General features: G+C 48.1%; 3 protein-coding genes and 1 non-coding gene across 4 annotated transcripts; all 4 read right to left on the bottom strand.

The window, feature by feature from the left end:
• Positions 1-16,244: 16,244 nt before the first annotated feature.
• On the bottom strand, positions 16,245-22,757 carry Odc1 (ornithine decarboxylase 1). Its single transcript, XM_038319081.2, has 11 exons — positions 22,555-22,757; positions 20,415-20,515; positions 20,217-20,334; positions 19,795-19,968; positions 19,515-19,687; positions 19,228-19,362; positions 19,031-19,112; positions 18,771-18,854; positions 17,856-18,131; positions 17,561-17,775; positions 16,245-17,091 (listed from the first exon to the last, which is right to left on the bottom strand). Exons 3-11 carry the CDS (start codon positions 20,316-20,318, stop codon positions 16,947-16,949), a joined length of 1,386 nt encoding a protein of 461 aa, XP_038175009.1. The 5' UTR covers positions 20,319-20,334; positions 20,415-20,515; positions 22,555-22,757; the 3' UTR covers positions 16,245-16,946.
• LOC119808572 lies at positions 21,438-21,571 on the bottom strand. Its single transcript, XR_005284496.1, has one exon. It is a non-coding gene; the product is annotated as a small nucleolar RNA SNORA42/SNORA80 family (small nucleolar RNA).
• Positions 22,758-27,224: 4,467 nt separating the features above from the next.
• On the bottom strand, positions 27,225-29,075 carry LOC121677087 (MLV-related proviral Env polyprotein-like). The gene has a single exon (XM_042054539.1). The coding sequence runs from the start codon at positions 29,073-29,075 to the stop codon at positions 27,225-27,227; it is 1,851 nt and encodes a 616-aa protein (XP_041910473.1).
• Positions 29,017-33,869, bottom strand: LOC119808351. Its single transcript, XM_042054607.1, is given in 3 exon segments — positions 29,017-30,337; positions 30,431-32,780; positions 32,782-33,869. Coding segments are annotated over 3 exon segments (4,557 nt in total). The 5' UTR covers positions 33,819-33,869; the 3' UTR covers positions 29,017-29,167.
• Positions 33,870-60,948: the final 27,079 nt, after the last annotated feature.

Raw genomic sequence — 60,948 nt, 5'->3', positions numbered from 1 at the left:
GCTCAGCTATGTTCATAGCAGCTTTGTTTGTCATAGCCAGAACCTGGAAACAATCTAGATGCCCTTCGACTGGAGAATGGATAAGGAAAATGTGGTACATTTACACGATGGAGTACTACACAGCAGAAAAAAATGACAGCTTGAATTTTGCAGGAAAATGGATGGAGCTAGAAAACATTATTTTGAGTGAGGTAACCCAGACCCAAAAAGACAATTATCACATGTACTCACTCATAGGTGGTTTTTAAACATAAAGCAAAGAAAGCCAGGCTACAAACCACAATCCCAGAGAACTTAGACAACAACACGGACACTAAGAGAGACTTACATAGATCTAATCTACATAGGAAGTAGAAAGTATAAAAAGACAAGATCTCCTGAGTAAATTGGGAGCATGGGGGACCTTGGGGGAGGATTGAAGGGAGGAGGGGAGAGGCAGGGAGGGGAGCAGAGAAAAATGTAGAGCTCAATAAATATCAATTTAAAAAAATCCGAAATCTCTTAGCCATAGGTTCCTTCATAAATCAAAAACAAGGTAAATACTTTCTCACTCAAGAGGAAAGAAGAGCCACAATCAAATCAAAGCAAAACCCCAGTCCATAAGTGTAAATACCTCAATATCTAACATCTGGAACTTACAATCTTCTGGGCTCCAAAGGGCTTAAGCGGCTCTAATTCTGGCACCACAGCACACAAACAGCTTCTCTTGTGGACTCAGGCTGGGTCCACCCTGCATCTGCCACTGTCCTTTACAGATCTCCTATGATCCAGTGTGCTGAGAGAGCACACTGTATACAGGTTCCTGTCCCACCTGATCCCACAGCCATTCAATCACAAAGAAACACACAGAGGCTTATATTCATTATAAACTGGTCTATTAGCTCAGGCTTATTATTAACAAGCTCTTACACTTAAATTAGCCCATAATTCTTATCTATTTTTAGCCACATGAGGCATTTTCATCTTGCTTCCTCTGCCATCTAAGTGGCAACTGCAATCTGAGCCTTTCCTCTTCCCAAATTCTCCTGCTCTGGTCACCCCACCTATACTTCCTGCCTACTACTGGCCAATCAGTGTTTTATTAAATTCCTGGCCTCTCTTCGGGAACTCCAACCCTGCTATGTGGTGCCAAGCCTCAGTTTATCTCTACAATGCCTGCAGCTTTCTGCAGCCCAAATCACTACCATATGGAAAACACACCACCAAGTTCAGTAGCCAGCCTGAGATGTACTGGCCTTCCCTGCGCTGGACCCAGCTTCTACATGCTTGACCCCGAGGAAACACTTCCCAGCAGAGTTCACCTCAGCAATGCTGGCCTCTTCTAAATCAGAGCTGAGTGGTGTCGTCCCAGCAAAGCAGGAGTTTGCCTCAGAGGTGCTGGTGTCTAGGTAACCACAGCTGGTCCTGCAAATCCCTTCTCGCCAGAACCACGGGTTCTGAACACAAAGCAGTATCGCACAAACAGCCTCTTAGAGTCTTTGCTTCCCTCTGAAGCATCCTAAACCAGGCCTTATTAATCTCTACACTCCCAGAGAACTCCCATTAAGCTTTGAGTGCTCCATGGACTCTCCCAACACTTTCACAATCTCCCCCCTAACCAATGTGGTCAGGTCTATCACAGCAATACCCCCACTGTTCTAGTTTGCATTCGGTTGCTGCCATAAACACCATAACCAAAAGCTACTTGGGGAGGAAAGGGTTCATTTCTTCTTAGGGTTTATAATCCATCATGTCGGGAATTAAGAGCAGGAACCTGGAGGCGGAGACCCTGAAGGAATGCTGCTTACTGGCTTGCTCCTTTTGGCTTATTCATTTTGTTTTCTTATACCACCCAGGACTACCAGTCTAGGGATGGCACCACCTACAGTGGGCTGAGAACTCCCACATCAATCATCAGGCAAAAATATGGCCCACATACACACCTACAGACAATCTGATGAAAGTATTATCTCAGCTAATGTCCACTCTTCCCAAACAAGCCCAACTTGTGCCAAGTTGACAAAAAAAAAAAAAAAATCCATAGTGAATGTGACAGATGAGAAAGATGAACGGAGGATGGGGAGATGGGGAGATGGGTAGGCGGGTTAATCCGTTCATTCGCTAACTGGCTGTGTGTAGTAGAAGCAGTGAAGGTGGCGGTGGAGACAAGACGACCCCGATATCTTCAGCCGTCATTCAGCAACCCAGAGCCAACAGTGTGATTCCCGTTCAAGCCTGAAGGCAAGGCAAGGCCAGTGTCCATCTCAAGATAAAGAACAAATTCTACACATACCACACACACACACACACATCCACCACCACCACCACCACCACCACCACCACACACCATACACCACACACACACCAGTATAGTGACTTATGTCTAGTCCCAGTACTCTGAAACCTAAGGCAGGAGGATTGCCAGAAGTTACAGGTCAGGTTGGTCATACAAGGGCCAGGCCAGCCAAGGCTACTCCATGAATAAGATCTTGCATGGGGCGGGTGGAAATAAGGGGAATAAACCAAGAAGGAAGAAACCGGCTACAGCTCCTTGTATATAAATGCAGAGTATGAGGATGCTGGTAGACACACTGCCCCATCGGGAACTCATTCAGTCAGTGTGGTTCCTCCGGTAAGCAGGCTGCTGCTGCCTAGGAGAAGGAGGGAAGTAGCCCCAAAAGATGATGCCAAGAAGCCCAGCCCACCAGAGAGGAAGACCCAGAATGAACCTTGAACTTTCATCCAAGTCTTCTGCACGGCAGGGATCCCCTAACAGGCCCTTCAGCCTGGGTGCAAACACTTGTGGGGTGGGAGGTACCACCTCAGAAAGGCCTCTGGGACCCCAGAACTTCTGTCCTGTGCAGGCAGCTGGGGAGGGATAAGGGTCTAGTGGTTGTTGAATGAAAAAAAAAAAAAAAGTAAAGGATATGACTGGTCCTAGCTATCGTAGATAAAATGAAGACATGGCCAGGAGCGGACATGACCCCGGAAGGGAAGGGAAAGGGGGGGGGGGGGGGGGGACGACGACGACGACGACGACACTAAAGTGCATCAGTCAGGAGGCCCAAATACAGAAGAAGGGAACACAAAAGACAAACAGGTAAGCAACATGGTAGCAGCAGCTGTGGGGAACGCAGCAGCCCCTCTGGGCTGGAGAAGTCTAGGGTGGCAGGCGGGGTATGCCAACCAGGAGGACCCTGTAAGAGACAGAAGATCCTGAGGGATGCTGGGAGAACCTGGCAGCCAGGTCCGCTTTGATATGTTAAGTAGGCACCTCCGCCCTTTGTCCCGGGTTTGAAGCCCAACAGTTGTGCGGCTTCCTTTACACCGCAGAGGGACCTGGGATTTTCCTTGCCAAGCAAGGCTTCTTGTGCCCCGACTCAAAAGCACCGCAGTGCCAACAAGATATTCAGTTTTCTGCGAGCTCCGCGTGTGATGGGCTGTGAACGAGTCACGTGACTGTTCTCCTCGGGAGCTGTGTGTTCTGTGAACTGAAGTACTGAGCAGCCCACTGACATCCTGGGGCAGATGAGGTGCCCAGAGGCAGGGCCCGACCTCGAGCTCTCAAGAGCAGGTCTGAGGGATAGCTAGTGGTTGCCAGGCCCATTTCCACAAGACCCTGGCTTCTACAGGGGTGTGGCTGTAAGGAGAGCATTGGGTACTGCAGATGGGAGTGGGTATGCAGAGAAGAGAGCCAAGGTGGGCTCTGCCTCTGGCTCACAGTCATTTACCTGACACAGCTGCACTGTGACACACTAATCTCTCGACCCCCACCCTCAAGGTACTTTGGGGACATGTAGGCCAGATCTGTATGCAGGGTGCCTCGCAGTATGGGCACAGGGATACCTCAAGAAGCCACCACGGCCGCAGGCATTACCCACTGAAGGGACAGAAGCGAAACAGAGGCTGAAGAGGACCCGCTGGTCTGTCCCTGGAGGTACTACAGCCTGAGGTAGGGGTGAGGCTTGGGGGGAGGGGGACTCTGGAAAAGTTCTCAGAACAAGTCGGGCCTGGAACCTTCTTTTAGAGTTGAGCTCAGCCCCTCGCTGTCTAGCTACATCTTAAACACTAGGTGCTGCTGCCCCCTGGTGGCTATGACCGGGAAGACTGCCCAGGGCTGCACAGCTATCGGAACCTGGTCCTGGAGCCTGGCGGCTTTCTATTTCCCATGCCCTCTGACTGATGGGGAAGCTGAGGCCCATGGAAGCACCTAACTTGTAGTAGCCAGAAGCCAAGTCCAGGGTCCTGATGCTCAAGACTCACAACCACAAATAAGGTCTTTGAATAGGGTCCAGGCATTATCTTAGATTTTATTTGCTAAATATGGCCCTTCCTACCTATAAACCCAGAGATGAACATGCACAGGCACACCACAGGCAGCCCAGGGCTTACCACATGGGCCACCTAGTAGAGGCACACTCCTGCCCAGACTTTCAGCCCAGCGTTTTCTGCCTTCTCCCAAACAGAGTAACTTGGCTATTAAGTATGGATGTCCAGCAGGCTCCACCTTAAAACACTTAAGGTCAGCTGGGCAGCGGTGGCATATGCCTCTGATCCCCATACATAGGAGGCAGAGGCAAGAGGATCTGAGTTCAAGGGAAGTCTGGTCCCAGAGCAAGTTCTAAGACAGTGAGGGCTACATAGGGAACCCCTGTCTTGAAAAACCAACAAGGAAAGAAATGCGGGCTCTGCTGGAAGCCTCCTACCACACCAGAGGCCAGACCTGCATTCTGAACCCCAGTTAAGACCACCCCTTCTCCCACCAGGGCCCACCCTGCATAACCCCCACAGCCCCTTCTCTCCTCGTCACCATATCCCAGCCCACACCTCTGGTGGAAGCCTCCTACTTCTTCATAGCCCAGGCCAGCATCCTGAACCCCAGGTAAGACTGCCCCCCCAACTCTGCTGGAAGCCTCCTACCCCATCAGCTCCCTGAAAAGAAGGAAGACGCCTTCTGCCCCACCAGAAGTCAGGCCAGCATCCTGAACCCCAGAGCACCCTGGCCAGACCAGACGTTTGCACATAGCCAGAATTCCAGCCCCAAACCTGGCTAACAACCCCCTGCAGATCCAGAGGGCTGTCCAGACCATCAAAGTCCAGCCCCCAGTGCAGATAGAGATCCTCTAACTCAGCCACAGACCACTGCAGCCAGAAGACCAGTGAAGAAAGCACCATTCGACAAAGACATCCAGAAATTGGCACCTAGACCTATACTCACTCCAAATCCAGATGCGTAAACATCGGTGTAAGAGCACCATCAACAACAGCCAGGGCCAATGGCACCAGAGCCCAGCCATCCCACTACAGCAAGCCCTGAACATTCCCACACAGCTGAAGCACGAGAAAACAACCTTAAAACCAACTTTCTGAAGATGACAGACTTCCTTAAAGGGGAAATGAATAAATCCCTTAAAGAAATCGAGGAACAGGCAATCAAAAAAAAAACTGGAGGAAATCAATAAATCCCTTAAAGACCATCAAGAAAGTCAAGAAAAACCAAACAGTTGAAGGAAACAAAATTATTCAAGACATGAAAATAGAAATAGAAGTAATAAAGAAACACTGCATGAAAGAATTCTGTAAATGGAAAAATCTAGGGGCTGGAGAGATGGCTCAGAGGTTAAGAGCATTGCCTGCTCTTCCAAAGGTCCTGAGTTCAATTCCCATCAACCACTTGGTGGCTCACAACCATCTGTAATGGGGTCTGGTGCCCTCTTATGCCTTCGGACATACACACAGACAGAATATTGTATACATAATAAATAAATAAATAAATATTTTAAAAAAGAAAAATCTAGGTAAGTGAATAGGAACTACAGACACAAACATCACCAACAGAATACGAGAGATGGATGAGAATCTCAGGTGTTGAAGGTATGTAGAAGAAATAGACACACTGGTCAAAGAAAATGTTATAACTAAAAAAATTCCTGATGCAAAACATCCAGGATCTGTGATACTATGAAAAGACCAAACCTAACAATAATAGTAATAGAAAAAGAAGAATCCCAGCTCAAAGGCCCATAAAATATTTTAACAGAATCATAGAAGAAAATGTTCCTAACCTGAAGAAGGACATGCTGGTAAAGGTACAAGAAGCTTATAGAACACCAAATAGATTGGACTAGAAAAAAAAGTCCCTTAGCCACATAATAATCAAAACACACAGAACAAAGAAAGAACATTAAAAGCTGCAAGAGAGAAAGGCCAAATAACATAAAGTCAGGTGTATTATAATTATACCCAACTTCTCAATGGAGACTCTAAAAGCCAGAGGTCCTGGACAGCTGTGTGTCACACTCTAAGAGACCACAGATGCCAGCCCAGATTATTATACCCAGTAAAACTTTTCAATCACTATAGATGGAAAAAACAAGATATTCCATGATAAAGTCAAATTTATACAATATCCACAAATCCAGTCCTATAGAAAGTACTAGAAGAAAAACTCCAAGCCAAGGAGGTTAACTACATCCATGAAAACACAGGCAATAGAGAAAGCAAGATGTGCCTGCCTTGCCAAAAGAGGTACCAAGCCACGTGGCTAACACAGACAAGAATAATGGGCTAATATAAGTTATAAGAGTTAATAAGAAGTCTGAGCTACTAGGCCAATCAGTTTATAACTAATGTAGACCTCTGTGTGATTTCTTTGGGGCAAAACAGCTGTGGGACCTGGTGGGACAAAAATCCTTAGTCAAGAGAAAGGTATCCATCGTGAGAACAACTGCATCCACATAAAACTTGACAGAACTTGGGAAGTAATTCTAGACACAAAATAAGTGTTAAGCATGGCTTCTTTTTTGTTGTTTGTTTGATTTTTCAAGACAGGGTTTTTCTGTAGTTTTGGAGCGAGTCCTGGAACTAGCTCTAGTAAAGCAAGCTGGCCTTGAACTCACAATGGTCCACCTGCATCTGCCTCCCAAGAGCTAGGATTAAAGGCGTGCACCACCACCGCCCAGCATGCATGGCTTCTTGATAGCAGTACTTTCTCGGGTGGGCAAGCCCTCTCATTTAAGATAGGCTTCCTGACTCAGCTTTAGCTGCAAAACCTTGCAGCTCTTTTTAAAGAGGTTCTGCCACAAAACACTTAAATGGTGTTGATGCAAAGCTGACTGCATGCTTTTTGGTGTGGCAGAGATCTTGAAACGCCATAGAGTTGTGGCAATAAACATGGCTCCAGCCAGTACCTCTGCCATGAGGCTGAAATCTCACAAGGTAAGGAATGGACTGGATCTAGCCATCAAAGCCACGGCTTTAATCCTAGCCATATCATTTAGCAAATTAAAGACTCATGTGGTAGAAAAAGAGATGCAGTAAAGATAGTTTCAGAATTTTGAAAAAGCCTCTAAACAGTCTACAGTGTTTAAAAATATATGTAGACTTGGGAGAGAAAAGAAAAAAGGTTAAATTCCTTAAAATAAAAAAGAAAGAGTAGTTGGGTGTGGTGGTGCACACCTTTAATCCCAGCACTTGGGAGGCAGAGCAGGTGGATCTCTGTGAGTTCGACAGCCTGGTTTACAGAGTGAGTTCCAGGACAAAGATACATAGAGAAACCCTGTCTCAAAAAGCCAAAAATTGAAAATAAAATAAAAGAAATAGAGTTTAAAATAAAGCCCGTAAAGATGGAAAACACACAGAGAAAGAATCTGGATACTGTATGCTATTATACTCTCTTTGAATTGCTTGACAGCTGAAGAAGGAGCAATAGCTGCTAAAAGATATTTAAATATAAATGCTACTGGATTAATAAAACAAATATTTTGTAAATGTCTTGACTTCAAAATTGAAGTCAAAAGATATGTTACCTTGGAGAAGAGGTTTTGCTTTTGTTTCCACAGAAAATGAGAGAGGCTATGGATTCATTCTGAATTAAGAAAAATCAAGGAAGACCCCCTTAGAAATCTCCGACAGGAGCAGATAGCCCACATGTCTGAGTTCTACATCCAGAACAGCCTCAAGACTGCTGGCTGAGATGATCAAGCCTCACAGGATACTGCAGTTATGACTTGACCATAATTCTAGATTTTCTTTAGGTCTCCATAAGATTATCAGCTCCCTAATTCAGCAGGAGGTAGCCTGAAAAACTATGACCACATTCCCAAAAAAATGGACTATGGATATTTTCCTTCGTTTAGAATGTTGATTACAAGTTGTTATGGATAATGGTCAGAAAAAAAGCTAAACAAAGGATGTTAGATTCAGAGTTCTTGTTATTTTAAAAAAAGGGGGGATTGCTGTGGGACAATGGTTTGCTGTAAACATTTGTTTCTTGTACTTGTTTAATAAAATGCTGATTGGCCATTATCCAGACAGGAAGTATAAGCAGGACAACCATGCAGGAAGTAGAGGTGGGATGAAGAGAACAGGAGAATTCTGGGAAGAGTAAAGCAGTCTGCAGTCATGACCCAGCCTCAGAGGAAGTAAGATGTGACCGCCTTGCTAAAAAGTGGTACCGAGCCACATGGCTGACATAGACAAGAATAATGAGTTAATATAAGTCATAAGAGTTAACAAGAAGTCTGAGCTACGAGGCCAATCAGTTTATAACAAAAAAATCACGAGCAATAAATAATCTCATACCAATATAACCAAAACACACATACACACATACAAAACCACCACCAACTACAACAAAATAAGAGGAATTAACAATCATTGATCGTTGATATCTCTCAATATCAATGGATTCAATTCCCCAATAAAAAGACACAGGCTAACAAAATGGATGTGAAAACAAGATCCATCCTTCTGCATTCAAGAAACACCTCAACATCAAAGATAAATATTACCTCGACACAAGAAATTGAAAAAAAAATTGTAAGCAAATGGCCCCAAGAAGCAAGCTAGTGTAGTTATTCTAATGTCTAACAAAGTAGACTTTGAACCGAAATTAATCAAGAGAGTAGGAAAGACACTTCATACTCAAAGGAAAAATTCACCAAGAAGACATCTCAGTTCTCAATATCTGTGCCCCAGACACAAGGGCACCCATTTTTATAAAGGAAATACTACTAAAGGTTAAATTACACATTGGCTCTCACACATTGATAGCGAGAGACTTCAATACCCCACTTTCACCAATGGGCAGGTCATCTAGACAAAAACTAAACAGAAATACTGGAGCTAACAGACATTGTGAACAAAATGGAGCTGCAAGCATCTGCAGACTATTTCATCCAAACACAAAAGAATACACTTTCTTCTCAGCACCTCATGGAACATTCTCCAAAATTACCACATACTAAAATCAGGAACAAGACAAGGTTGCCTATTCTTTCTCTATCTATACAACATAGTACTTAAAGTTCTAGTTAGAACAATAAGATAACTAAAGGAGATCAAGGGGATACAAATTGGAAAGGAAGAAGTCAAAGTATTTCTATTTGCATATGATATGATAGTATATATAAGCAATCCCCCAAATTCTACAAGCAACCCCGAAAATTTTTACCAGGGAACTCCCATAGCTGATAAACACCTTCAGTGAAGTGGCTGGATACAAGATGTTCAAATAAATCAGTAGCCCTCCTATATACAAAGGACAAACTGAGAAAGCAATCAGGGAAACACCCCTCATAATAAGCCATAAATAATGTAAACATCTTGGTATAACTCTAACCAAGTAAGTGAAAGACCTATATGACAAGAAATTAAAGCTTTTGAAGAAATAAATTGAAGATATCAGAAAACAGAAAGATCTCCCATGCTCATGATTTGGTTGGGTTAACATAGTAAAAATGACCAAATTACCACAAGCAATCTACAGATTCAGTAAAACCCCCATTAAAATCCCAACACAATTTTTTAAAGATTTATTTGTTATATATGTAGTGTTCTGTCTGCATGCATGCCTGCAGGCCAGAAGAGAGCGCCAGATCTTACTACAGATGGTTGTGAGCCACCATGTGATTGCTAGGAATTGAACTCAGGTCCTCTGGAAGAGCAGCCAGTGCTCTTAACTGCTGAACCATCTCGCCAGCTCCCCAACACAATTCTTTACAGATATTGAAAGAACAATACTCAACTTTATATATGGTAAAACTAAAGACCCAGGATTGCTAAAACAATACTGTACAATAAAAAAAACTTCTGGAGACATCACTATCCCTGATTTCAACCTCTACCACAGAGCCATAGTAATTAAAAACTACATGGTATTGACATTAAAAAAAAAAAACAGGTGGATCAATGGAATATAATTAAATACTCCTACACAAATCTACACACCTAGGGACGCCTAACTCCACAAAAAGCCAAAATTATTCAATGGAAAAAGAAAGCATATTCAGCAAATGGTGCTGGTCTAACTGGATGGATGTCTGCATGTAGGGGAATGCAAATAAATCCATATTTATCACCCTCACAAAACCAAAGTCCAAATGGATCAAAGATCAACATAAATCCAGACACACTGAACCTGATAGAAGAGAAAGTAGGGAATAGCCTTGAATGCACTGGCACGGGAGACAACTTCCTGAACAGAACACCTATAGTGCACACACTGAGATCAACCACTAGTACATGGGACCTCATGAAACTGGAAAGTTGTAAGACAACGGACACCATCAATAGAAGAAAATGTCAGCCTACAGAATGGGAAAAGAACTTCACAAACCCCATATCTGACAGAGGACTAATTCCCAAAATATATAAATAACTCTCTTAAAAAAAAACTAGGGGGCTGGAGAGATGGCTCAGAGGTTAAGAGCACTGATTGTTCTTCCAGAGGTCCTGAGTTCAATTCCCAGCAACCACATGGTGGCTCACAGCCATCTTTAATGAGATCTGGTGCCCTCTTCTGGCATGCAAGCATACATGGAAGGAATGTTGTATACATAATAAATAAATAAAATATTTAAAAAAAAAAAAAAAAAAACTAGGTATCAAAAAAAAAAACCCAACGAACTTAAAAATGGGGTAGAGATCTAAACAGGATTTTCAACAGAAGAAACCTCAAATGCCAGAAACACTTTAAAAAATGCTCAGTATCCTTAGCCTTCAGGGAGTGCAAATCAAAACGACTCTGAGACACCATCTTACACCTGTCAGAATGACTAATATCAAAAACACAAGTGACAGCCGGGCAGTGGTGGCGCACGCCTTTAATCCCAGGACTCGGAAGGCAGAGGCAGGTGGATCCCTGAGTCTGAGGCCAGCCTGGTCTACAGAGTGAGTTCCAGGACAGCCAGAACTGTTACATAGAGAAACCCTGCCTCGAAAAACCAAAATAAATAAAAAGATGTTAAATAAACAAAAAACAAAAAACAAAAACAAACAAACAAAAGATGTTAAATAAATAAAAACAAAAACCCACAAGTGACAGCTCATGCTGGAGAGGACATAGAGCAAGGAGAACGCGTCTCCACTGCTATAGTAGTGAAGACTTGTATAATACGACACTTTGGAAATCAATATGGTGGCTCTACAAAAAATTGGGAACTGGTCTACCTCAAGACCCAGCTCTGCCACTCCTGCGCATACACGCAAAGGAGGCTCGACCATGCCTCAAGGACACTTGCACAGTCATGTTCATAGCAGCTTTATTCATAATAGCTAAAACCTGGAGACAACCTCCATGTCCCTCAACCTAAGAATGGATAAAGAAAGTGTGGTACATTTACACAATGGAGTATTACTCGGCTGTTAAAAATGAAATCATGAAATTTGCAGATAAATGGATAGAACTAGAAAAAAAATCAACCTGAGTGAGGTAGCCAGACCCAATAAGACGAACATGGCATGGATATTAGCTATAAAGTAAAGGATAACCATGCTGCAATCCACAAGCCCAGAGAGGTTAGGTAACGGAGAGCTCAGAGAGGGATGCTTAGATCTCCCTGGGAAGGGGAAATAGAAGAGATTTTTGTGGGTGGACTGGGGGGGTGGGTAGGATGGGAACATGAGGGATCAGGTAACGGAGCAGTGGAGGGGAGAGTACTGAAAGATATGACTGGGAAAGAGGGGCATTTGGGGTGAGCTAGAAACATAGTGCATGGGAAATTCCCAGGAATCTACAAAGATGACCCCAGCTATGACTCCTACCAATGAGGGATACAGAGCCTGAGTCAGCCATCTCCTGTGACCATGCACGACTTCAGTGGAGTGATGGGGACACCGACCTCCAGCCACATAACCTTAGACCTACAATCTGTCCTGCCTACAGACTGTGCTGGGTAAGAGTGGCTCAGAGATTGTGGAAGTAGTCAATCAATGACTGGTCCAGACTGAGACCCATGCCACAAGAGGGAGTCCACCCCTGACACTGCCTGGAGCACCAGGGCCCAGAGACTGGATGACCTAGAGACCCGAGCATAGAACCAAACACGGCTGGAAAAAAAAAAAGTCAATGTAATGATGCCTAACAATATTCCACTGTGCTCAGAGACTGGTGCCTAGGCCAGCTGTCATCAGAGGCTTCATCCAACTGCGGACAGAAACAGATGCAGAGACCTACAGTCAAACAGTAGGCAGAGCTGGGGAATCCTGCACTAAAGCAGGAGGAAAACCCACAGAACCAACTAACCTGGGCTCATAGGAGCGCACAGAGACTGAACCAACAACTAGGGAACCTGCATGAGACTGGCCTAGGCCTCTGCATATATGTTACAGTTGTGTAGCTTAGTCTGCTTGTGGGACTCCTAACAGTGGGAGCAGGGGCTGTCATTAATTCTTTTGTCTGCTTTTGGGACTTTATTCCTCATATTGGGTCACCTTGTCCAGCCTTAATACGAGAGGAGGTGCTTAGTCTTACTGCAACTTGATATGCCATGTTTGGTAGCTATCCATGGGAGGCCTGCCCCTTTCTGAAGAGAAACAGAGGAGGAGTGGGGGAGGGGGCAGAGGGAGTAGGGAGGAACTGTGAGAAGAGGGAGGGGAAAACTCTGGTTGGGATCTAAATAAATGGGGGTGGGGGGAAGACAGTGTCTTAGTTAAGGTTTCGATTGCTGTGATGAAACACCATGACCATAAAACAAGTTGGGGAGGAAACAGTTAATTTGATCTATACTTCAACTTTGCTGTTCATCACTGAAGGAAGTCAGGATAGTATAGGACCCAGCCACGACAAGCTCGGAGTCTCAGTAGTTTACCCTAAGGCAATAGCTGGTTCTGAGAACCACAAACTGAGACCACCCAGGCACCACCCGGGAACAGGCCATCCAAAGGAAATTCCTAACGTGCCAACCATTGTAGATAGGATCACCTGCCTTTCATCAGGGCACCCCAAGACAAATGTCAGCCAGTTAGGATTGAACCCGTCACCCCACACCCTGCCAATGTAACTTTTCTGGGTTTTGCCTTTAAATAATGCCCTCGAGAAGGGCAGGGTACCTTCTCTTGCTGCTGCGCTGATACGGTCGCTGCCATCTCTGCTGGCTTGTAAAGGCACACACAATAAACCTTGCTTTTGCATTTCGATGAGTTTGTCTCCCTGGTGGTCTTTTTGAGGTCCCCGTGGACTGGGCATAACAGGAACTCAAACAGGACAGAAACCCGGAGGCAGGAGCTGATGCAGAGGTCATGGAGGGGACCTGCTTACCGGCTTGCTTCCTGTGGCTTCCTCAACCCACCTTCTTATAGAACCCAGGATCACCTGCCCAGGCACCACCTACCACGGGCTGGGCCCTCCCCCATCGATCACTAATTGAGAAATGCCGTACAGCTGGATCTCATGGAGGCATTTCAACTGAAGCTCTTTCCTCTCTGATGACGCTAGCTTGTGTCAACTTGACATAAGTTGACAAAACCAGCCAGTACAGACAGACAGACAGACTTTAGGCCAGGTAAACAAGTCTGGTCACCCTCAAGCAAGCAGCAAATGTGGGTAAAAACCCTTCACCCACTAACAGCAGCAGTTTTAGGGCGGGACTGGAGACGTCCTAGTTCCTAGTTCTCCTGTTGCTGTGACAGGACACGAGGGGGGACAGGTTCGTGGTTCACAAGACCATCATGGAGGGAAGCCAGGTCAGGAGCTCAAGGCAGGGACCTCGAGGTGAGAACTGGAGCAGAAATCAGAGAAATGGATACACGCTGCTTAATCCTGGGCTCTGTAAATCCTGCCCGTGGCAAGTCCGAGGGGGAGCGCTGGCTCTCTCCCACTGTGGATGAGGCAGCGACACTGTGCCTAGCCACAGAGAGACTGGGCCTGTACAACTCCCAGCTCAACTCAGTCCATGGCAGGAATGAGGTGCCAACCTTGGCTGCGTTCCAGGGCCACGGGTGCCTTGGGCTGCCCTTGCCTGCTGCCATTCAAACAGGGAATGAGCCAGGGAGTTTCAGAGGCTGTGGAGACAGCTCTTCCCTTGCAAGCATGCGGTTCCAATTTCGATCCCAACAGCTATATAAAAATCAGGTGTCAAGGGCCTGTAATCCCAGAGTGGAGAGATGGAGACAGATGATCCCTAGGGCTTACAGGCCAGTCAGTAGTCACCAGCAAACAACCTGGTGAGAGACACTGGAATAGTAAGGTGTGGGAGTGGGTGGGGAGAGCCGGGCTCCCTGGGTCTTGTGGGCTGACAGCCTAACTCCAGGTTCAATGAGTTCTTAAGAGACTGAGTGATATAGCAGGACACCTGTCAAGCTCCTCTGGGCACTGTATACAAGGTGTACACCCCTCTCTCAATACACACATATGCCACACACATACACACACAAAAACATATGTACAACTGTACCTAGAACTATGGCATATTGTTTTAAAATTATATTCAATCAACTTTAGTTATGTTGTAACCATAAATTACCCTTCTAAAAATAAAAGTGGTCAAGGAAGACACCAGAGGTTGGACTCTATCCTCTACACACTTGTGTGCAAAAGCATGTATAAGCACCCACACAAACACACATGACTTATACATAATTCAGAAAATTCTGGATGTGAATCTTAGCATTCTCACAAGACTGAGGCAGGAGGATAAATTCAAGATCAGAATTGGATCCAGGTGGTTGCTCTTTAAGCTACCATCACAATAAGAGTGAGCACGCCTATCTTCAAGGGCATCCCAATCTCTCCTGTGGCAAGAAGGAACCTAAGGCCTTGAGCAGGCTAGGCTACCATTCTACCAGGGATAATAAACTGCCTTTGCCAGTTAGACAGGTGAGAACGATCCGTTTCTTCAAAGGTCAAAAGCATATTAAAAAAACTAGATTTAGGACTAGAGAGATAGCTCAGAACAGAGCACTGGCTGTTCTTTCAGAGGTCCTGAGTTCAATTCCCAGCAACTACATGGTGGCTCATCTACACTGGTGCCCTCTTCTGGTGCGTACAGAACACTACACATAAATCTTAAGTATCTAGGGCAGGAGAGATGGCTCAGTGGTGCACTGGCTGCTCTTGCAGAGGACCCAGGTTCCGTGACGCTCTCCTAGTCTCTTCAGGCATGAAGCACCCACATGATACAACCTGATCTATATAACCAATGCTAGGCCAACTAGGGCCGCATAACAAGCAAAAACAAGTTGTACAAACCAAAAACCCCACAGGCTTTCAGCCCCTTCCCAGCAGTCTGCACCTTTATAGACTGGAGCTCAGCCTGAAGAAAATGAGCCCTCTCCTGGTGTCCTCCCATCTGTCCCTTGCCTTCAGTGTTTCCAGTAGTCATGTGGTCTATTATCTTTGAAACTTTCATCTATGGAAAATGTACTTCTGCCAAAGGAGCTGGAGAGACCTTAATTTTTCCAGATGGCTATCCAGTTATCTTAGTTACCAACAACCTAAGCCTGGACTGGGGCCTATCCACTGCTGTAACCAAGTTCCCACGTGATGCTACAGGTGGCTGTGGGCATGGGTACCACCTGAACCTTTCTTTACCCATAACCAGTGGCTTTGCTCTATTTCTTCCCTCCCAACTCCAGCCACAATCTTGGTGGCTCCCAAGAAAGTTCACAACTCAGCAAACAAAGCCACGGTCCTGAGCCTGGGGCAGGCAGGAGACGCTTGGCCAGTGTAGTGGAAACCTTGAAGGCAGCTGATGGTTGGGATTCGCTTACTTGCATAGAAGGGCACAGGCAGCACAAACTAGCCGGCTTTAGCCCTGTGGGCAGCTGCCCCCTCCAGGTGCTCACAGGGTTATGGCTTTCAGGCTACACCTAACTTTTTGATGTAGGGTCTGTTGTGCAGCAAACACTGGTCAAGACCCCAGTGCTGGGATTCCAGGCCATGACTGTCTTTCCTGAGCTACAGGTTTAAGAGTCTGCCACACTTTTTCCACAGGAAATGTGTAAATTGAGTAAAGATTATAAAAGGTCAATGGTCAAAGTAAAGATTTACAACACAGTAGTTGAATTTATTACAGGAAGTTGGTTGTATGATACTTCCAACTCGTTACTAGGTGGTGATGCAGGCCAAGCCAAGGGTTGAGGAAGATTCCAGGTTTCTGCAGGCAAGGTTCCAAGAGCCTGAGATGTGGCCAGGACATCAGGTCAGACGGATGGCATTCCTCACTAACAGGCTCTGGGCACCGATGTCACAGACAGGTGCACCCACTGAGGGCTGGCTAAGCAGACTGATACTGTGTGTAGAGGGCACGGCCCCGTCCCGCCCACCCTTTCCTTCTCTGCTGTGCTGTGGCTACAGCAGCCTGTGTGGGAAGTGTGCGCCTTCTTTAAGGGACACTTGCAAACATTCCCTGATGCCCGATTATTTCAAGACAGTTTATTTCCAAAATGGGTCACATTAGCTTTTGGCCCATTCTGCCAAATGTACAAGCTACAAATGCTTGCTTAGCAGCTGAGGGGCACACGTTAGTATCATGTCTGAAAAGTGATAAAAATCCATATAAAACAAATATTCAAAGTTTCCATAGGAACACAGGTAAGTGTGACCCATCTCCTAGCATTCCACACTGCATCCGTGCCAACCCTAATCTTACAAAGACATTCCAAAACTAGCGGTAATTAAGTTAAATGGTCCCCCCAGACCCCTTAATTCAAGCTAAACTTGCAGGTAAGAGCTACAAGAATGGCATCTACACATTGATACTAGTGGAAGCACAGGCTGCTGGGTGACGGTCCATCCCGCTCTCCTGGGCACAAGACATGGGCAGAGTGCCAACATCCTGCTCCTCCACTTCTGGTGGGAAGCCATGGCTCTGGATCTGCTTCATGAGTTGCCTGAAAACAAAGAAGTGGCATATAAAATCCAAGTCCCTCCAAGTCGGACAGCCTCCCAAGGTCTCCTGACAGCACACCCCTGGTCACTGCAGCACTAGGAAGCAATTCAATGTACCATTTCATTAACAGGGAAATTGTGGGTGACATATGCTAACTTGAATACTCTTACATTAATGTTCTAGTTGCAAAGGAATCTAATTGCTATTAGGTCTAAGAACTTTCCCAGGAAAAATCTGAAGATCAGTATTAGAGAATTCCCTTCCATTTGTATTTAATTCAAGGTAAAGCAATTTGTTATCAATTAGACAAGAACCAAGCTCAAATTCAAGATGCCTTATTGGGTGGGAGACAGGCTAGCTTCAAGTTACAGTCAAGGTCAGTCCTCGCCTGATCCTTCTCCCTCAGCCTATAGCTAAACAATCCAGAGATCTATGCTTGGGAGGAAACAAGCATGCACAATCGCACTCACCACATTGGCCTCGACATTACATAGTAGATAGAAGGCCTCTGGAACCCATTGAAAGTAGACGCAGCAGCAACAGTGTATGCACCCATGTTCTCAAAGAGCATCCAATCACCCACATGCATTTCAGGCAGGTTACAGCGCTCGACGATCCGATCAAGGCCATCACACGTTGGTCCCCAGATGCTGGATGGGTAATACTTCTCATCTGGCTTGGGTCTCTGTATGAAGACATTGCTCCTCAATATTCCCAAATCCTGTCCCAACATTCTCACTGCTACAGAGCATGCTCAAAACTTACCTTCGGCAGCAGGGCCTTCACATGTGCATGATCATACAGAATGCAGTTAAATGATCCATACACGCCGTCATTCACGTAATACATGAAGGTTTGCTCGTTTGACTCATCTTCATCATCAGAGCCAGTCTGTTCCTTCCATACCATTTTTTTGGCAATGATATTGACTGCCAGTGTGAAAGCTGATGCAACATAGTATCTGCCTGGCTCAGCTATGACTCTCACCCCAGAGTCTGCGGGGAAGTACTTGTCCAGAGCTGGGTTGATCACATTGGTGATCTAAGAGAGAGAAAGGTGTAGCCACTCATTACTCAGTTCACACAGAAGAGAAAGACTACATTGCTAAAGGACAGTGTTAAAGGACAGGACATGACATGAGCCTGGGATCTGGCACCAGCAGGTGTCATCACATAACATCTTATCTCCATGGAAACCAGCCTGCACACTACTTCATTTCCCATTCTCTGCTCAGGACCTGTCTCTATCATTTCAAGACACCATGGATACTGTTTTACTAAGCAATAGTACAAAATAATAGGGGCCACATGCCAAAATATTTCTGTTTAGAAATGTATGCTAACAAGACAAAAACCCTTCCACTCTGCCTCACATGATTGTACAAGCAGCAACAAGCTCTAGACAATGGCTTCACTTTCTTAAGAGACTGAACATTAAAATATATGGGGGCCAGGGATGAAAGCATAAGCAGAGGCAGGAGGATTCCAAGTTCAGGGCCAGCCTGACTACGAAATGAGATTCTGGCTCAAAAAAATAAAGTCAGTGGAAACAATGCCAGGACATTTATTTTCATGTCTGTTTGGCCTCTTTTAGTATCAGTAAACATTTAGATTCTATACTACACCAAAATGGAACTTGCTGTATCTAAAAGAGCCTCTATAGGTTAACGCTGCAAATTACCTCTTCAAATTTAAGCTTCGTATCCTCAGATCCAGGAAAGCCACCACCAATATCAAGCAGATACATGCTGAAACCAACTTCTGTCTAGAACCAAGAAAAATTCAGAAGTCAGATTGCCAGATTCATAACAAGTAATAAAAATGCACACAGCAGATGGGTTTAAATCTGTTATACAGAAAAGGCTCCTACAAAAGGCTAATTCTAGATTCAAGAGTAGTTATTCCAGACAGCCCCTCCACTAATGAGTCACATGTACTCACTCCCATATCAAAGACACAGCGGGCATCCGACAGGGCTTGCACGAAGGTCTCAGGATCAGTACATCCACTCCCCACATGGAAGCTGAAATCAAAAGAAACAGGATGCTGGTTTTCTCACTAGTTCTCAAAATGAGAAGGGCCCAGAAAACTGGCACTGTCTAATGACTCAGCTGCTAACTATGTCACTGCGATCTCACCTGACACCAATGACATCAATATTTAGCTCTTTTGCCCGTTCCAAGAGAAGTCTGCTGGTTTTGAGTGTGGCACCAAACTTAACACTGAGGCGACAAACTGCTTTGGAATCATCGGTGGCAATCCGCAAAACCAACCTAGACAGAAGTACATCAAGTAAGTATTCGGTCCATACCAGAGAGCCCTGTCCTAGGAATGGGTGCTGCCCTGTGGTTTGACTAACCCAGGGTTTAGCCCATTTCTACAATGTGCAAGCACAGAGTGGCCAGCCTTCGCTCTCAGGACTCACTTTGCCTTTGGATGTGCTCTGGCGACCTTCATCAGCTCAATCTCACTGTCGAATGTCATCATCTGGACTCCACTGCTGGCAGCATACTTGATCTGAGACACTTGTTTACAAGGATTTGCATAGATAATCCTCTCTGGAGGCACCCCGAGCCCCTGCACCAACTGGATTTCAGTCTGGAAGAAAAGGCAACGACGTCAACCGTGTGCCCCACCCTAGCCCATCAATGCTCACTGCCCAAGACACACAACTGGTGTCTGCCCTGAGGAAGGAGCAGGCTTACCTTGCTTGCACAGTCAAAACCGGTCCCAACAGCAGCTAGGGTGTTCACTATGGCTCTGCTGTCATTACTTTTGACTGCATAAAAGGGAGTGACGCGGGGAAGAGCTTTTAGCCATCTTAGATGTTTCTTCAGGATGTCTCCCAGGTCCGCGACATAGAAAGCATCCTTGTCATCCTGGAATTGAGAGTGGGTTTGGGGACCTCATGAGCAGTCCTGCAGTATGACACTAAAAACCCTCTTTTCCTTTCCTTCCTTCATCTGATCCTATTCTTGTTAGCGGTCACTGACACAGCATGACCATCACACTGATGGACAACCACAGCCAATTAAAATCTAGAGTCTCTGGCAAGACAACAAGACACGTTCACTCCCACTGTGCTAGGAACTCAGCCTAGCTGTGGACAAGGGTTTCTCATACTTACAGAGGAAGAAACTTCATTAATTTTTTGGTCCAGAATGTCCTTGGCAGTAAAGCCTTCATCGAGGATGTGGCAGTCACACTCCTCCTTCTTAAAGCTGCTCATGGTTCTCGATGCGCCTCTGAAAGAGGGCGAGTGAGGGTGAATTCCTCACAGCCTCAGCAGTGACTCAACACACCCACAAGGGTAAACAATACTTACACACACAAAAACTAGAGATGGAATTAAATTATTGCCAGCTCCTCACCAGGCGAGCTATCCAGGAACTCTGAGCGTTGTCTCCTTAGAGTGGTGGAAGTAGTCTATGAACGAAACACAGGACGTTGGTATCTCCCTTGGAATCTTACCATTAAAGGTTAGACACTGCAACAGCATACCAGAGTAAGCGGGCAGAATGAAGCGCCCAGGACAGGAAGATCATTGGTGGGATGGGTGGGAATCCCAGTGCCTATGTGAGCCACACAATCCCCAAACCCTGCAGATTCCACAATGGACACCACGGCTCTGTGTTCCATATACATAGGACATCTCCATCCCTAGCCCTCTCCGAACAGCACGTGGGTTTCAGAAGCTCATCTGCACGTAGACCACTGGCTGTCACTGTTAGTATACTCTGTATTCCTCTCTGCTCTATGTCCGAGCCATTCCAGCTCTTCATAAATTTCAAATGGCATTACAGTAATTACATGCAGTCCTGTAAACATTTTCCACTTGGACTAAGTTACGCTTAAAGATTTTTTAGCGAATAATCCACCAACAATTTCCATAAGGAAACTTCCATGCTGTACTGGCATTTAAAAAGAACAGGCAGTGGTGGTGCACACCTTCAATCCCGGCCCTCAGGGAAGCAGAGGCAGGTGGATCTGTGAATTCAAGGCCAGCCTGGTCCACAGAGCTAGTGCTAGGACAGTCTCCAAAGCTACAAAGAAACCCTGTCTCAAAAAACAAAACAAAACAAAAAACCTTCAAATCCACACAGTATATTGTAATAGTTGCTGTTATCAGAAATCGGTATTCTATAGAGCCTGCATTGCTACCAAATGAGCACTTCAGTGAATCCAACTGTCCTCAAATGCCTTTCGCTTAGTTATGGATAATAACCATATGGTAGGATTTTTGGCTAACTTTATGAATAATAAGATCATCACACCGAACAATAAAAGTTTTTGTCTTAGTCTTATGAAACTGACACCAAGCAGGGGCCAGGTAAAGGTTTCTTTTTTCCACTGTACGACCCAATTCAGTGCCAACAGCCTACAGGCACAGAGGCTGGGCAATGGTTAGGAGCCAGTTTGCTCTAGCATGGGACACTATGAGAGGCCCAGGGTGACAAGCCTGCCATAAATCCAAATCCATGCACGGTAAAACACGCTTTAAGCCTCTCCATTTAATGAGACTTTTTGGCACTGTCAAACTTCATTAGTTGCCTAAACCACTCCTAAGTATAGAGACCAGCGTGAGCCAACTCACGGCTGCCTATGCGTATACCACTTACAACCGATGAATAGGCTCTGGGCGGAACTCTGTAATTTTCGGTCTTAAGTATTTTCCAGGCACCCTTCAGGCTTAAACCTGGAAATCTTTATTTGAGATGCCAATTACTTTTACCTTTCTGTATCTCTTAAACGTTTTTTTTCCTGAATAATTAAATACATAAAATCTGAAAAATGTTCCTAACACCTTTTTGCACTGGGCGTAGCTAAGTCGTAATTGACTGAATTAACACAAGAGGGTAGGTAAGTTTAGTAGAGATACAAGCCAATTAAAACAAAAAGAATTCCACCAGTCAAATTCTGCTCGATCTTAGATTTGAATAAAAACCGCTGCATTCTTTGTCCTCTCCCAAACAGGCTCAGCTCCCCACACTTTTACCAGTTACTGAGGATTCTAAGCCGGGCTTCTAAACGTGCACGCCGGACAGCCGGGAGTCAGGCTTCTCCTAAACCACTAAGTCATTCAAGGAGTCCTAATTCCAAGTCACAGACGGTGGGCATCCGTCAGCAGTGACTCCCGGACTAAATTTAGGTCTAGCAACTTCTACATCGGGTCATCGACTCTACTCTGTACACGTAGCGAAACTAAAAACGGCAGGGAACTAACTGCAGGGCGGCCGCGCTCCCCTGCACCTGCCGCGGGGCTTGCCCTCCATCATCGCGCCGGCCGGTGGAGCGCCGAGCCCGGCTTCCGGGAGAACTCCGGAGCAGCCAAAGACCGGGAGCATCTGCCTTCCGGACGGCGGCTAGCAAGGTCACCGGCACCGGGCCACGTGTCCCCTTGCCGGCGACCGCAGTCGGGGCCTCGCGACACGTGGCGCCACACAACCCTCCGGCACCCCGCTCACCTCACAGCGCCCGGCCGCCCACGGCCAGCCCCATGGAGACACCGCTGCCGTCGCCGCCGAACTCCGAGAAGCGCCCGGCCGCTCGCCGCCGCCCCGTCAGCCGCCTCTTCGAGCCCGCCGCAGACACCGGCCCGAGGTGGCGCCGAGCTGCTGGCTGAGGGCGGGCGGACGGCGGCGGCCGCTGCAGGGACTGACAAAGCCCGACGGCGCGCCGCGCCGCTACTTATACGCTGAGCACGTCGTCATGGAGACGCACCAGCTCAAACCAGCCTCGATCGGTTCCGGCCGGGAGGCGCGGGCGGGGGAGGGGCCGGGGGCTCCGCGGCGGCCAACCCCGGACCGGGTGTGCCTGGGGGCGGGGGCCGCGGGCCGCGCGCGTCAGTGGGGCGGAGCGCCGCGCGTGCCCGCCCACCGGCGCCTCGGGGGGTGTGGAGGGAGACCTCCGCCCGCGCGCCCCGCCCTGCCCGGCCTCGTGCCGGACACGCCCTGCGGCAGGCCCGCGCACGCGCACCGAGCCACGAGTCCGGCCTGCCAGCACGCCGCAGGGCCCTCTGGGCAGCGGGCGGGAGCCGGCCGGAGCATGCGCAGGCGCACCTAGTCGACCGCGCTCTCTACCCGGTCTCACCCCCGACTCACCCTGGCGGGACCCAGGCCTAGAAGACTAGCAAAATTCTTTCTCGGTTTTGCCTTCTGCGCGTGGTAGTCCCTAGCGGGACAGGCGGACTCGCGGATGGTTGGGCCGTGAGTTGGGTGCAGCCCACGTAGACATCGCAGCGCAGACTGATCCTGCTTCCCGACCCCGCATGCCTATGCATGGAGCTCAGCACGCTAGCAGTTCTGTTGGCATCTTCCATAGAGGTTAGGCACCAGTTGCCTAATATGCTAAAATATGCCTTCTATCTAAGCAAGAGCTCTACCCAAAAGCGTGTTAGGGGCGAGTTAAGAGGCTGTGGAGTTCTGAGCCACCCACTGCGCCTTGTATTCTATTGGATGGAGTTAGATCAGTAGTCTTTCAAGTTAGCTACAACCAACAAGCTTTAGGAAGTCTCAACAAAGGATTTGTATCCCCCAAAGTTACATTGATAGGGAACAAGTGGGACTGATTGGCTACTTACATATTGAGTATCGCAAAGACCAATAGTACTCCACATTGTTACTCTGTATACGTTGTTAATGGTTTGTTTGTTCTCAGTTAAGACCCCTTTCCAAAGACCGCCTTGGCACACGCCTTTAATCCTAGCATTTGGGAGGCAGAGGCAGGAGGTTCTATGTGAGTTCCAATGCCAGTCTGGTCTACAGAGTGAGTTCCAAGACCTCTAGGGCTGATAAACAGAGAAACCCCTGCCCTTGAAAAACAAGGAACAGTCTGAAAGAGTTTCCCATCAACCAAGGGCTACATAGTAAGACCTTGTCCTTTTTTCTTTTTTTTAACACTGGCTTTTCTACAGATACAGAGGAAATCCACGCTCTATCTCTGCTCTCAAGTTGCTGTGGAATTTTTTTGTTTTGTTTTGGTTTTCGAGACAGGTTTCTCTGTAACTTTGGAGCCTGTCCTGGAACTAGCTCTTGTAGACCAGGTTGGTCTCAAACTCACAGAGATCTGCCTGCCTCTGCCTCCCAAATGCTGGGATTAAAGGCTTACGCCACCACCTCCCGGTCTGCTGTGGAATTTTGTACAAGTCCCCTTCCTTCTTGGTCTCATAGACCCAAAGGTCTTTTATACCCACAAAGTTTTGGGAGAAAACTCTCGGTACCCACTGCCAGATTTGGAACAAAGTCCATGAGTATCTGCTGAATGAGTGTATGAATGATTAAAAGAACGATCTATTTCTCCCTAAAGCGTGGCTTCTGTAGAAACTAGAGCCACAAAGAGTCATGTGAGATGTACATACAAAGATGTGATGGGGGCTACACTCTTTTCTTGGGCACCTTGATCTATCTTATTTTTATATAATCCTGGAGCAGTCACTGGATGCCAAGAAGAGCAGAAGGGTGTGGGACCCCCCTCTTAACGCTTTTCTTCCCCAAGAATGAGAGAAGCACTAGGTGAGACATCTTTGTCTCTGTGCTGGGAGATCCTCTTTGCTCTTTAGATTTGGAAACCTTACCTGGAAGGGGCAGAGCAGGTCGTTATCCAGGAGGCAGGAGACCATGCCATCCCACATGAACTACAATCGCCCTATCACAACCTGTGCCTGTGGTAGGCAACAACCTATAACCCACCCAGACATTCCAATTCCTGCCCAACGCTGGCTGTGCTTTCCCCTGGGGTGGGGGTGGGGTGAGGCCTTCCTCGTGAGGCAGCTGACTGACAGGGTGGGGACAGAAGGTAGGGAAGGAGGGGCCGCTTCCTGGGGTACTGGCCCTGCTGGCTGGCGGTGGACAGGCTCCAGCTAGGAGAGGCCCCCAAAGCCGGTCTGAAGGGAGATATACTTGAGTCATAAGATTCAACTACTAACCTGCATTCAAGAAGACAGGCCCGTGGTGACTAAACCCACTCTTAGTCAAACAAGAACCATTGCTTTCGTCAATGTGTTTTCATCCGGCTCCTCCCTTCCCCTTTCCATTTTCCTTCACAGAAAAATCAACAAAGGCCAGGCTACCAGGCTAGGCTACCACTCAGCACAAGAGTGCTTGCCCCCTTTCTCCTTGGGGCAGTTTTGAGGCCCTGAATGCCGCTGCCCCCTAAAATAATGGGACCTTATAAAATGGGCAGTGCCTGATGCCTGGATGTCACCCTGCTATGGAATGAGAAGTGTTTGGTTGGGTGCAGAGGCACTGAAGAATGAGTAGCAGTCTTCTGAGTTATTGCCCTACATTCTGGGGCTGCCTCTGACTTTCTTGGGGACTCTAATCTTCCCCATGGGGAAGCCCTGGCTCTCACTCCCCTCCTTGGGAGTGGAAGCTCAGTGTCTGTAAGTGGGGGTGGTGGGCCAAATGGAGCTCAGACCCATCACACACTGAAGCTCTAAGAACCCTAACTTTACTTTATTTTACTTATCTGCTAAGTTTTGATTTTTCGAGACAGGGTTTCTCTGTGTAACAGCCTTGGCTGTCCTGGAACTCACTCTGTAGACCAGGTTGGTCTTGAACTCACAGAGGTCCACCTGCCTCTGCCTCCCAGGTGCTGAGATTAAAAGCATGTACCACTACCACCTGGCAATCAAATCGTATCTGGATATTTGACCAAAAATCATGTTCCATTGCTATTACTCACAAATGCTAGACTTGCCCTGGAATTGTGTTAAGCATCTCCAAAAGCTAACCCTCCCTCCAAGGCAGAAAGTGTGCCACCTCTGCTGATAATCCAAATGATGTGCCCAGGGCAGGGAAGGCGGCTTCCAGGGAGTCCCTCCTTGCTCTGAGCAATGATGGCATCATCAGAGACGATGGCACTTCTCCAAAGGATTTCTTCTAAGTGTCAGACACCTATGCATGTGTGGAAGTCTTGGAATATTTTCATTATAAAGAGTGAAGTTGCATCAAGGTCCCACCTCACCTAGCCCTGGTAGAGCTTCCTGGGACAGGACCAGACAGCAAGCCGAGTAGTGAAAATGGGGACAGGACTTTCCGGAGCCCAGGGGAGCTCAGGGACAGGTCTCTGGCGACACAGGACATGGCAGTAAAGTAACCCTTGCCCTGAGATTTATTTTAGTGGCATATTGGTACCTGGCTATCCTTTGCTTCCCATACCCTTGGCAGTTAGTGGGCTGAAGTCTGAATGCCAGTATACATGAGCCAAGTGAGCATTAAGAGACGTCACCTTTCATGTAGAGTGGCATGGCAGCAGGTTTGAGAACTGGCTACAAATTGTCTATATAAAACCCCTCACTAAGCCGGGCGGTGGTGGCGTACGCCTCTAATCCCAGCACTCGGGAGGCAGAGGCAGGCGGATCTCTGTGAGTTCGAGACCAGCCTGGTCTACAAGAGCTAGCTCCAGGACAGGCTCTAAAGCTGCAGAGAAACCTTGTTTCAAAAAACAAAAAAACAAACAAACAAACAAAAAAACCCTCACTAGTGCCTTTGTAGTCCACAGATTCACTGGGACCCACTCTTCGGAGTCTGCTCCATCACCTAGACACTGTCCCGAAGATGGGTACTGAAAGACCCCCGAATTGGGTTGTCTTCCAGTCTGAGAAGACCCTCCCAAGGAACAGCGAGACCACTCTTCGGATGCAACAAGCAAGAGGTTTTATTCAGATACACAGGTACCTGGGGCGACTTAGTCTCTCGGAGGACTAGCGCACCTTTAGGCTGGAGCAGTGGGTTTTTATAGGGTCGGTGAGCAAAAGCGCGGGTACAGAAGCGAGAAGCAGCGTTGATTGGTTAGTTTGAATGGGGCGGGGGTTCAAGTCGGGGCACCTGGAGACAGTTGTGGGGGAGTCTGGAAACAGCTACGGGGCGTTCCAAGTAACCAGATGTTAGTGCTGACTTAGCCATATCTCGGGTACCAACTGTCTCTGTCCCCGGGCTAGGGCCCAGATGTCCAACCACAGATATCCTGCTTGGCCCCTCATTGCCCTTGTTTCTCTGAACTGAACTTTAACTAATCTTCCCTGTCCTTTGTGCTGGTAAAATTTCATGCCTTGCAAAATGGCGTTACTGCTGCTATTATTGAATGGGGGTCTTTCATTCCCCCCTTTTTCTTTGAACTGAATAAAATCTTTTATTTAGCTGACTCGGTTTTCTGCATTTTCAGGGTCGAATTGCTTAAGTTGGTGGTATTGTTGGGTCAAGACCAAGGCTTGTATGACTGCCATCCTGTCCTTCATGAACTGAACCAAACGGTTGAGGATACAAGGCCCAAACAGCAAGATTAATAGTATAATCATGAGGGGTCCCATTATGGACGAGACTAGGGTGGTTAACCATGGAGATCTATTGAACCAACCCTCGAACCAACCTTGTTGTGATTCAAATAACTGCTGTCTTTGCTTGATTCGTTCCCTGAGTTTTGCCATATTGTCCCTGACAACACCTGTGTGATCAGCATAGAAGCAACATTCCTCTTTTAGGGCTGCGCAAAGCCCCCCCTGCTGTAGGAATAGAACATCCAACCCCCGTCTGTTCTGAAGGACCACTTCGGATAAGGAGGTCAAGGACTTTTCTAAGGCACTGACTGATTCTTCCAAAGCCCTGATATCGGTGTGCATGACTGCCTGTAATTGCTGGAACTGTTGGGTCTCAACCAGCGCAGCGGCCCCTGTTCCTACTCCCGCAGCTATTCCCCCCACGGTTAGTCCTCCCAGCATGAGGGCCAGTGTGAGGGACACTGGCTCTCGTTTAATTCGTGGTCTCTCTTCAAATTGCTCATAAACATATGAGGGGGTATGATAGGTCACTCTGGGCCATAGCTCTATTAACACGCAATAATCAGAAGCTGCATTAAGGACCGTAAGGGAAACACAGGGAGTGAGACCCGTACTGCATGCCCAGTAGGTCCCGTTGGGTGCCACCAGATATCCAGTGGAGTTAGTCTGAAGTGGATGGGTACCATTGCACAGTGACTTATGAGTTTGAGGGACCGTTCCTATACAGGTCCCTCGACCCGACACCTCTGACAGGGTAAGTTTATGTTGGGAAGGGGATGCACAATAGGTCGTGGCCTCAGTTTGGTTGGTATAATTGCCAATTATAGCCACTCCCTCATAGTATGGGGGCCTGGAAACCAGACATAACCAGCATTCTTCGGTTAAGTTCGGGCTGGTGTAGTTAAGGGTCGAATATGCCCCCTGGATTAGATTGAGGAGTCTGTCCCCTGTACCCGGAGGAGTTGGTCCTGCTGGGGTGTCATTGTGCGTGGGTGGGACCATGGTGGTGGAGGGATTGTGGGCAGGAGCTGGTCTGGGTCTGGGAGGGGGTGCCGGCTGAGAAGGGGGCTTCTGTTCTGACACGACCGGGTTTGGCCCGACAAGTACTGTTGGTGAGGCAGAGGTCACTTGCCTCGTTAGGGAGAACATAGTGATGGGGTCATATCCCGAGCGATAGAGGCGCAGTCCCCAGGACTTGGGACCATCCCAGATTGCTGCTTTACCTTGGGCGGTAAAATCGAGAACTAGAGGATTGCATCTGCCCCCTAGGGTGGCCCCTGGAACCTTTTTAGACGAGGAGTCATAACAGGGGCCACACCAGTCCTTGGGTTTGCCATCGGTAGACGTGCATACCCAAGGTCCTGCACCCGTAAAACCAGGGGTGGTTCCTCGCTTGAGGGTGATTAGGTCCCAGGATGAGGACGGCTTCCAATAGGCATCTCCTGTGGTTTCGCAGCCCCATTGGGCACAGTACCCATCTGCGGGCCCCCCGCATTCCTTCCTAAAATTTTGACCTGGGCACACATAGAAATCCCTGGCTCTTGTCCCATGCCGTCCCCCGGGGTGGTGGCAGCCATACCCGGGGAATGGCTCCTGGTCTGATGGATTCCATGAGTCCCCCACTAGGTCACAGAGGTCAAAGTATAGGGTTGGGAAAGCATCCTTTGTAGTCCCCAACATGGAGGTGGAATTGACAACCTGCCCTGTCATAAGGTTAGTGACTTTCCAAGTTATATTATAAATAGTATGAGGGCTCCTGGCCATCCCCCCTTTTTCTAGTCCTAGCAGGGCCCATAAGATGATTAGCGGGGCTCCCGAGTGAGTCTTATCTTTAGAGGGTTTTGAGAACGCTGAACCTTCCATGATGATGTTGATGTTTTCTCGTCCGATCGGGCTGCTTTTACGTGGGAGGCGTGGACCCAAGCCGCAATGCCGTCGACCTTGAGAGCAGTGGGAGTGGTCAGCAGTACGGTGTAGGGTCCCTTCCAGCGGGGTTCCAAGTTCTTTGTCTGATGCCGGCGGACCCAGACTGCGTCACCAATTTGGTAGTTGTGGGGTATCACTGGTCTGTCCAGCTGGTCTCTGTAAGCGGCAGCCAGTGGTTTCCAAACTTCCCTCTGTACGGCCTGGAGTGCCTGTAAGTGAGCTTGCAGAGAGGGACTGTTAGTAAAGTCTGAAATATTGGAGTCAAAAAAATTAATGAGGGGCGGGGGCGCCCCATATATTATCTCAAAGGGAGTAAGTCCGTGTGGTCCTGGAGTGTTGCGGGCACGGTAGAGGGCTAGGGGTAGTTGGAGTACCCAATCTCTAGTGCCAGTTGCAAGCGTTAATTTAGTCAAAGTCTCCTTAATTGTTCTATTCATCCTTTCTACCTGTCCTGAACTCTGGGGTCGGTAAGCGCAATGTAATTTCCAATTAATCCCCAAGAGCTTGGCCACCAACTGACTTACCTGGGAGACGAAGGCGGGCCCATTATCGGTTCCCAGTGCCTGGGGCATGCCGTACCTGGGGAAAATCTCTTCCAGCAGCTTTTTGGTCACTATCTTGGCTGTTTCATATTTAGTCGGGAAGGCTTCTACCCATCCGGAGAAGGTGTCCACAAACACCAACAGATATTTGTATCCATATTGCCCAGGCTTTATTTCAGTAAAGTCAATTTCCCAATGGGTACCTGGTCGGTGTCCTCGCATCCGGATTCCTGTCCCGAATTTAGATTTTCCGGCATTGACCTGAGCGCATGCCTTACAGGCGTCTGCTACCTGCTGTAGGATTTTGTCTCTGCCTAGCAAATAATGGAAGCTTTCTTCTCTATCTAGGAGAGTCTTCATTTTCCGAGGGCCAAGGTGAGTTAGCTTGTGTAAATAGTCTATCAGTTCGAAGGTCTGTTTTGTGGGCACCACAGATTTGCCTTGGAAGACCCAATGCCCTTTGACCGAATCCTGAGAAGCCCCCAGTCTTTTTAGTATCTCCGTGTCCTCTCTAGTATAATGGAAGGGGCAGTGTAAAGGAGGGGCCTTGGTATCTTCTGGGGCAATCGTGAGGATTTGTGAGGTACCCGGCGGTATGCCCATGGCAGCCTCCCGTGCGGCCCTGTCAGCCATTCGGTTGCCTCGGGCCTTGGGGCTATCCCCTTTCTGGTGTCCTGGGCAGTGGATTATACTGAGTCTTTGGGGTAAAAACAGGGCTTTTAGTAAGGCCAAAATCTCGTTCCTGTTTTTAATTTCTTTGCCCTCGGATGTTAGCAGTCCCCGCCTCCGATAAATTTCCCCGTGGATATGGGCGGTGGCAAAAGCGTACCGGCTATCGGTATAGACATTAAGCTTCTTACCTTCTGCCAGCCTGAGCGCCTGGGTGAGTGCTATGAGTTCAGCCCGCTGGGCCGAGGTCCCGGTTGGAAGGGTTTCTGCCCAGATTACCTCGGTCTCGGTGGTTACTGCAGCCCCAGCTCTCCGCTGACCATCCTGCAGAAAACTGCTCCCGTCTGTATACCAGGTGAAGTCAGCGTTCTGGAGGGGTTGATCCGTCAGGTCCGGTCTGGTCCCGTGCATTTCCGCAAGGATCTCGAGGCAATCGTGTTTCGCCCCTCCCTCCGGCAAAGGGAGCAGGGTTGCAGGGTTTAGGGTTACCACAGGTCCGAAGTGCACCCGGTCCGTATCCAGGAGCATGGCTTGGTAGTGGGTCATGCGGGCATTAGAGAGCCAACGGTCTGGAGGCTGCTTAACCAAGGCCTCCACCGCATGTGGTGCCAGGATGGTCAATGGCTGGCCCAGAGTTAATTTTCCCGCGTCCTTGGTGAGGACTGCAATCGCCGCTACCATTCGCAGGCAGGGCGGCCATCCTGAAGCCACTGGGTCGAGCTTCTTCGAGAGATAAGCTACAGGACGTCTCCAAGGACCCAGTTTTTGAGTTAGGACCCCTTTTGCGTAACCCTGTTTTTCGTCCACAAACAGTTCAAATGGCTTAGTTAGGTCTGGGAGTCCCAATGCGGGAGCGGTGAGTAAGGCCCGCTTTATTTCCTGATATGCCTTCTGTTGGTCCTCGCCCCACCTGAACAGAGTCCCTGATTTGGTGAGTGGGTATAAAGGGGCTGCTATTTCAGCAAATCCTGGAATCCATAGGCGACAGAACCCTGCTGTCCCCAGGAACTCCCTCAGCTGCCGAGGGGTCCCAGGTACAGGCATGTTCATAACTGTCGCTTTCCTGGCCTCAGTCAGCCATCTTTGCCCTTCTTTGATTTGGTACCCCAGATAAGTGACCTGCTTTTGGCAAATTTGAGCCTTTTTGGCGGAGGCTTTATAGCCCAGGTTCCCTAGGGTCAATAGTAAGGCCTTGGTGCCTTCTTTACATTCCTGTTCTGAGGTAGCCGCCAGTAGGAGGTCATCCACATATTGGAGCAAAATCAGGGTAGGGTGTTGAATCCTGAAATCGGCCAGATCCCTATGCAGCGCCTCATCGAACAGGGTAGGGCTGTTTTTGAACCCTTGTGGGAGCCGGGTCCAAGTTAGTTGTCCCGAAATCCCCAATTCTGGGTCCTTCCATTCGAAGGCAAATATAGGCTGACTTTCTGGGTGAAGTCTTAGGCAAAAGAATGCATCTTTTAAGTCCAATACTGAGTACCAATTATGAGACGGGGAAAGCCCATTTAACAAATTGTAGGGGTTAGGCACGGTGGGATGTATGTCTTCTACCCGTTTGTTAACTTCTCTGAGGTCCTGGACTGGCCGATAGTCCCCAGTTCCCGGCTTTTTGACAGGTAATAGGGGAGTATTCCAGGGGGACTGACAGGGTGTTAGTATCCCTTGGTCCAGGAGTCTCCGTATGTGGGGTCTGATTCCCGTCTTAGCTTCAAGCGACATGGGATATTGTTTGATTGAGACAGGGGTAGCAGTCGCTTTTAGCGATATAATCAAGGGGGCTTGTTGAGTGGCCAATCCCATACCCCCAGTCTCTGCCCATGCTTGGGGAAATTTAGATAGCCAAAAAGTCTCTAGTGCGGTTTTGGGGTCTCTAGGTGGCTCATGGAGCCGATATTCATCTTCCAAATTTAGGGTTAACACATGCAGGGGCTGTCCTTGTGGCCCCACAATTCGCACCCCCGAATTTTCAAAGTATATTTGGGCCTTTAATTTAGTCAGCAGGTCTCTTCCCAGTAATGGGTATGGGCAATCCGGGACATGGAGAAAAGAATGAGTCACCTTACCAGTGGCCAGATGTACCTTGCGGTCGGTTGTCCATCGATATCTTCTTCCCCCGGTAGCCCCCTGGACCCAAGCGGATTTATCGCTCAGGGGTCCGGGGTTTTGGGTCAACACAGAGTGTTGAGCCCCAGTGTCCACCAGGAAGGTGACTGGCTGCCCCCCGACGTCAAGAGTTATCCTGGGCTCAGGGGGGGGGCTCCTGACCCTGACCCCCCTAGTCTTCCAAGGTTAGGAGGGAGGTCTGGGGTCGTGGCTTCCGGGGCCCCTTCGGTCTTTTGGGGCAGTCTTTGACCCAATGTCCTTTCTCCTTGCAGTATGCACATTGATCTTTCTCTACCTGGGGCCCCCTTCGGTCTCCCTCCTGTCTACCCTGTCTTTGACTGGAAACTACGGTGGCCAAGAGTTTGCTCATTTCCTTATGTCTCTTGCGGTCCCTTTCTTTTTCTTTTTCCTCAGCTTCCGTTCTGCGACGGTCCTCTCTTTCCTCTGCCTCCTTTCTAAGATGATCCTCCCTCTCTTCTGGAGTCTCTCGTTTATTAAAGATTCTTTCTGCCTCCTTTAGTAGGTCCCTGAGCGAACTCTCCCTTAAGTTTTCTAGGCGCTCGAGTCTGCGTTTGATATCTGGAGCAGATTGCCAAATGAAAGACATAGCTACGCTAGTTTCTTGCCCTGGATCTTCTGGGTCATACGGGGTGTATCTACGATAGGCTTCTTTGAGCCGCTCTAAGAACGCTGAGGGAGTTTCTCCCGGTCCCTGCAGTACCTGTTTAACTTTCGCCAAATTGGTGGGGCGTCGGCCCGCCCCATGGAGACCCGCTATGAGCAACTGGCGATAGAGGATTAGGTGATTCCTACCTTCCTGTGTGGTGAAGTCCCAATTGGGACGTTCGAGGGGAAAGGCGGCGTCTATCTCATTAGGCAGCTGGGTGGGACGTCCGTCTGCTCCCCGAACCGCCTTTCGAGCCTCCAGGAGGACTCTCTGCTTCTCCTCCGAAGTCAGCAAAGTCTGCAGTAATTGTTGACAATCATCCCAGGTGGGCTGATGAGTAATCAGGACCGACTCAATTAGAGCAGTCAGCCTAACTGGGTCTTCAGAAAAAGAGGGATTGTTATTTTTCCAGTTATATAGGTCGGAGGAGGAGAACGGCCAGTATTGTAGTTGGCCATTTCCTCCGGTCCGGAGAGGGAATGCCTGAGAGGAAGTAGAATCCGCGGCCAGCTGCTGGTCTCGCCGTCCCCTTAAGCGGGCTGCCATGGGGGACGGGGCAGCGGGAGATGGCGCGGCAGGCCCCTCGTTTTCATCGGTCGAGTCGGCCGCCTGAGGCGGGAGGGCCTGTTCTTGGTAGGGAGGGGGGTCCTCCGTGAGGAGGTCTACCAATAGGTCATCCCCCGCGGGCAGAACCTGCGGAGGGGGAGGTTTGGTTTTTGAAGGGTCAGTAAGGGTTGGATATAGAGACGAGCGGATTGGGGGTCCTGCTGGAGAGGAGGAGACTGGAGGGGGTAAGGTGGGAGCAGATGGAGGAAGTAGGGGTTTGGGAGGGACAAAAGGCTTAGCCCAGGGTGGTGGATCGTAAGCCATTGCCTCCCAGGTCACGATATAGGCCACCTGGTCTGGGTGCCCATGAGGGCCGGGGTCCATCACTTTGGCTTTGACCTGCGAGATAATATTAAGGTCGAATGTACCATCCCTTGGCCAGCCCACATTAAATGTGGGCCATTCAGATGAACAGAAAGTAACCCAACGCTTCTTCCGGACTTCCACAGACTGGTTGTTCGCAATGTCCTGGACGTCCCTCCAGTGCTGTAAAGTCAGACTCAAAGGGGTAGTTAAGGACTGTCCCATATTTTCAAACACGGACACAGACAATACCAGACAAAAAAACAAAAAACCAATGACAAAACACCAAAATCGCGCAGCGCGGCTTCGGCGTAAAACCGAAAGCAGAGCCTGAGTTGGAGATAGCGAGAGTCCGGATCTCTCTACTCCCAGAAGAACCACATACCCTTCTGACTGCGGAGGAGCTCCAAACAGTCCGATCCGGGTAGGGTTCACAGAAAACAGACGGGTCCCGAATTGGACCCCAGATGCCCCCGGGACGTCTCCCAGGGCTGCGGTCGGGAGTACGAACTCGTCAGTTCCTCCGCGGGTCCGCCAGATACAGATCTAGTTAGCTAACTAGTTCGGACGCAGGCGCAAACATAAAAACATAGTACAGACAGTCACACAAAGCGATCGCTGGCCAGCTTACCTCCCGGTGGTGAGTCGGTGGTCCCTGGGCAGGGGTCTTCAAATCCCGGACGAGCCCCCAAATGAAAGACCCCCGAATTGGGTTGTCTTCCAGTCTGAGAAGACCCTCCCAAGGAACAGCGAGACCACTCTTCGGATGCAACAAGCAAGAGGTTTTATTCAGATACACAGGTACCTGGGGCGACTTAGTCTCTCGGAGGACTAGCGCACCTTTAGGCTGGAGCAGTGGGTTTTTATAGGGTCGGTGAGCAAAAGCGCGGGTACAGAAGCGAGAAGCAGCGTTGATTGGTTAGTTTGAATGGGGCGGGGGTTCAAGTCGGGGCACCTGGAGACAGTTGTGGGGGAGTCTGGAAACAGCTACGGGGCGTTCCAAGTAACCAGATGTTAGTGCTGACTTAGCCATATCTCGGGTACCAACTGTCTCTGTCCCCGGGCTAGGGCCCAGATGTCCAACCACAGATATCCTGCTTGGCCCCTCATTGCCCTTGTTTCTCTGAACTGAACTTTAACTAATCTTCCCTGTCCTTTGTGCTGGTAAAATTTCATGCCTTGCAAAATGGCGTTACTGCTGCTATTATTGAATGGGGGTCTTTCAGGTACCTTCAACTTCCTGCTTCATCCTTCCTGACCCTCCATTCCCCCTTTAAGGCCAGAACCATAATTTGCTTTTGACGCTATAGGTTCAGCTTCTAACCCTTAACCTGACCCAGAGAAGTCACTGTGTATTGTTCTGTTGTAACTGGGACTAGCTGCAGCTGTCATGCGTGAAGCCCTGGGTTCAATCTCCAGCATTTCTAAAACCAGATATGGTAGCGTGTCTGTAATCCCAGCATTTGGGAGGTGTGGGCAAGAGAAGCATAAATTCAAGGCCATACTTGGCTACAAAGAGACCTTGTCTCAAAAGCAAAGCAAACAGTAAAAATACAAACAACCCCCTCCGCAGCACACATGATGGCCCAGCGAGTACAGGAGCTTGTCACCAAGCCTGAGCTTACACTTGAATTGAATCTCTAAACCCACATGGTGGAAGGAGAGAACCTCCAGGTGCACTGTGGCAATCACATGTAAAAGGCACACACATGAACACAATAAGTGTTAGCAACGAAACTAGACGTGACTTTAAAAGGCATCTGGGGTTTCTGTGTGAGCCACTGGCTGCTGAGAATCCCTTCCCCATTTAGTGTGTTCTCTGGAATGAAGGACATAGAAGATGAGCATTCATCTTTAGGTCACATTCATCTTGTACGTCTGTTGAGCTTCTCCAGTATAGCAGGGACATACTGCTAGGTTCCTGTGGGTCTGCCGGGGCCAATAGAAGGCTCAGCTTCTGGTAATTAAAATGGCATCTTTTATCTTCTCCCAAGTGCCTGGTGATGCCCACAAGGCACAACATCTCTGCTGGGTTTTGCTCTGTTCCATTTTTTTTTTTTTTTGCTGGAGCCACACCCTCGTGGGCCTCACCTCTGGGAAGCCCCAGAGCTAGCAAGCTTCTCTCTTCCTTCTGTGGCAGTGAACAGTGCCTGGATGGCCCTTGCACAATGGAGGCTTCCGGAAGGTTAGCACTCTTCCGGGAGTCAGTAAGCATTCCTGGCAAGTCACGGCCAAAAACACCTTGAGGGGCTGCTAGGAAGAGAAAGCCTGCACACCTGTGCAAGTAGAGAGGGGGACAGCGGGGGCGGGGGGGGGGGGCATGACTGGACACGGCGATTCTGAACACCACCTCTACTTCTCCATACTTCTACACCAGGACCCTAGCATGCCCCAGAAGAAAGAGATGAGCCCAAGGAACTTAACTTTTCTTTTCTCTTTTCTTTTCTTCCTTCTTTTCTTTCTTTCTTTCTTTCTTTCTTTCTTTCTTTCTTTCTTTCTTTCTTTCTTTCTTTCTTTCTTTCATAGCTTTAGCTGTCCCAGAATTTACTACTTAACCCAAACTGGCCTTGAACTCAGAGATATCCTCCTGCCTCTTCCTCTTTGAGTGCTGGGATTATACGTGTGCACTACCACTGCCCAGCTCAAATTGAATTTTATCTATTGTTGTTGTTGTTGTGGGGAATGTACATGCATAAGCTATAATGCACACATGGAGACCAGAGGACAACCCACAATAATGAGGTCCCTCCTTCTACCATTTGGGTCCCAGGCATCCCAGGCTGTCAGTGTTGGTGGCAGGCACCCTGACCCACTGAGTCATTTCATCAACCCCAGATGTACCTGTTCTTGAATAGTTCATGTTCAGAGGGGAGGACTGGCCTCAGGCTTTTGCTCTGTTGTGCCAGTTGCCTGGACAGTATTGGGACTCAAAGGCAGAGACACCAGAAATAATAGAGAAGATGAGCTGGGCTTAGAAAAGTTTAAACAAAACTGGAGTGAGGGCAAAAACAAGTCTTGTGGGCACAGAAACCTGCCCATGCCCAACTCTCCTTTGGGAGAGGGTTGTGGGCTATGTGAGCTGCATCCCCCACTCCAGCCTCCTTTGTCATGGCTTCAACTTGTAGTTTCCATCAGGCCTATTAGTGTGGAAGGCAAGAGGGCCACCAAATGAAAACACAAAAACTCTCCATTTTGTGTCTGGATTACTCAGGGCCTAAGCAGACCACTTGATGGAGGGGTGACCAGGAAAACCTCATGACTGAAGAAAGAGACCAACACCTGGGCTAGGGATAGAAGCAGGTAAGGTCCTCAAAGGGCTGCAAGCCCTGGGCTGACCAGTAGGAATTGGGCTCACAGACAGTACTTCTAGGAGGGAGCTTGAACCACCTAAGGGAGACGGGGGAGAGAAAATCCAGGAAGAGATAGGGCCATCCTCTCAAAGTGAACCTGAGAGCAGGCAGGCTGAGGACAGACTCTGCCCTTTCCCAAAGATGCACTCAAATCAGTCTAGCCATTGCCCCTACTCTTCCTAATGAGGTTCAATGAGTCCCTGGGGGACTTTTCAAGTTGGCTTGAGCACCCTGAAAATCCAAACAAACCCTGGCTGTCTCTTGCTTCCTTCTTAGACAATGAAAGAGGTGGGTCTTTTTTTATACCATTGAAAGCTCACTGCGCAGGGGCTGGAGAGATGGCTCTGGGGTAAAGAGCTCATACTGCTCTTGCAGAGGACTCTGGTTCAGTTCCCAGCACCCACGTGGAGAGTCACATCTGCCAGTCATTCATTCCACGAGATTTAATGTCCTCTTGCCTCCAGGAGTATCTCCATATACATAGTGCACATAAACCCAAGCAGCCACACATACACACATGCATATGAATAAAAATAAATTTCTTTTTTTAAAAAAAAGAAACTAGACTCACTATTGTGTCTCCAGTCCCACTCCTCCTCTAGATCTTTCTTTCCTTTCCAGAGTAATGATGCCCTGTCCCTACTCAGTGTGCTATCCCAACTTGTCCCACAGGGCTCCCCTCTGGCACACTCCTCCACTCTTCAGAGACAGCAGACATCTGTAGGCAGATGGCCTTCTTCATTATGGCCATTCTTGGTGGAACGCAGGGGTCAGCAGGTGAGAAGCAAGCAGGCAGTGCCTCCATGGAGGAAGGAACAAGATGACCAGGGCAGGGCAAAATCATCTACAGCTCCTCAGCGGATGACCAGCGAATGCCTGACCTGTCAGGGTCTGAAGAGATGGCACCCCAGCAGTCCAGGGAGGCAGCTACAGCACAATTATTTGTAATGTCTCAAAACTGTGCACACACCCCAATATCAAAGGTCTGCTCTTATCCGTCCCTCTCTCAGGGCCATACTCAATATTCAACTGGGTTGGGCCTGCCTGACAGGCTTGTGATCAGCCAAGTGCTATAGCAGGGAAATCAAACTCTGTTTCTTAGCATTCACGATGCCTATAATATCAGCATTCTTTTCGCATGTCATGACAGCTGAAGCCATAGGATTTCCAGGGACCAGGCTCCAAGGTGGAGTGGCCAACATTCAGACTTGGTGCTAAAACTAGCAGAGCCCTGGGTGAGCCAGGATGAGCGGTCAGCTTGCTGAAAGACTAGGGCCCATAAGAAACTCATTCTCAAATGGACACGCGGGGATAAGCCTGTGAATCAGGGTCTGGCAGTGGAACTGGGAGTTTCTCAACATTAATTTTGGTGCAGAATCCTCTAGGACAGCAGAAGTCATGCAGATGTGATGTTCCGCGCACACTATTAAAGCTCATAACCACAGCCATTGTGCAGAACAAAGGCGTGTTCTCAGGGAAGGCTATTTTATCAATGCCTTTGTTTAGAGTTGATGGGCAGGATAATAATAACAAGCAGGACAACTGTGAGCCCAGCTTATGATCTACAGACAATGCCCTTCCTTATTGCAGGCGGTACCCACTGTCCCGCCCTTGCTGAACCACGGGCTCCTGGCCCAATGTGGGTGCCCAGGAAGCACCAAGGTGAGTTTGACATGACTTGTAGTGGGGCTTAGGGAAGTCTTTGCACCGCTCTGAGTCTGGGACCTCATTAATATCTTGCAGAGTTATTGGTGGGACTTGGCTCTGTCCCAGGTAGAAGCTCAGCTCCTGTCTGTTCCCTCCCTTCCTTGTACCTGCTTCAGTATCTACAGGGTGCTGCAGCCCTTACTCAGAATACCTTACTATTAGGACTTTGAGGATCTACACAAACCTCACCTCAAAGGCATAGAGCCTCAGGGGTGGGATTCTTGGGGGACTCCGTCTCTGACTTCCTTGGGATTTCTTGGCCCTACCCATCTCACCCGGTCTCTGTTTCTCTGATGAGTTGGAGCTTGGCAGGTGGGTGGATGTGCTGCCATCATTATCCCATGTGGTAAGATGCTAGCACTATTCTTGGATGGCAATGTTCTCTCTTCCCTGCACCCACCAAGCTCTTGGGTAAACACACAGAGATGCCAACCCTATACATATCCTATTCTATACAGAATGACCAAAGGTAGACACAGGTCCCAGATGACATTTAAGTGGTGTATAGACAGACCCTGGTCTGATGTTTGCAATATTCTGGTTTGGCTATAACGTCTCAGGCTACCCTCCTCTTCCATCTCCTGCCCCCCAATGTCTTGCTTGCACCCCATCTCCCACATCTCTTTTCAGAACATACCTGCGTGAACCCAGGCCCATGTTGCACACCAACCTTGGTGGTTCTTGGAGACACACTGCCAATGTTCCTTGTGACAAGTATCCATGACTTTGGTCCTAACAGAAGAATAATACTTAGAGATGTGGCCAGGCAGTGGTGTTGGCATACACCTTTAATTCCAGTACTCAGAAGGCAGGGGCAGGCAAATTTCTGTGAGTTCGAGGCCAGCCTGGTCTACAGAGCAAGTTCTAGGACAGACTCCAAAGCTACACAGAGAAACTCTGTCTTGAAAAACCAAACCAAACCAAATGAAACAAACAAACAAACAAAAAACCAAAACAACAACAACAACAACAACAACAAAAAAAAACCCTTAGAGATGCTTCTGGCCAGGCACAGAACAGTAGGAAAGGAATGGGAAGGCATGGGTCATTCACATCCTTCAAAAAACATTTGCTTGGAGCTGCAGAGTCATTGCCACAGTTAAAATATGTATTGAGGTCTAGAGAGATGGTTCAGCAGTTAAGAGCAGTGGCTGCTCTTCCAAAGAACCCAGATTCAAGTCCCAGCAACCACATGATAGCTTACAACTATCTGTAACTCTAGTTTCAGGGGACCGGACACCCTCAGACAGACATACACACCAAAGCACATAAAATAAAAATAAATAAATTATATTTTTTAATTAAAATTAAAAATTAAAAGAATACGCTAGGCAGTGGTGGCTCATGCCTTTAATCCCAAAACTCGGGAGGCAGAGGCAGGTGGATCTCTGTGAGTTTAAGGCCAGCTTGATCTAAGAGCTAGTTCCAGGCTCCAAAGGTACAGAGAAACCCTGTCTCAAAAAACCAAAAAAAGAAAAGGCTATGTATTGCTCTTGCAAAAGGATCTGAATTTGGCTCCCAGTAGTCAAATCAGGTGACTTACCATCGCCTGTCATTCCAGCCCCCGTGGATAGAGTACCCTCTTCTGGCCTCCTTGGGTAACTGCACTCACATGCACATATCCACCTACAGACACACATGCATACACAGAATTTTAAAAAATATGAATGAAGCCAGTGTGATGGCATATGACTTTAACCTCAGCACTGGGAAGGCATAGGTAGGAGGATCTATGTAAGAAGGGCTTACATAGATTTTTGAGACCCTGTCTCAAAAAACAAAACAAAACAATGAATTAATAACATTTTAAGATGTATTTGCTCAGGTTGTTGAACTGTGACAGCGACTCTCTCAGGTATATCCAGGAGAGAATGTTCAATGAATACAATCTGACAGCAGGTATTCAAGGACTGAAAGATGCATGTCCTTCCATCTGGTGACCCTGCTTGGGAGGTGTCTGTATGATAAGCCCTTCTGAACCCCGAGTCTGCTTGCTAGCTCAAGCTCACTTTAGGGCTCCACTGTAAAGGACCCCCCTCTAGTTTTATTTTGTTGTTTTCAGTTTTTGGAGATAAAGTATTTTTTTGAGATAGGGTATTAATATGTAGCCCAGACTCTCTTATTTCCTTCCTTGGCCACACCAAGTGCAAGGTTTACAAGTGGGCACTACCATGTCTGGCCTGAAAAACATATGGAATTTTATACATTAAAAAGAGCTGTATGAGGGTTGGAGAGATGACTCAGCCATTAAGAGCACTGGCTGTTTGTCCAGAGGACCCAGGTTCAATTCCCAGCACCCACATGGCAGGTTACAACTGCCTGTAACTCCGGTTCCAGGGGAATCTGACACCCTCACACCATTGCATGTAAAATGAAGTTATTTTTAATATCATTTATAATAATCAAACATTAGGGATACTCCAAATAGTCAACAAGGATGACACTGGCAGGTGAAGCATATAGCAAGAGGAAGAGGTGTTGTCTAGTGGAGGGATGTAGAACCATATATATATATATATATATATATATATATATATATATATATATATCCTGGATGACTTGGAACTTGTGACAATCCCCCAGCCTCTTCTTATGTGGAATTACAAATACATGACACCATGCCCTGCTTTACTTAGTCTTTAACTTTTTTTTGTATTATTATTTTTGAGACAAGGTCTCACTTAACCCTGGATAGCCCAGAAGTTCATGCAGACCAGGTGGGCCTCAAACTCACAGAGATTTGCCTGTCACTACCTCCCTCCTGAATGCTGGTACTAAAGACCTATGCCCGGAGAGGCACCTTCTTTATTTTATTTTCAAAGTAACTAGATGAAGGGCCTCTCCCAGGCCTCAGAGTGAATTTGGATACTTCATTGCTACAATGAAACTTACCGAGCTAGGGATTCCTTCCTATCTTTGGTGAGCATTTGCACACCCTTACAGTGGTTACTTAATAACCTTTCTGCTTCTGTCAAGTAAAACACTCCTTTCATTGTGTGTGGGCTGCAGATACGATTGTTACTAAATGTCCCTTAGAAGATTAACATAGGAAACATAATAGTCATTTTAGGATCAGGATTTGGGTTTTGTTTATTTGCTTGCTTTTTAAAATATAGCCCCCTGCATCCCAGGCTGGCCTTGAACTACCGGAGGTTGACCTAATTCTCCTGGCTTTCACAATTCTCCTCCCAGGGCTGGGATTGAACCCAGAACTTTGTGCATGCATGCTAGACCTGCAGGCACGCTGCCAACTGAGCTAGATTGCCCAGACAATTTTTGTTTATTCTTTTCTGTTGTTTTGTCTTTCAAGACAGGGTTTCTCTGTGTAGCTCTGGCTGTCCTGGAACTTGCTTTGTCGTCTAGGCTGGCCTGGAACTGACAGAGATCCACCAGCCTCTGTCTCCTGAGTGCTGGGATTAAAGGTGTGCACCACCATGCCTGGCAAGTTTTGTTTATTCTTAAATTTAAAACATTTTTAGTATGTGTTTGTGTGTGCATGCGCTTGCGCAGATGTACACCAGGCAGGCAGACACAGCAGTCTGACCATCTAAGTTTAATACCCAGGACCCACATGTGAAAGGCAAGATCTGACTGACAAATTGTCCCCCAACCTTCGCGGGTGTACCATGTGTGTACTCGCCCTTCCTCCCCGACAAAATAAATAAATGTAAAGAAACTTGAAAATAATTTATGAATAAGAAGTGAACATCTGTAGCCGGTCAGTGCTGTGTTGGAGACTACAGCTCCTGCCAAACTATAAATACTGCCATCAGCTGTATATGGAGCAACCCACCCAGCTAGACCTGCATTTTTAGCACAGCCGAGGCTCACTGGGGATATGAGATCTTCCCATTCTGCCCTTGGAGAACTGTGTTCTCGGGGCAGGACTCTGGTCTGAGATTGGATAGTCTTTGGGAAGTCTGCTGGCTCAGCATTTCAGGAGCAAGTGGGAACTGTTTCCTGCCTCAACGGTGCATGTTCTTCTCTGGCCTTGTTGAGAAGAAACCACCCCTGTAGCCATCATTCTTAGCCAGCGTCTGAGAGGCACCCGATGACATAATTTTAACTTGAAAACCACCTTTTCATGGACAAAGGTAATTCTTCCTCCTCATAAAACCAAACCCCTTATTACACCACATTGACTCCTGGCTGTCATTAGCTTTTTAAAAGCACACTCTGACCCGAGTGAAGCCTGGAAAAATGCCACGCTACACAGCTAAGGCAAAGGGGAGGTGTGTGTGATATTCACACCGCCGTGAAGTCACCAATGGACAACTCCCAGTGACATCACCGAGGGCTACTCACACAGGCCGGCCTGTGGCCCACTGTCCTGCACCTAGAGGTTTCTTGAGACCTCATTGCCACCAAGACTGAGGGAGTGAGAATTACCACAACCACATCTGGTCAGAGCAGTGATGTGTGTGTGTCCTCTGGGGGCTACAGGACAGCTTGCTGGAAATCAGGAGACCTGGGGTCTAGTCTGTAGTTTGAGGGGAGGACAGTGCTTTGCAAACATCAGTTTTCTGAGCCACTGTCATGAGATGAGCCAGGGACAGCTTAAAGTCTTTCTTCTCGGACAGGGCAGAGGCTTGTCTTATTTTGGCATCATTTGGCTCTTCCTGCTGGACTCACCACTGTGTTTGGATGGGGCACGGTGCTTGTCTGAGGTGTCTGAGGGTTTAAGCATTTGCAGTCTGGCATTAATTTTATCATAGAGAAAACAACCATAAAACCCTGGACAACCCTGTGCCCTGAAGACACTTGGCCACACTTTTTATGTTTACCTTGTGGTCTGACATTACCTAGCCCTGTCCAATTAAAAAAAGAAAAAATGACAGTGAGTTCTTGCTCCCTTGGAGTGACCCAGTAAAGTAAGAACTAGTTCAAAGATAAGGAGACAGAAACTCGGGGTGTTTTGTGTCCTGCAATTGTGACCCCAACCCTGCTGACTCTGGACAATGGCCAACAAATATTCTTTTAATCCCTAGTTTACAGAACAGGCCCATAACCAGTGAACCATAAATATCCAAAGACCAAATGAACAAAACAAGGTGAAAAGAAAAGAGTTCTCCGGTTCCTTCCACTCATGGGTCTGGAAAGTTCTTTTGATGGCATCAGCAGAAATGAGCAGGCACTGAGGGGGGAGCTCCTCTCCCTTCACTGATGCCTGCCTATTCCTTCAAGGTGTGTCTGTCAGCTTTCAGATCCACGCCAGTAGGGAGTTGAAAAAGGGGTGTCATTGGCTCTACCTTGTCTCTGATGGCTAATATTATGTTTTAAGTTTAAAGTGCTGTGCTTAAGAGATCTGTAAAACAAACAAACAAACAACAACAACAACAAAAAAACGCCTCTAAGCTGTGTAAGCCCCACTTGCTCAAGGACGGACAAGTCCTGGAATGCTGGGAGCTGTTTATGTAAGATAACAGCTGAATGTTTTCACCTCTGTAAACAAGCTTGGTTGCCCCAACTGCACATTACGCATGCTGGATCACACATAGGCGGGAAGTAGGTAGGCAGAAACTATGTCAGGATGGATGCTTGCACCTGATTGGAAGAAGGTAGGAAGTGCTTAGCCCTGTGGGTTTGCCTTTGTAAGCCCCTGACTGATGCAATTTAAGATGTACTCTGGGGATCCAGGGTATGGACCTGGCCAGAATCCATGGTCCTGGCCAATATTTAATAAAGCTTGCTTTAAATTTGGCTCAAAAATTGTGGTAGTGGTATTATTCTCACCTGGTGGAATTAGCATCTCCTCCCCTCTCTACCTCCCTGATCCAGGTAGCTCAATCAGCTAAGTGGTCTCAAGGTTTGCTATGCCACAGGACAGCTCTCACACGCCCCAAGGCTTTCTCAAAGTCCCCAGACTGCTGGAGGCCTCAGCTCCCATGGCTTGTCAATGGGAACCCACAGCATGGGGCCCCTAGAGAGATGTGGCAGTGTGGCAGGGCGTTTTCATGGGACAGGGAAAGGATAGCAGCAATCCGTGGTTTAAAGGTTAGTAAGTCACCATGCCTGGCTCTTACATTATTTTTGTTTGTTTTGTTTTTGTTTTTCAAGACAGGGTTTCTCTATAGCTTTGGAGCCTATCCTGGCACTAGCTCTTGTAGACCAGGCTGGTCTCGAACTCACAGAGATCTGCTCACCTCTGCCTCCCGAGTGCTGGGATTAAAGGCATGCGCCACCACCGCCCAGGTTACATAGCTTTTTTGAATTAAACTTTTTCTCCCCCAAAGAAAACCTATTTCAGATATGTACAATTTGATTTGACACCTGAGGCTGACTGTCTTCCCAGACAGACATCTGTGCAAGGATAGAAACACAGAAAAATTAAGAGCATGAAAAGAAAATAAGGCCCCTCACCTTGGTGCCCAGTCAAAGCAACTGTTCTCAACCTTCCTGATCCTGCAACCCCTTAATACAGTTCCTCATGTCATGGTGACCCCTACCATGAAATTGTTTTGTTGCTAAGTAATTAATAACTGTAATTTTGCTACTGTCATGACTCAGAATGTGAATATCTGATATGCAGGATATCTGACATGTGACCCCCACAAGGGATCGTGACCCACAGGTTGAGAATCACTGAATTAAAGTCTTTCAGTGGGAGAGTTAAGAATCCAGCAGGATTAATAAAATTTGCTGTGCCAGCAGTGATGGCACATGCCTTTAATCCTAGCACTTGGGAGGTAGAGGCGGGTGATCTCTGTGAGTTTGAGGTAAGCCTGGTCTACAGGGTAAGTTTCAGGACAGGCTCCAAAAGCTACAGAGAAACCTTTCGAAAGAAAGAAAGAAAGAAAGAAAGAAAGAAAGAAAGAAAGAAGAGAGAGAGAGGAGAGCAGAGGAAAGAAGACGGAAGGAAGAGGAAGGAAGGAAGGAAAAAGAATCCAGTAATAGAAGGAAGGAGGAAGAAGCAAAGAAAAGATAAGAGAAAGAAAGAAAGAAAGAAAGAAAGAAAGAAAGAAAGAAAGAAAGACCTAGTTTCAGGATAGCCAGAGCTGTTACACAAGAATAAGAAACCCTGCCTCAAAAAAACAAAACAAAAAAACCCACAAAAAACTAAAACAAATCAACAAAAAAAGAATAAATAAAAACTTGCTGTGAATTTTTTATACAGAGATTTAAATAAGAACATTTAGGTAGCAGTGAGCTGTACTTGAGTTTCAAGCATAGGTGGTCTCATTCCTTTCCCAGATGTAAACCTAAGTTTCCAGGAAAATATCAGGAACAAAATTATCACCTTTTAGCTGGGCAGTGGTGGCTCACACCTTTAATCCCAGCATTTGGGAGGTGGAGGCAGGTGGATATCTGTGAGTTTGAGACCAGCCTGGTCTACAGAATGAGTTCCAGGACAGCTAAGACTACACAGAGAAACCCTGTCTGGAGGAAAAAAAAAATCAACTTTTTTTTCTTTTTGAGACCTTACTATCTAGGTCTGGTTGTCCTGGAATTTACTGTGTAGATAAGGCTGGCCTTGACATTCACAGAGATCCTCCTGCCTCTCCTGGGATTAAGGGTGTGTACCATCACACCCAGCTTCTACTTTTTTTGACTATAAACTTATTTTTAATGAAAACAAGATCTCAACTTTTTCTGCAAAGGTTTCACTTTATCAGCTATACCCCGTCCAACACACCTAAGGGACCACCCTAGGACCTCACTTAAATTACTTAGCAACTATATGAGGGAAAGGCAGAAGACACCAAAATTGTGTATTTTGCCATGGTAAATATTACCCCTTTCCCCTCTATGAATCTACATTCTTGAACTCACGTGTGCTAGACTGATCCTAAGTGTGCTGTGCGGCCGAAGATGACCTGACCGTCCCAAACTCCTTTTCAGCAGCAAAGCCAAGAATCTGGCTTTACCCAAGCAGTAGAGGATGCCAAAGAGAATCCCCAGCTGCTGTGGGCAGCAGTTTAGAACTTCCCTAGTCTAATCTCAGAATCAGCCGAGCCAGTGGAGCCGAGAAACCCTGAAGAGGTTTCCAGGAACGGGTGGCAGCCCAGGGACAGCCTTTCAGGATAGAGTTCTCTGTTTTTCATGAGGCTTCTCCAAAGTCCAGTAGCAGGGAGGACTTTCATAGGCTGGAACCTCTTACCATCTTCAGAGAACACTCTCTGATCTGCTGTGGAAGACTTTAAACATCTTATCCTTCACCTCCCAAGGAATTACAATCCCAGTCCCAGGTGTGTGCTGCCATGCCTAGTTTCTGTGATGTTGGGGATTGTATTCAGGCAACCCCACCTACTGAGCTGATCTTCCTCCACTCACAGTGATCACCAGGTAAGGAGGTGAGAACACAGAACTAACTGAGCACTGTGGGATGTGTATTATGGGACTGTGCCTGAGTTCAGTGTTTCACACTGGAGCACACAGGCTGCACTCACGCGCGCGCACACACACACACATATATACACACACAGAGTCTTCATTCCTGAGTATACTCGAACAGGCCAGAAGCTTCTAGAAGGACCCAAGGGTAGTAAAGAAAAGCCTACTTTCCCCAGTGATAGCTTTCCCTGCTCTGTGAGTGGCAGTCCCTAGACAATCTAGGCAACTGTGTACAGGACCTACTAATTTAAATAGGCAAGTCATGCCTAGAAGGCAGGAAGCCCTGGGAGGAGGGGAAGATGGGCCCTGGGGCCAGGCTTGGGCGGAATTCTCTAGGACTAGGCCCAAACACATCAGTTGAACCCCCACCCCCACCCCCGCCTCTGCCTTCTGAGGGCTAGGGTTTTAGGCTACACCACACCTTAGTGTGTGTGTGTGTGTGTGTGTGTGTGTTGGGAATTGAACTCAGGCTAGTTAGCAACAGAGTGTGGGGACATCTGCCTGAGCACAGGCAGTGGGAGCCTGTGCACCTGCTAGGCTCCAGAGACTCAGACCTAGGGCAACTCCAGAAGGGTTGAAAAGAGGGGGCAGGGTGGGGCAGGGCAGAGAGGTTCAAGGTGAGCCTGGGCATCAGAGGCTGGGCTACAGAGCCTGTCAAAATATTCCATGCTGTATTAAAAATAAAAATAGTTCTCTTGCTTCTCTTTCTCTCTGTTTTGAAGTAGTGTTTTGCTGTGCAGCCCTCACTGGCTAGAACTTTACTGGAACAGATAGAGTGGAGACCCGCTGGTCCCAGCTGTGGGTGTTGCTGTCTAACAGCTTTTCCTGGGAGAGATGAGATTTGGTTCACTCAGTGCTGGGGGTTGAACTCAGGGACTCGACTTCTGTGTGCTAGGCAAGCACTCTACCAACTGAGTCACACCCCTGACCCTCCTGTTCTCATCCTTTAAACACTTTTTAAAAAATGATTTATATTTGGGGGTTGGAATGTATGTGTGTGCGCTGAAGAATGGTAAAGTCCGCTGGCACTTGCCATGTTCGCCGGGGCCCAAATGAGCTCGTTGTGTAACTGGTTCCAAGTGCCTGTCCATCACCTAGTGGGACAGTTCCAGCACTGTCAGTGAGATTGGATCTGCACTTTTGGGAACTCTGAGCCCGGGGGCCTGCAGGCCTAGAGGCCCAGAGCAGGCTGAGGCCCACTCTGCTTAGGTTTCCAGGGAGTATGGACTGGCTGCAGGATCAGAAAGTAACCAACATGACAGCCAGTTCCGATGCCTCTTGTAGCCATCCTTGCAGGGATGGAGATATTGTAGACTTTCAGACTCTCCCCTTGGCTATCAGAACACTGAAACCCTGCTGAGGAAATGGAACTTCCTCAGGAGTCTCACTCTGGGAGAAGAAAGAGGGCAGTGCCTCCGGGAAACAGAGTTCACACAGTCGGGACAACTGGTCAGACCACCTTTCAGGAGAGACAGAGTCGGGATGAGGAGTCAGGGGCCGTAGACTGCACCATGGTCAGGACAGTTCAGTTACACACACGTCCTACCTTCATTTAAACCTAAATTTCGTGTCCGGACCCCCAAATGAGCTTGGCAGTCACTGGACTTTCCTTTGCTCCTCTCCCCCAACATGGTCATATTGACTGTATATCTCCTTTACTGTTCTCCATTGTTGTTTTGTTTCCTTAATTGACCCGTTGAGAGCAGGTGCTAGGCCTAGCTTGTGAGGGCTACCAGAGGAAGGCTTGGAGTCAGACTCTGGCCCTATGAGTTGTCACATGGAAACAGGAGCCGTGGCCACCGGCAGCTTTTGAGTTGGGATGACCTGGAGGTAGAGACAGGCCAGGCGTGGGCAGTGATTTTGGCAGCAACCACAGAGACCCGATCTTGAGGGTCTGCTAGACGAGTGTGGGCAGCCTGCCCGAGGAAGCAGACGTACACCGCACAGAGCGCCTTCCGTGGTGCCAGGCTGGGCTGTGGGCATCTGTGCCTACTAACCCATCTCATCCTCCTGAAGAAACCGAGGCAGGGAGAGGTCAAGACTTGCCCAGGATTAACCACGTGTGAGGATAGAGCTCGAACTCAAATCCAGGCTTGTTGGACTTGCACATTGATGTAGGAGCTGCAGCCGGGCCGGTGTCTCCAGCTCTCCACACCCCAAGAGTTATGCTATAGTTGTGACTGACCACAGGTCAAGAGACTATGGCAGACAAGGAAAACCACTCGCTGAGCACCCTGCTCCTTTCTGAAACTGAACATCATTTTTTTTTTTTCTTGAGACAGGGTTTCTTTGTGTAGCCCTGGCTGTCCTGGAACTCACTCTATAGACCAGGCTGGCCTGGAACTCACTCTGTAGACCAGGCTGGCCTGGAACATAGATCTTCACCTGCCTCTGCCACCCAGAGTTTTAGGATTATAGGCATGTGCCACCACTGCCTGACTGAAGCTATTCACCCTAGCACACTACCGGGCCTGCTAGGAAAGGGCACTTGGAGCCTGTGCACCAGCAACAGACGCATCTGGCTCAGCCCAGGCCACGGCAATGAACAAGTTCTCTCTTGTCCTTGGAAACGTCACCGCGGGATCCATGTTCGTCCTTGCCACACAATTTTGAGCCAAGCGTCAGGTGGTTGGGGGTAAGAGCTGCTTCTAATCCTGTGTGACTGTGACAGACAGCTCACAGGGCCAGAGGTGGGGTCACTTTTGAGTCAGGGTGGGTTTGTCAGGATCTGGGATTTGCTATGTGAGGTAGCTCATGTAGGACTTTACTTCCAGAGTTCTGTTTCCCTTACCTGGGAGATGGTGATAATGGTTGCTCAGAGACTCTCTAGTAGAATATATCTTCAGCGGCTTAAGGGAGGGGAGAGAAAGAATGAGAATTAATTTATTTTGCCAGACTGGGAATGCTGCTCAGTTGGTAGCATGTTTGTCCGGCATCCATATACCTATAATCCTAGCATTTGGTAGGTGGAGGCAGAAGGATCAGCATCTTATGATCAACCTTCCTTGGCTACATATTGAATTCAAGGCCAGCCTGGGCTACATGTGCATGCGACCCTGTATTTTTTTTTTTAATCTTTTAAAAAGTATTTTGAAGACGGGTCACGAACCCCAGAGCCACACTCAGTGTCCAAACGATGAGCAGATGGAATCAAAGAGCGAGGGGAAGGGGGTCTGTTGTCAGGACCCAGCTGTGTCACGGCAGGGTTCGGATCTGGGAAGGGGCTTTGTGAGTTCTGCTCAGCTCCCCCGAGGATACTCTAGGACCCAGGGCTGAAGTCTGAGTCAGCCTAAGCAACTCCCCGTAACTCCTGGAAGCTAAATATAACATGTATTTAGCGCAGGCTCTGCAATTGATTGACAGCGCCCCATCAATCATGTCCTGGGACTGGGGAGACCAGCAGGGCAGCCCCAATGGGCCAACCCAGGCCTGAGACTGGTACTTAGTGGTCTTGTTCAGACTTAACTTCTAACTGCTTTGGGGCCTTTGGCAAATTACTTAACTTCTCAATGTCTAGCTCTCCTTATCTGTGAAATGGGATAATAAGACTTACCTACCTCACGGGGCTTGTTGCAAGAATTAATTAAAGTTTATGAAGCGCTTTGAGATTCCTGGATAAAAGGCCCTGCGAAAGTACAAAGTATTATTATCATACTCCCTGTCGGCTATAAAAGATAATTTTGCAGGAAAAGGCAAAAATTTTAATTTCTATACAAGCAGAAACAAAGGCAGATATAGTCATAGAAAGTTTTTTTAAGTCTAGAAGATAATTTATGTAATTTTTAAAAATTACAACACGTCTTCTTCCTACCAATAATCAATGCAATATGGATAATTATAGTTTTTAGTCATTAGCCAGCAAATGACACCAAGTGTCTCCATGTGCTAGGTGAGTTATCTGCTGGAATTCCACAGTGACCTGTGGGGTACAGATGGTCACCACACCTTCAGCAAGGAGAAAGGATGCTGCCCAAGAATGCTGCTGTCCTTGTATTTTAAACTGTGCTGGGGGCCGCGGCAATCCCCTAAGGCAGGACATCGTCAAGCGGATTTGAGACTTACCTGCAGTGGAGGCCTGGGTGGTACTGTCTGAGGAGGAAGCAAGCTTTGCCCTGTGGTCTAGTTTGTGTCCAAACACCCGGCATTCCAGGAAAGCCACCCACCCCACATCCTAGGCTCCTTTCTTCACATGAAGAAAAGGAACACAGTCTCCACCTGCCTGTGGAGCAAATTATCTTCTTTCCGAAGCAATTAATAGACAATAAATAGATAAGTCTAGAGATGAGTAGCCTATATATAGAAAGTGTGGGGTAGCCGGGCTCTTTCATCTCACCTAAAGCTTACATGCAGGTTTAATTAGGTCCCGGACTTGGGGAGGCTTGCGGGGTGCCAGCAGGACACACCCTGTCATTAAGAGAGTTCTCTAATGGAGGGTTAATATGTCAAAGGAGATGACCATGGCCTTGCCACTGAGAAGGCCTGGCTCTGGCTGTGGGATTTGGGGTAAACACTCAAAGATCTTAGGTCAGTACATGTAAAAACCCTGTCCTGGTGGTGGTGGAGGTGGTGGAGGTGGTGGTGGTGGTGGTGGAGGTGGTGGTGGTGGAGGTGGTGGTGGTAGAGGTGGTGGTTGTTGGTGGTGGTTGGTGATGGTGATGGTGGTGGATGGTGATGGTGGCGGTGGTGGTGGTGGTGGAGGTGGTGGAGGTGGTGGTGGTGGTGGAGGTGGTGGTGGTGGAGGTGGTGGTGGTAGAGGTGGTGGTTGTTGGTGGTGGTTGGTGATGGAGGTGGTGGTGGTGGTGATGGTGGTGATGGTGATGGTGGTGGATGGTGATGGTGGCGGTGGTGGTGGTGGTGGTTGTTGATCGTGATGGTGGTGGTGGTGGTGATGGTGGCAGTCGTGATGGTGGCGGTGGTGATGTGATTTACAATGATTGTTTGTATGACGAGAAATGGGAGCGTGTTGGTGAGCACAATAGCCAGTTTGACAATGTACTTGACAAATGGGAAAATACCTGGAGACTTGAGAATGATGCCCTGAAATGAATGGGCAGCAATGAAGAGAAGGATGGGTTTGTCCTGCTCCTTCCAGGACCCGTGTGTCTAAGGAGAGAGTCCCCGTTGTGTGTATGTATGTGTGTGTGTGTGTGTGTGTGTGTGTTTGTGTCTGTGTATATGTATAATTTAAATGTGTATGTACATAATCTGTGTCTCTGTGATCTTCTACTTGTGTGATATATGTATCTCTGTGTATAATATCCATGTGTATGCTTGTGTGTTTATATGTCTCTGTGTATGTATGTATGTATATATATATATATATCATATATAAGATATGCATGCATGTGTGATTTATTTATGTCTGTGTGTATCTAATGGGAGGGTCTGAGATCACACAGGCAAACCTGAAAGTAGGGTTCTCAGACATACAACTCCTGAAGCAAACAATGGAGTCACAGCCTACTAGCCTCCCCAGGCCTCAAAAACAGAACAAGACACAATTCTAGTCACCTTTTCCACTTGGCTGGCTCTCAGCTTGGCTGCTTGCTTCCCATGATTTTGGCTGTATTTTAATTGGGGGGGATTTCCTTATCTGGAGGTCATGAAAACTCCATGAATCAGGACCTCACTGGCTCCTGGGTGGGTAGTCCTCTCTGGGAGGACTCACTTCCCACCCCTGGCCAGCACCTGCCTTGGCTTTTCTGTTTATTTCCTTAATTCCCAAAAAGTGTTGGGATCTTTCAGGAAATGGCTTCCCACTGTTCCTTCCATAAGACAGGAAGAAGAGAAAACCTCTAACAGGGACCAAAGGCCTTCTCGACGTTGCCCTTGGTGGACTCATGGTCTCCCCAGGACACCTCTGCTAGAGATTGCACAGGAAGGTGAGTTCGATTACTCTGGGTTTTTGTTGTTGTTGTTGTTTTGGTTTTTAAAGATAGCATTTCTCTGTAGCTTTGGAGCCTGTTCTGGAACTAGCTCTTTAGCCTCTAACAGAGATCCACCTGCCTCTGCCTCCCAAGTGCTGGGATTAAAGGCGTGCACCACCACCACCTGGCTAAGTCTGATTACTCTGTGCTCGCTCATCCGTGGGTGCTGGAGTTGTGGGCTGGTGACAGAGACCTGGGAGAGATAGGTTTCCTGTAGAACAGAATATGGGGCAAGGACACCCCCCCCACACACACACACACACGTACACCCAACATGGGCATCCGGTGTCGGCACAGGTTCTATACAGGGGCCAACACAATGCACAAGAAGAAAGAAATCCAGGCCGCTCTTTTCTTTCTTTCTTTTTTTTTTTTTTTTTTTTTTTTGGTTTTTTGAGACAGGGTTTCCCTGTAGTTTCTAGAGCCTGTCCTGGAACTAGCTCTTGTAGACCAGGCTGGCCTCGAACTCAGAGATCAGCCTGCCTCTGCCTCCCGAGTGCTGGGATTAAAGGCGTGCGCCACCACCGCCCGGCTCAGGCTGCTCTTTTCTTAAGAAGTGACGGCTTCAATAGCCAAATCTTAGCGTCATTAGGAGCTCCTGAGATGGCTAGACTATATGGAAGAGAAAGATCTGAGATCAAGCTTGACTACAGTTATACAAAGGAAGAAATGTGCTGGCTCTTAGGACAGATGAACGAGGCTTCTTCCTGTGCTTCCCGACTACGACCTATCTACCTATCTATCCCTCTATCCCTCCCAGACCCCCATTTAAATTCTCATCTGCAGAACCAGGACTGAGGAGAGAAATAGAGGATCACGAGTATAGGAATTCTGTCTGGACAGCCATTTGGGGAATGTGACCATACAGAAGTGACCACTCAGCAGGATGAAGAGACAGCAGGGGCCCCAGAGGGCAGGGCAGGGCCTCGGGTTCCGCACTTCTGGGACCCCTAAGGGAAGATGTGGCAGGGAATAGCTGGCTCATTTTTCATCCTTTACTGGAGGGGCTCAGCACCTTCCTTGGACAGACTCCGGTCCACCTGAACAGAGAGGGGATCTGTTGGGATGGCAGCCTTACCTCTGGTGGGTATCACCCCAGTCTTTGATTGGGGTTCAGTCTTATGCTGCTATGCTCTTAATGTGTCCCCTTAGGGGCTAAAGGTTGTCATTTATAGAGCACCGTGGTGCACCAGGAAGTACTCCTGTCCGGGTCACTAAGGACCTCTGTGTAAGAGTTCTGCAGAACAGGCTCACTGGCTCATAGGGAAAGGCCCAGCGGCTTAGGGTGACCAGATGGTTTGCCTGAGGCCCTGCAGGAGTAAGGTATCTGTCTCCTTGTGCCATTCTTCTTAATCTCCAGCCCAGCCTCTGCAGACCCTCTGAGAAGAGCCCTGCTTCCACACCCAAAAAGCACAGCTTGAAGGTTTGGTGGCTTTAATGTCTTGGAACTGAGAAAAAGCCAATCATGCTTTTACCTCAGGGTGCTTGTCTGAGGCAGACACTGTTATACTTTGGGATAGTGCTGTCTTTTCTAGTCCCGTTTTCATGACCCTTGGAGTCTGAACAAGGGAGAAGGTGCCTTAGACAGACATACCTCCAAGGCAGCCATGGAAATGGGAAATGTCACTATCTCAGAGGGTCTGTAGGCACAAGTTTCTGGTATATAGTGGCAGGTGACCCTGAGGCACTGTTTAACCCCATTTGACTATCCGAGTTTCAATGAAAGGGGATGCAGTCCCTGATTTCAGTATCAAGGAAAGTGCGAATTCTGCTGTGGAGTAGAACTCTCCGCAGGAAGGGAAAGAGACCTTGTATGAATGTGGGCGTGGTTTGAATGTGAAATGTCCCTGATAGGGTCCATACTTGAATACTTGGCCTCAGGTTGGTTCAGCTGTTTTGGAAGATTCTGGAACCTTTCGGTGGTGGAGTTTCACTGAAGGAGGTAGGTCACTGGGAGTGGGCCTTGAGAGTTTATAGTCTGGCCCCACTCCTGTGGGCGCTCTACTTTCTGAACACAGATCCCAGCTGGCTCACACCTCTACAGCTACGCTTGCTTTGCCTGTGTGATGGGCTGTCCCCTCACCAAACCATGAGCCAAAAGAAACCCTTCCTCCCTTCAGTTGCTGAAGGTATTTGGTCACTGCAGCAGGAAAAGTAATGAATGAATGAAGTTGTCTGTTTCTAAGATACACGTGTAAGACACACAGTCACACACGAATGTGGGGCCTGGTGAGATGGCCCAGTGCGAAAGGAATTTTGCTGTGCCAAGCCTGATGACCTGAGTTTGATCCTTGAGAGCCACATGGCGGAAGGTGGAGGGAAGAGATTTCCCAAAGTGGTCCCCTGACTCCTGCATGTCTACCATAGCATGCGCGTGCATGCATGTGACCATGTACGCAAACACACAGTAACTGAATATAAAAAATATGGACAACCCTAGATGTACTGCCCCCATCTTTCACAAGGAAATGATGGGAGGGAAAAGCAGACAGCAATGTCAGCCGGGCTGTTCAGAGCAGGCGGAAAGGGCACACGTGCAGGTGGGATGGGGATGAGGGGCGTGGAGAATTCCAGACCTCCTGAACAAGTTTGCCTTTACTGCAGTAATTTTGAAACCATTCACACACACACCACACACACACACACACACACACACACACACACACACACACTTTTACATAATAAGAGTAACGGGTCTGGAGAGACAGCTCAGCAGTTAAGAGCACTGGCTGCTCTTCCAGGAGACCTGGGTTTAATTCCCAGCAACCACCGGGCAGCTGACGACTCCAGCTCCAGAAAAATCTGTATGAGGATATCAGGTGCCCTGGAACCATTGAGCCATCAAAGCTGTCCAGGATCTTTTCTCTGTGTAGCTTTTGGAGGCTGTCCTGGAACTCACTCTGTAGACCAGGCTGGCCTCAAACTCACAGAGATCTGCCTGCCTCTGCCTCCCCGACTGCTGGGATTAAAGGTGTGCACCACCACCACCCAGCCATTCAGGATCCTTAAGGAGAGATCCCAAACTGAAAAACCTCCAACCTCCTCCAGAAGTTCCCATTCATAGTCTCAGGGCTCTCTGTAATCTGACTTGGAAGAACAGGGCCTTCTGGGAAATGGATTACTGTGCAAAGCATCCCATGGGAGTCGCAATCTGATCCCTGCAGTGTGGCAGATCTCTGGAATGGCACATGCACAGACGGGTGCTTTGTGAGCCTGGCTCTCCCAGTGTTGCCTGCTGTCACACTTGGAGAGAACCTAGGCAAGGCACCACAGCTTCCGGTGCTGATCACCGGCTGCTCCATGGTGATCTCCACTGACCCCGCCTTCTGGGCTGCAGGCTTGTTGGAGTGGATGATCTTACCACATCGTGATCCTGCCTCGGAAGGTAAAGATTAAGGGGTAAAGGACCCTGAGTGGTGGCTCTGGGCTCTGGACAATGACGAAACTAAGGACAATTCTGGCCTGACTGCTTCCAAGGCCCACAGCATCCCCTGAACGTTGGTACATATCACAGAGGCAACATCCTTCTAGCTCTTTCTAAGGTTTGGATGAGTTCCATGATAGCAAAAAGATGTTGTAGCAGGGTGGATGCCTGGGCCCTGGGGAATGCATGCACTAAAGGAAGAAGTGTAGACACAACACCAGTAGCCAACGTGTGGCTACTGTCACCATGTGTAGGTCATTCCACAATAAGGCTAGAATAGGTATTCCCCACCTTGCCTGGTGGGGACCTTGAGGCTCCATCCAAGTCACCACAAGCCTCCATTGAGGTCTCATGAGGGACAATAACAGATTCAAAGTCCAGCCGACTGAGCTTAACACTGTAGATCGGTCCCTAAGGACTGCAAGCTAAACCTCCATTAAAAAGATAAGTGGTACTGGGTGGTGGTGGCGCACACCTTTAATTCCAGCACTCAGGAGGCAGAGGCAGGCGGATCTCTGTGAGTTCAAGGCCAGCCTGATCTATAAGAGCTAGTCCCAGGACAGGCTCCAGAGCTACAAAGAAACCCTGTCTCGAAAAACCAAAAAAACATATATATATATATATATATATATATATATATATATATATAGCAAGCCAGACAGTGGTGGCATGCTCCACTGTAATCCTAGCACTTGGGAGGCAGAGGTAGGCTGATCTCTGTGAGATCAAGGCTAGTCTGGTCTACAAAGCATGTTCCAGGAGAGCCAGAGCTAGAAGAACTCTCTTTGACAAAGGCTACCACTAAGTGGAAATTATAGATGTTGGAGAGTCCAGTGGTTCCTCATCAGGGAGTTTTAAGCTCCCAGGGGATAATGGGCAACAGTTGCAGATATTTTTGGCTGTCAACACATTGACCAGGTGGCTTGGGCATCAGTGGGTGGAGGTCAGGGATTACACCAAAGGCCAGTGTCACATGACTCAATGCCAGGACAGCCCAACAATAAAGAATGGCCAGGCCCAACATCTACACAGTGCTGGGGCTGAGAAACTTGCTGCCTGCCACCTCGGTTTCACAGGAAGTTGTTTCCCCCAAAACGAGAGAGAGAGAGAGAGAGAGAGAGAGAGAGAGAGAGAGAGAGAGAGAGAGAGAGAGAGAGCGAGAGCTATTCTATTCCTGAAGATTTCCAGTCCTCCATCGACAGTGACAGCCAGCGCAGCCAGACCAGTCAAGGGAACTCTTTCATCTCCTCAGGCAGGTTGGCTGTCGGGAGCCAGTGCTGAGAACAGCATGAGATGCCAATTATTCAAATGGGCTTCTCTGAGACTCTGCTCTCCTCTGAACTTCAAACACCTTGACCAGTGTTAATTTAGTAGCAGAACACCTTGGGGAGATTGTATCTGCTCCCAAACCAATTAGTTTAACTCTAGGCAAGTTTACCAAACATTCTTCGTTGATCAAAGAATTTTTTTTCAAAGGGTGTGATGTTCTACTGTGTGTCTAGCTTTGACATTCACTTACAGACCAGGAAGAGGCCACACATCCTGTCTGGGAGATGGCCTTGGCATTGGCTTTAGTGACTGCCTTCCAACATTGTCAGTCAGAATGGCTGCACTTGGCTACAGTTTCTATGACTTGGTAGAGAGATAAAAGGAGCCTGAGAGGAGTGGAGACATGGTGTGGTAGTTAAGAACACTTACTGTCTTTCAAGAGGACCTAAGTTTGGTTCCCAATGCCCATCGCGATAACCTGTAACTTTTTGGATAATCTGATACACCTGCTGGTTCCTGCAGGCATCTCTACACTCACAGCACACATGCACATGTGCGTGCACACACACACACACATACACACAAATAAAATATTTAAGGGGGGCAGGAATTTCAGAGAGTCCCAAAGGCACTCCAAGACTAAATCCCACATCCCAGGCTCCACTGAAGAAAGATTATCAAGGCCTTTTGCATTCAGGACAAAACGGTAGCCATCATGGGGTCAGCTGGTGGTGGCCATTGTTTGCGTTCTCACCAGACTCTGAGGGCATAATCATTGCTACAGGCAGAGGATGAAAGGAGAAACCAGTTCTGCCCAACATGGGAGGACGTACAGCTCATCAATCAATCTTGGAATGGCTTGGCCAGTGGTGGGTGATGGGCCAGATGCTGTGTGCCTCCTCTGTCTCTTGCTGGAGGGTCTCTAAACCCATCTTTCCTATGATCAGCTGTACCTATTACTTTGTTGTTGTGAGGTTTTACCTTTAAAAAGATTTGCTTTATTTTATTTATTTATTTTTTTTTGGTTTTCCGAGACAGGGTTTCCCTGTAGTTTCTAGAGCCAGTCCTGGAACTAGCTCTTGTAGACCAGGCTGGCCTCGAACTCAGAGATCCGTCTGCCTCAGCCTCCCAAGTGCTGGGATTAAAGGCGTGCGCCACCACCGCCTGGCGATTTGCTTTATTTTTAATCACGCTTACTCGAGTCTCTGTGTGTGTGTCATGTGTGTGAATGCCTGCAGAGGCCAGAGGGATTGTGTCCCCAGGAGCTGGAGTTACAGTCAATTATGGCAACATAACACAGATTCTGGAAATCAAACTTGGGTCCTCTGGAAGAGCAGCAAAGTGCTCCAAACTGTGAAGTCATCTCTCCGGCCCCCTATTCTATTTATATGTCCCTCTGTGGATATGCCAGGTGAGTGCTGGTGCCCTCATAGGCCAGCAGGGGTGCTAGAGACCCCAGAACTGGAGTTGTGAGTTGCCCAAAGTAGGTGCTAAGAACCAAGCTTAGGACCCCTAGGAGAGCAGCAAGTGCTTTAACCCCTCAGCCACCTCTGCAGCCCCCATATATTATATTACTTCTTGAGTGCCATCTGAGCCTATGAGATGCAGTGGTAATTTACAGCTCACCCAGGAAGCCCTCCCTGTTCCCAGGCTGGCTTGGTGTCTTGTCTGACCATTGAGCTGCCAGGACACTGGGTACCACATGTATTCATCCCTATCGCATGGGTGATATTCCATGCATATCCAAAGGGATGGAGGGAGGGAGGAAAGAATGAGGGATGGAAAGATGGAGGGAGGGGTTGGGAGGAGGGAGGGGAAGAAGGGAGGAGGAGGATGAATGAAAAGATAGGATGTGAGGAGGGAAGATATCAATCCCACCAAAACCCACAATGTTGTCTACCTGTGCCTTCCTGATCGCCTTGGAGGAGGCCCCTGCCTTCCCTTCTCCCGATGGACATCAGTCCCCACCTGACTTCCAGCTTTTCACCAGCAGCAAAATAAAGAGAGCTAGAGCCACAGAGAGGAGAAAGGACAATGTTTCTCCAAAGACCCTTCTGCCACAAGAGAGAGAGCACAAGCTACCACTATTTAGGGGTCTTAAACCTTGAGCCTATGGAGTATTTTCCTGTGAATTTTGATGTAAATAACACCTACAGTTTATTTTTGGGAGGGGGTTTCAAGACAGGGTTTCTCTGTAGCTTTGGAGCTTGTCCTGGAACTCTCTCTCTGTAAACCAGATTGGCTTCGAACTCACAGAGATCTGCCTGCCTCTCTGCCTCCCAAGTGCTGGGATTAAAGGCGTGGGCCACCACCACCCAGCCTGAACATCTCTTTTAAAGTTTGTAAAATGACACACACATCCACCATTCCTTTTAGTGATACCAAAGGTCCCATCAACACCTGTGCAAGTAACTGAGGAACAGAGAGAAAGAGAGGAACACAAACTCAGGACAGCAGGGCTGGAACTGACAGGACACAACGCTGGGGCGTGACACTGGACTCTGGAGACACTTCAGTGAGTGCAGACCGGGGTCAAGTATCACCATCATCGCCAGCTGTCCTGACAGAGTTTATAAGTTACCAGTCTGAGATAGGACCCAGCAGCCCACACATCCTTATGTTGCTGGTGTAGCTTGTGACTTAAATGTCCCCTAAAGGTCACTGTGTTAAGATCTGGGCCATTTGGTGGTGCTATGGGGTGTGCAGAACTCCTAAGAGGTGGACACTTAGGTCCCTCAGCGATGCTTTTTGTGCTGTGA

Source organism: Arvicola amphibius, chromosome 2 (genome assembly GCF_903992535.2).
Source record: "Arvicola amphibius chromosome 2, mArvAmp1.2, whole genome shotgun sequence".
Lineage (NCBI taxonomy): Eukaryota > Metazoa > Chordata > Mammalia > Rodentia > Cricetidae > Arvicola > Arvicola amphibius.
This window is presented reverse-complemented; position numbering and strand designations above follow the sequence as displayed.

Coding starts and splice junctions, on each gene's coding strand:
- Odc1 (XM_038319081.2), bottom strand. CDS start 20,318: ATGAGCAGCTTTAAGAAGGAGGAGTGTGACTGCCACATCCTCGATGAA. Junction 19,363..19,514: donor AGAGCACATCCAAAGGCAAA/GTGAGTCCTGAG, acceptor ACTTCTGTCTAG/GTTGGTTTTGCGGATTGCCA. Junction 17,092..17,560: donor GTAATGTCGAGGCCAATGTG/GTGAGTGCGATT, acceptor CTTTGTTTTCAG/GCAACTCATGAAGCAGATCC.
- LOC121677087 (XM_042054539.1), bottom strand. CDS start 29,075: ATGACAGGGCAGGTTGTCAATTCCACCTCCATGTTGGGGACTACAAAG.